This window comes from Drosophila obscura, unplaced genomic scaffold, assembly GCF_018151105.1.
Source record: "Drosophila obscura isolate BZ-5 IFL unplaced genomic scaffold, ASM1815110v1 contig_137, whole genome shotgun sequence".
Lineage (NCBI taxonomy): Eukaryota > Metazoa > Arthropoda > Insecta > Diptera > Drosophilidae > Drosophila > Drosophila obscura.
The window spans coordinates 1436873-1508961 of record NW_024542721.1 but is presented as its reverse complement, the minus strand read 5'-3'; the positions used below and the strand labels follow the sequence as shown (position 1 = coordinate 1508961).

Here is a 72089-nt window from a genome sequence, read left to right as displayed (position 1 = left end):
AAAACGGAATATTAGCTGGGCAGTAAACAGCTTCAAATCCTACAAATCGCCTGGCCCGGACCAAGTCATTCCGGCTCAGTTGCAAAAAGCCGGGGATATGGCCATCAACTGGCTGCAAAGTATCTTCAGGAAGATACTGACAGTGGGAAAAATCCCCCGAGCTTGGTTAAAGGCTAAAATAGTCTTTATCCCCAAAGCAGGGAAACCCTCACACACAACCCCAAAAGACTTCAGACCAATAAGTCTATCGTCCTTTCTTCTCAAAACCTTTGAGAGACTAGTAGGGCTGCAGCTGAGGACAACTATAAATCCTCAGTGGCTGTCAGGCGCTCAACATGCCTACCGAAAAGGAAAATCCACGGAAACGGCACTCCATGAAGTAATCTCGGCGGTAGAGAAATCTCTACAAGTCAACGAATACTCCTTAATCGCTTTCCTAGACATTGAGGGAGCTTTTAACAACGTCATACCGGGAGCCATCACAGAGGCCCTGACTGACCTGGGAGTGGATCGTCACTTGATGATGCTCATAGATCAATTGCTCACATGCAGGACAGTGACATCATCAATGGGATCGTCCACTCAGTCTAGGTATGTCAACAGAGGCACCCCGCAAGGTGGTGTCCTGTCTCCCCTTCTATGGAACATAGCAGTCAATAAGATACTGTGTGACCTGGAAGGGGGGGGCTGCAAGGTGGTAGCATACGCGGACGACGTTGCCATTATTTTCTCGGGAAAATTCCCTCAAACACTCTGCGATCTAATGACCGCAAAGCTCGCGCGACTCTCAGAATGGACAGAGTCGCGTGGACTGGGAATCAATCCCTCTAAAACGGAACTTGTATTGTTTACAACCAAATACAAAATCCCGTCCCTCAACCCCCCAATACTAAACGGATGTAGGCTCTCATTCAGCGACAGTGCCAGTTACTTAGGGTTGGTAATTGACAAAAAACTTAGCTGGAACCTGAGCATCAAAGACAGAGTGAAGAAGGCTACGATAGCACTCTACACTTGCAAGAAAGCCATTGGGCTAAGATGGGGCATGAACCCAAGAATAGTCCAATGGATTTACCTGGCAATAGTCAGACCAATACTACTCTACGGAGTCGCAGTGTGGTGGCCAGCCCTATCGAAGGGGACCATCACTAAACAACTGGGCAAGGTGCAGCGCACTGCAGCCCTATGCATCAGTGGAGCTCTCAGCACAACACCAACGGATGCGCTAAATGCTATCCTATGCTTGCAGAGCCTTGACCTTGCAGGTAAGGAGCAGGCAGAAATGGCAGCAATCCGTCTTAGAGACTCTGACCAATGGGTGTCACATCACACCGGTCATGCGTCCATCCTAAATGGAAACAAAATCGTCCCCACAAAAACGGACTACTGCGTTCCGAGGGAGTATACAGATACCCCCTTCGAGACAATCATCCCTCACAGAAACATCTGGCTTGAGGGACCACCTGGTCCAAAGGGAGCCATTCGAATCTTTACTGATGGCTCAAAGCTGGACAACAAGGTCGGAGGAGGAATCTACTCCGAACAGCTGAACATAAGACAATCCTTCAGGCTCCCGGATCACTGCAGTGTCTTCCAAGCAGAAGTCATAGCGATCAAGGAGGCTTTGAGCTGTCTTCAGGAAATAGCCCCTGTGGCAACTCATATAAATATCTATAGTGATAGCCAAGCTGCGATCAAATCGCTGAATGCGATAACATCAAGCTCGGCCACCGTGGCAAACTGTCGCAAATCTCTTCATGAGATGGCTTATCAGTTCGTCATCAGCCTAATATGGGTCCCGGGTCATCAGGACATTGAAGGCAACTGCATAGCGGACGAGCTGGCCAGAGCTGGCACAACAATCCCCCTTCTCCATGATAAGGAGGATATTCGTATGCCAATGGCCACCTGCAAGCTCAAAATAAAAGAACACTTTAAGCGATTAATAAATGACAGATGGCAAACCGTGTCACTATGTCGCATAACTCGGCAAACATGGCCTAATATCAATAAGAAGCGCACCGATGAGCTTTGCAAACTCAGTAGGAGTAGGTGCAGCTCAGTCATACGCTCTCTCACGGGACACTGGCTAATAGGCACACATGCAAGCAGGCTGGGCGCCCCATATAACGACTTCTGTCGAAGCTGTAGAGATGAGGACGAGGAGGAGACTGTGGAACACCTGTTCTGCTCCTGTCCGGCTCTCAGTAGAAGGAGACTGCAATACTTGGGCGCTCCTTTTCTAACTGACATTTCGGACATGTCTACAATCAGTCCCAGACGGATCGCAGGCTTCATAAGGGCATCCGGATGGGATAATGGATAACATAGGGTCTCACGAGGGAGAAGGGAACGTAATATGCGGTATCACAACGGGCCGAAACCGGCCTAGGTGTGTCGGGTCTCTGACAATCCCGACAGCCGCTTCAACCTAACCTAACCTAATACCGTGTCGATGTCCTCTCCTCTCTTTATGCGAAGGTAGTTGACTGCGGCAAAGGCGTCTTCATTTGCGTCTACGAATGTATGCAAGTCGATCTAGTCTGCATTTGGCAGCAGGTATGAGTAGTAGCGAGGGAATTCCAGCTCTCCAGCTTGGAGAAGTACGCTTTTCCATTGTGTCCAAAAAATAAGGAGTGTATTTGGAATCTCCGCGTCCCATGTTATACCAGCTCGCCAGAGTTTTTGGAGTAGCATCTTCAGACCAATAGTGTAGCATGATAGCATGACCCAGTGGGTCGAATACGGACATCAATACTTGTAAGGCTTCCCGTTTTGTTGGAGCTGTTTCACCATTCAAAACGTCTCTTTTCAATCTTGCAAATCTAAAAATATACATAAAAACGTCTCTGGAGGGTTCCCAGTACATACCAAGCACCTTTTCAGGCCCCCCTAATTCTTTTGGGTGTTGGTTATCCAATTGTCGTTCTCCAAAGTATTGAAGTACAGGGGTCGAGTTTGAGCTCCAGATTCTTATGGTGAATCCTCCCTTGGCATGGATGTCTCGGATTGCGGATGCATTTGCAATTGCTTCATCGTCGTCTTCGTAGCTGTCAATGAGATCGTCTACGTAGTGCGCTTTTGTAATGAACTCGTATGCTGGTGGATTTAGATTTTTGAATTCCTGTGCGTTTTTGTCGCGGACATGGTGAGCAATGCAAGGGGCGCAGCTAATTCCAAATGTCATTGAGCGCATGACGAATATTTTTGGAGTCTGATTATCCTTGTGGAACCATAAAAATCGTTGCGCATGCATGTCGCTATCTTGAATGTTAATCTGATGAAACATTTCGGCAATGTCTGCACACACGGCTATTCTGCCGACTCAGAATGCCATTAGAACATCGGTTAATGGAATAAGATAGTCAGGTCCGTTTAAAATAAAATCATTAAGTGATTTTCCATGGCTCTTGGCTGCTGCATCCCAGACTAGCCTTATTTTACTTGGTTTATTCGGATTTAAAGCAATAGAGATCGGTAAATACCATACGCGATCCATCTGCTTAGCTGCGTCTTTGGGCTCAAGTTCAAAAGCGTACCCTTTTGATATCAGATTATCAATTTGGACCTGTATTTTTTCGAACAGGTCTGGGTCTTTTCTGATTTTAGCTCGTAGACATTCAAGGCGCTTCATAACGGCGGAGTAGCTTTCCGGCAGAATGGCTTCCTTATCTCCTAAAGCAGGCCGACTTGATAATGGCCGTTAACCTTTTTACAATTATCCTCGAGAATACGCATAGCCTTTTTGTCATCTTCAGAGTGGAGCTGCCGTGGTGTGCTTGGATCTACGTTAAAACTCTCCTTAACCGCTTTGTCGATTTCACTCCAATTAAAGCTACAATGATGCAAGGAAATATGTCTGTTTGTATTAATTGTTCCTTGGATGCTCCATCCTAGTGTACACTTCGATGCGATGGGTGCATTTCGTCGTCCTTCACGAATTTTACGGGGTACTGCCAAAGTCCAGTTATTGGCACCAATTAGCAGCATTGGTTGTGCGTTGGAGTACGATTTTATTGGCAATCCTTGGAGGTGGGAATATTCGTTGCACAGTTTGATGACATCGACGCTTTGTTTTGGTAGCGCGAGATTTTTGACTGAACGTACATTATTGAGCCATAGCATTTTGTGGCTTCCCGGTTCTGATACTTTAATATGAGCTCTAGCGGATGTATTCTCCATTCGAGTGGTTTCGCTGGTCCATTGCAGGCAAAGAGGATCGGGAGTCGAGGAAACCTGAAGAATTCCCATAATGCTGTCATCAATAAGTGTGACGGATGAGCCTTTGTCCAAAAAGGCGTAGGTGTCAAACTTAACTCCGTTTCCGTGTAGTGTGACGGGCAAAATTCGGAAGTATTGTTCTTCTATGCTGCTTTCCTTATGGTGGGCACTGACGCGTTCGGCCTTGGGTGCTTCTCTGTGAAGAAGTGGGTGATGCTTAGATTGGCAGTTATCGACGCCACAATCTCGTTTAGAGAAACATTTGCGGCGGTGGTTGATAATGTGCTGCCTCTCCTCGACGGTCAACATCTGAAATTTCTCGCACTGGGCGGCGTGGTGCTTGGCGGACTTGCACATTATACATATGAGAAACGAAGTAGCTTGTTGTTGCTGATCTTCTTCTGGCTGAGAGTTTTCGTTGTTGTCCAATCCATGGCGAACCTGTGCGTGAGTCTTGACGGTGCTGGCCCTTGAGCTTGGTACAGGTATAACAGTGGATGCTGCTTCGGCTAACTTGTATATCCAATCGCTGAATGATTTGATGACTGGGATGCCGTCACTGCGTGGGTGCATGGCCCAGCTTAATTTTTGTTGAGTGGGCAACTTATCGACGAGTTCGCGAAGCAGTAAGGGGTTGTCCAGGTGTGAGTTTAATTTGCAGGCCTCCATAGTTGCACACGCGTTGCGTACTGCCATTGCAAAATCTATAAGATATTCCAATTTGTCTTTGTGTACGTTGATTTTTCTAATTTTATCAATCAAACAGTCAAGGATTTGTTCCGGTCGCCCAAAGAAGGTTTTTAGGGTATCGATCACTTCTGGGACTAATGCTGGCAGCAGCAGCTTATCACGCACCAACTCTAAGCTTTGCCCTTAAAACACTTCTGGAGCCGAAGCATGTTTTCTGCATTTGAAAAGCCGGCCACTGCGCAGCTGTTCTCGTACATGCTGATGAAAATCGGCCAGTCCTCCGCATTGCCGTTAAAGTTGGGTAGATCTGGTGGTAGCACTTGTCTTGCGGCTAACTGGGAGGCACTTGGTCCAATTGGTGGGAATGAAATAGCCTGTGTTCCCTGCTCCTGTGCAAGCACCATGTACTTCTTCTCTATGTACCTTTTTTCAGCTTCGCGTGTCTCTTCCAGCATTGCCAACATCAAGGAATTCGAGCTAGTATGTGTGTGTGTTTGCTCAGTCAGCTTGTGCAGATTTATTTCTGGAGGTGGCTTTGATATATTGCAATTTACTTGGTCAACTTGCAAGGTGTTCCAGGGATTGATGTTTTCCGGAGCTTGGGGCCGTCTGCCACCTTTGCGGTTGAAGCTTAATCACTTGCTGGGGCCTTGCATGCTGGGCATGTCCATTCCAACTGCGCAATGGTGCTGTTCACACCAACACAGTCAAAGTGGTGCCAAATCTTGCATTTGTCGCATTGCACCCAGTTTTGGATGCCTTCTGAAATACGGTTCTTTCTGCAAACGCCACAGACCGTATCATCTCGTTCTATAGGCATGTTTATATACGCATATGTTATTGACTAGTGCACTTTAACTTGGATTTACTGTGTGTTCCCACGTTCCTTGTATTCGGCGCGATCTACTACAGCAAGGTTCTTACACATACAAGGCTTTTACACTTATGTGTGTGTATGTAGGCTATTGTGTATGCGAGCGTCTTGTGTATTTCGCAATTTGTTGAAATCCAAGCGTGGTTCACGATTATGTTTGTTGTTTGTGCGTAACTAAAAGTTTTTTAAAGAAATGTTGAGGCACTGGCGTTGAATATTTCGAAGCAATAAAGGGTAAACAAATTTCTATAGCATTCCAATTTATTATGTGAGTTTAATTAATAATAATAATAAGAGAGAGCTTTAAAAAACTTTATGTTCTTTCTTCGCTGGTTTATCCTCAATTGTCTCTGTTTTAGAGTTGCCGAATGGTGGTGCTTATGAATGGTAGCGTTGCCGTATGCGCCTACGTGGCTGTTATGGTTTAAATTTAAATTTCGTCGGCAACACCTACAATCCTCTAGTTATTAAATATTTCTTATATCCCCTTTTTTCCTTTAATTTTAATCATAGTTTATATTAGCAGATAGTTGCTGATCCTCTTTCAATTAATAAATAAAAAATGTATATGTGGTGGATATGGTAGGGGGAAATATAGTCCGAGCATAACGGTTCATGCAAGGAATGTTTTTGATCTACAAAGTGAAAGGAACAAAGGAATCAAGTTTCTAGTAGATCTTATAGGAATCCTAAAGAATATGTGGCTCAACAAGTCAGGGCTATTTACGTCACCCTTAAAATCACAACAAGCCTTTTTCTACGACTAACTAATTTTGAAAGGTTTATTAAAAGCAATCTACGAGGATAAGATGGCAGTCTCACACCTGCATAACAGTTAAGGCCACGCAGAGCAAAAATTAAAAAAAAAAAATGTTTAGAGTCCGAAAATGTTGTGGCATACGCACATGTCATCCTTCGTCATATAAAATTGTGCGTGAACCAAATAGCGCGTCCGTTTGGCATTTTGGCATTATTTTGACATCTTCCTTCAATATGTAACGAACCATAGCTCTAGCCATGGCTCGTCACAAACAGCGGAGTGTCAGCGCATCCACGCTGGTCGGAAACCATATTCAAACACAGAGCCAACAAACCATGGTTTAACCCAGGTATCCACAAATAACAATGTGTCAGCACCTCCGGACAATAAAATAGTCTTAAGCAACGCACGCAATTACTAAAATTAAGAACTCTCGATCAAAAACTCTACCCATTCTTGTCCACACACCAATTTAAAACAACCCACCTCTTGCATTATTTCGCAATCAGCGAAAATAGAACGAAATTCTCGGTCACCCACTTGGCGATATTTCACAACCACTCGGCCTCGAATCATCGACCTACCATTCAGCTACCTACTGTGATGCAGTCTCAGCAAAACACTTTCCTCAAACCCACTGACCCACTAACCAAGCACCAAGCTTCGACCCAATTACCACGCCCCACAATTATTGTCACCCAATAATCATAAGTTATCAATAATTAATTATTTCCGGGTCAAAGAAAGGTGCGATCGCCAGCTGCATAAAAGGGCCAAGATCGGCCAAAGAAACAGGCAGTCCATCAGCCCGAACCCAAGAGGCTGTACTAGGCAGTCCATCAGCCCGAACCCAAGAGACTGCACTAGACAGTCCATCAGCCCGCACACAAGACACTTCACTAGGCAGTCCCTCAGTCACAAACACAAGACACTGCACTAGGCAGTCACAAACTCAAGACACTACACTGAGCAGTCCACCAGCAGGTCTCGAATTGTACACAAGTAAAACGAATAAAACATTTAATAATAACCAAAACCAACAGAAATTATCGCGTCATAAATTCTCCCACTTTGCCTACTGCTCTTTCGGATATTTCAAGGCTTCCTGCGTTGGTAGCCTACACGTAGCCAAAGGAATCGCTACTTGCTTCTTCTCCGGTAGGTGAGGTAGTACCCTGCCTGGCTAGTTCGACGGCAGCATCATTTCCGTCGATATCCCTGTGTCCGGGGACCCAGTGAGGCCTCAACGGTAATGCCCAGCGCTCCTGACAGCGAGGGTGCGAGGGAAGATTAAGATTAATACTTATGTATGCACGTGCCGTCAAGTCATGGGAATATGCTGACGCTGCTATATATCGTTCGAGGCATTGCTTACCTGCCCTTAGAGTCCGATTTTTAGGGGGCTATGGTCACCTTCGGGTAGCTATAGTCCACTACTTCGTCCGACTTTTTCAGGAGCTCGAGAGACTCGTCATTGAGGACGAGGTTAATCTGGCGCCTCTGTCCAGTAACCTCATCCACCTTGGCCACCTTCCAATCGTCTGTAGGAAGGTGTGGGTTGCAGATCTGCAGAACCTTCAGGATCTTCTCTGGCTCTGCAGGGTTCACCGAGACCCAGGTTCTGGCCCTCGGTCTGCTGGGGATGTCTTCCCATTTGACGGCTTCCAATTTGGCCCCTGGATAGACCTCCTTGAGCGCCGCTACTGCCTTCATGCAGAGGGCCGCCGAGCGAGCATCTTGGCAGGCGATGGCTTTCACAGTGCCTTGATGCCACCCGGCGTTCTCACATTTAGGCGGTGGCCCGCCATTCTCCGCCAGCTCCTCCAGAAATCTGTCCTGGAGCTCTGCAGCGACCAGATGCCATTTGTCTGGAGTAATGTCCCTCCAGACAAATGGAGGGAAGCGAAGCCAAGGCGGATGATCCCGCTCAACAGCCTGGCCCCGCCCAGCAAGCCAAGCGTGCGAAAAACCATCCTGCGATCGTTTGCGGAGGTGGCGAGGGTTAAGACCCTAACTGGCGTCCTTGGCGCCCCTATCCAGGACGCCAGTTAGGGTCTTAACCCTCGCCACCTCCGCAAACGATCGCAGGATGGTTTTTCGCACGCTTGGCTTGCTGGGCGGGGCCAGGCTGTTGAGCGGGATCATCCGCCTTGGCTTCGCCCTTTCCAGCTTTGGCTGCCTGGAAATCCAAGATTATTGAGCCGGCCCAAAGCCTCTGCTCCTTCTCTGACGATCTGAATGCAGCGCGCCTCATGTCTTGGTAGGAACGCTTCTTACCTTGGTTGACGGGAGTTCCCCGGTCTCAAGGCGCTTTCCAGACACGATATCGCTGAGCTTGGCAGTCACCCGGTTTGCCCCCGTGCCTGCCTCCGTCTTCGAAGGGCTCGATTGATCGCCTTGATCGCAGCTGTTTCTGCTTGAAGACGGTGAACCGACTAAGTCTCTTCCCCGTCTTCTAAGGACCTGGTTTCTCAGGCGTTGATGTAGAGGAATTAGCTTGTCCCTCCGGGCATTGGAGTACCAAGCTCCTTTGCGGCTTGTCTTTGGCAATTTGTTTTTGATTTTGGCATGTTGTTCCCAAGAGTAGGCGGGAAGGGGATAGTCACCCGAGGCATAGCCCGCTTGCCCCGGGAAGCCTAAAGCCGACTGGAGGTCGGCAGGAAACCAGAGCTCGCATATACAGCACCGAGGTCCCCCTCGTCCACGCATCCCTGACATATCTTGTTTCACCGTGGATTGGGGTAATTTCACTACGAGAGTTGTTTTCTCTCAACCCGACTACAATTAGTCAGTATCCGTGGCAGAGACTTGACCATACCTGGACCTGTTACCAGCCGCCCCCACGAAGAGAGTATAGTCGCACTTCCACCGGTGTGTACAGTTACGTCGGGTAACGGGTCGCTCATGATCCCCCCGCATCCTGACCCGAAACGCCCCTACCCCTAGTCTGAGGGAACAGTTATGGCGAGACAGCCCTTCATCCGTTAGTCCCCCTGTATCACCCGAATGGCTGACGGCTAACAGAAGTAAAAAAAACCGAATTAAATAATAAAGAACGTTTTCAAAGCCAAGACCTGAAAAGCTCGTGTCAGCTCTTCAGTATTTCCGCCGACTCAGCCCTATCTTCACTTCGGTCAGAACAGCCAAACCCCCCACTTAAAGCGCTCAGCGAGTAGGCAAATTCCTTGTAGAAGAATCCTGGAATCACAGCACGATAACCGGAGCATAGCTGATTATTTCTGTTCTAATACATAAGTTCGTCATTATATGAAAGAATGAAACTCATTTTGATATCTCTAAAAATATAAATTCTATTAAAAACTTAATTCTAGAAAGAGTGGTGTACGCGCAAGAATCTAGAGAGTATTTTCGGAAAGTATTCTCCTGTGCGTTTTTAAACTGCTTCAGCCCGTAAAAATATCAAGCATTCCCTATCCGGAAATATTTCTTGTTTTATTCGCGAACTTTCGATATTAATGTTTAGGCCAACCAGATTTCAAGAACTAGATGTGCCGAGACGAAACTGATACAAACAAAAGCATATTCCAAATACTGCACAAAATCCGTGCACATACAGTTACCTCATAAGGGTTGAAAATATTAATTGCACTGCATGTTTTTGGGCTGAAGAGTAAAGAAATATCTGTAAACAGCAAAGAAAAGACATCTTTTGAATTGTTCAAATTTGAATTTATTTTGCTTTCATTACATTAAAATAACCGACAAATACCTAAAAATGAGGCACAAATGCCTCATATGAAGAAGGACGCATGTTACCGAACCGATCGCGAGCATGCTGGAAAGATAGATGTTAGATTAAAATTCTAAACTAAAAAAGCAAAACACAACTCAAAGAGCTGGACATGCAAAGATAGCTAAGAAATTGTACTAATTACGGGAAAGGTATGTTAGCATTAGTGATTTAAGAAGAGGATGGGAATATTATATGGTAGAGGGAATTGAAGTCTGAGCATAGGACACTAAATGGTTCGTGCAAGGAATAATTTGATCTACAACGCGAAAGGAACAAAGGAATAAAGTTTCTAGTAGATCTAATAGGAATCGTAAAGTTTATGCGGCTGAACAAGTCAGGGCTATTTACGCCACCCTTTATCAGGTTGTGCATAAAAATCACCCCAAGTATTTTTCAACGACTAGCTTAGGTTGGAAGATTTATTAAAAGCAATCTACGGGCGTAAAGATGGCAGTCTTACACCTGCATCCCAGTTAAGGCCGCGCAGAGCAAAGAGTAAAAAGTTTTTCTGGACTGATTCTATACGGTCTTGGTGTACTTTGTACTGGGGGCACCATACACAAGAGCCGTACTCTAAACGGCCGGACGAACAAGCGAGATATAGAGAGTCTTCGTTATATAGGGGTCGTCAAATTCCTTTGACCACCTCTTTATAAACACAAGCACGCCCATGGCTTTATTTACCATGGTAGAAATGTGTTCAGAAAACTTTAACTTTGGGTCTAGTTTAACACCAAGATCATCAACCAAGGTAATTCTTTCAAGAGAACCACTGCATAGGCTGTAAGGAGCCAAAAAGGGGCTGGAGCGATGAAATGTCATTATTTTGCATTTCGAGGCATTTAGGTGTAAAATATTTGCACAACACCATGACTGAAAGTTATTGAGATTGGATTGCAAGTGAGAGTGAAATGAAATGTCCTTATACTGGACGCAGAGTTTCACATCATCCACATACATGAGTACTCGAGAGTTTGTTAATACTGAAGGCAGGTCATTAATAAAGAGTATGAAAAGTAGGGGGCCTAGATGGCCGCCCTGTGGTACTCCAGGAGTAACCTTAACAGGTGAAGAGAAGGAGTTTTTGAAGAGGACTCTTTGAGACCTATAACGAAGGTAGCTATAAATCCATGTCAAAAGATTGGGCGGAGCACCTAAAATGTTAAGTTTTTGAGCTAGAAGGGAATGGTTTACAGAATCGAATGCTTTATTGAAATCAGTGTAAATAACATCCTTCTGCAAGTTACCTTGGCAGCCTTTAATGATAAAAGAGGTGAACTCTAATAAATTTGTGGTAAAGGATCGTCGCCTTATAAATCCGTGTTGAGCTGGAGATATAGGTGATTTGCAAAGATGTTGCAAGTGCAGAGTTTAAATTTTTCGACTTCGGACTTGTTCGGTATTTCTCCGAAGATCCTAGGAAACCGCCTAGCATGTCCTTAATTGGCACAAGGATTTTTAGTATAACGGCGGTCTGTTTTTTGCCTACCGGAGATACTCAATCATTACGACCGGCTGTAGCAGAGTAGCTGAGCAGAGTAGCTTTCATAATAATAGGTTAATTGGAAAAATTGGGCAAATAGATGGGCAATTACCTGATCATTGTTTACCGTCGAATTAAGAAATGAAAGCGAGGATGGGTGTGTGGACTTTCTACGCTTATTGTTTACGAAGCTGTAAAACTGTTTAGGGTCCTGTGAAAAGCGAATCCTGCATCGAGATAGGTAAATTTTATAGCGTTGAGCGTTAGGAACGGAGAAATTTGACCGAGATATTACAAAGCGAGAGAAAGAAGATGGAGAGCAAACTTCTTGAAATTGAACGATGGTACGTTGACTAACTCCAGGAAGGAATCCCTAAACATCCTTCTAGACACACATTTACCCGGGTGTACAACCATTGACTTATCCGACTACTGTAGGCTCGGTAACCTCGATGGCACACATCCTTTCAAAACGGAATATTAGCTGTGCAATACATAGCTTTGACCCGTACAAATCGCCAGGTCCCGATATGGTCATTCCGGCCTACAACTGAGGACAACTATTAATGCTCAGATGCTATCAGGCGCACAACATGCCTACCGGAAAGGAAATCCACGGAAACGGAACATTATGAAGTAATTTCTTCGGTAGAAAAATCTCTGCATCTAAAAAAATATTCCTTAATTGCTTTTCTCGATATCAAGGAAGCTTAAAACAATGTAGTACCGCGAGCTATTACACAAGCTCTGACCAACCTGGGGGTGGACGATCACTTGGTGATATTCATCGATCAATTGCTCATATGCAGGAAAGTGACGTCATCGATGGTATCGTCCACTCAGTCAAGGTATGTCAACAGAGGCACTCCGCAAGGAAGTCTTTCTTCTACTCCCCTTGCCAGATACTTAGGGTTGGCAATTGACAAGAAGCTGTGTTGGAACCTGAAAGACAGAGTGAAGAAGGCCACGATAGCACTCTACACTTGCAAAAAAGCCATTGGCTTGAAATGGGGCACGAACCCAAGCATAGTCCAATGGATATACCTAGCCATAGTTAGACCAAGACTACTCTACGGAGTCGCAGTGTGGTGGCCTGCACTATCAAAAAGGACAATCATCGAAAAACTGGAAAAGGTGCAGCGAACTGCCGCCCTATGAATCAGTGGATTTGTCCCCAACACCAAAAATTATGCGCTAAATGCTATATTATCCCTTCAGAGTCTTGACCTAACAGGTAAGGAGCAGGCAGAAATGGCAGCAATTTGTCTAAGAGACACGGATGGATGTCACAGCACACTGGTCACTCCTTTATCTTAAATGGATACAATATCGTCCCCACAAAGACGAGGGAGTACTCATTTGGAAATAATTATCCCTCACAGAGATAACTGGCTCGAGGGGCCACCTGGCCCAGACGGAGCCATACAAATCTTAACAGACGGCTTTAAGCTGGAAAATAAAGTTGGAGCAACTAAACTACTCCGAGCAACTAAACATAAGCATCAGACTTCCAGACCACTGCAGTGTCTTCCAGGCAGAAGTCACTGCAATCGAGGAAGCTCTGAACTGCATCCAAACAGTTACTGTCAGGGCAACTCATCTAAATATCTATAGTGACAGCCAAACTGCGATCAAATCACTTAATGCGATTACATCGAACTTGGCTTCCATAGCAAACTAACGCAAATCTCTACACAAGATGGCTCAGCAATTTTGTATAAGCCTGAAATGGGTCTCCAAGACAAGGAAGATATTTGTATTCCCAAGGCCACATGCATGCTTATTATAAAGGAGCACTTTAAGCGACTAACTGACAATATGTGGCAACAAGTACCACGATGTCGCATAATTCGCCAAACTTGGCCGACCATAAATAAGAAGCGCACCTCGGAGCTGTGTAAGCTCAGTAGAAAAAGGTGCAGTACCGTCATACGGTCCTTTACGGGACATTGGTTAATAGGCACTCACGAAAACAGGCTGGGTGCCCCTTATAATGATTTTTGCCGTAGCTATAGGGACGAGGAAGAGGAAGAAACGGTTGAACACCCGTTCTGCTCCTGCCCGGCTCTCAGTAGAAGAAGGCTACAACATTTGGGCTCGCGGTCGCGTTCAGATAGCCTACCCGTTCGATCCAATACAGTAGGCCCGATATCGACCAACACTTCGAATGTAGGATGGTAGGAGTCTTCAGGTATAGTGAGCGGAAGGGCTCGGGCTAGCAACGCTATGGTTGGATCAGAGACAAAGCACAGATCAAGCAATCGACCCATGGAATTTTTGACATGGTTGGCTTGAGACAGGTATAGGTCTAACCAGACGTAATGTCGTGACGTGGGCACAAGATTACACTAGTCAACACTACAACTACGCTGTGGCCCAAAATATAAATTCTTATAGATTTCGGGGTTTAAAAATTTTGATTTTTTTTTTTGGTGTAGTTTTTTTTAAAGAATTTTTTAAAATCTGGTATTTTTTTGTTGTTTTTTTTCAGAGGTAGTGCTCCTATTTTTGACATAACTTAAGTATCTTATATCTAGTTGCATAGAACTTTGCAGTTCTGAAAAGCTGACAAACGCAGCTATAAATCCGACCCAGACTTTTTGTATCTGCAGCTTAACGCCTGGAAGATATTAAGCTTTCAAATTCAAATTTCATCATTTTTTTTAGGTATTTTTTTTTCGAAATTTTGACTTTTAAAACTCAAGAAAAGTCGAAAAAAAATTATATCCTGTGACCTCTATTTTTTTGTGTATAGGTGCATTAATTAAGCGTCGTTTAAAGTATTGCTCATTAGAATCTATGAATAAACGGTCAACTTGCAGCCGTTTGACCAAAACAACTCAAAAATAATTTTACCTGAAATTAGTGCTTTTATTTTTCACATAACTTAAGTATCTTATATCTGGTATCATTGAACTTTGCAGTTCTGAAAAGCTAACAAATTCAACTATAAATCGTACCCAGACACTTTGTATCTGCAGGTTAACGCCTGGAAGATATTAAGCTTTCAAATTCAAATTTCATTATTTTTTAAGGTATTTTTGTTCGAAATTTTGATTTTAAAAACTCGGGAAAAGAAGTTATATGAAAAATAGAAGCACAACCTCTGAAAAAAAAAATTTTAAAAATACCAGATTTTAAAAATTCTTTAACAAAAATTACACCATTAAAAAAAAATAGTAAAGTACTAAAAAAATTTTTAAATCCCGAAATCTATCAGAAAAAGTAATTTTGGCTCACAGCCTAAATAAAAAGTACAATTTTATTTTTGATGCTGATCAAGAATATATATATACTTTATGGGGTCGGAAACGTTCCCTTCTCTGCGCTGCACACATCCACTTTTACCACAAATACAATATACCCATCAGAGAACTGCAAAAATCACATATTTCTTGATTTACTCATGAGCTAAAGTTTTTGCTCACATGCAATCGTTCAAAAATACTCAGCGTTGAATAAACTCAACTTGCGCTGTCAGACGCTTCGTTCGGATCACTTTCTTGCTTAGGGTGTTTCTTGGTGTACTCATATATAATCACTCAAAAATACTCAGTGTTGAATAAACTCAGCTTGTGCTGGCAATCGCCTCGTTCGCATCAATTCTTACTCACTCACACAAATCTTAGCTTCGTGTACAATACAATCATATCCAACATGTATGTGAAAAGGTTTACACGCATACATGCAAAGTCGACGCAGACGGATTTGGCCCGAAGAGCCGAGCGGTAAAAATTTCCAGCCGACAAGGTCTTCGGGCTCCTCTCGCAAAAAATTCCTTTGGAATGTCTTGTTTTCAGTTGGGAAACTCAGCTTATTCACACTCACACAAATCTCAGCTTCGTGTACAATACAATCATATCCAACATGTATGTGAAAAGGCTTACACGCATACATGCAAAATCGACGCAGACGGATTTGGCCCGAATAGCCGAGCGGTGAAAATTTCCAGCCGACAAGGTCTTCGGGCTCCTCTCGCAAAAAATTCCTTTGGAATGTCTCGTTTTCAGTTCGGTCGCTTAGTGAGATTTTTGAGACAATGGCAGACGAATCATTTGTTCTAGAGCAAGTTAAAAAAAATGCGTACACCTTGTCACTGCGACAAAAGGGAATAAGCGTAATCTGGAACATTTTGGCAGACATTATTAAAGAAGATGGAACTGTTTTGGATAAATATCTTTACTGTCGGTCGTGCAACAACCTTTTAAAGAAATCGGCGAAGAACTCTTCAAATTTAAGCCGACATAAATGTTGCATAGCCCTCAAGACGAAAAAAAGTGTTAAAATTATTACGGCAGAAGATAAGAAGGCCGCCATAGATGCCTGCGTAACTTGGGTTACTGAGGATTGCCAACCATTTTCAGCTATTAACGGAGCTGGATTTGCAAAGCTTGCTCAATTTTTTATAGAAATGGGAGCTAAATATGGAGACGCCGTTGACATGGAAAACCTTCTGCCTGATGCCACGACAATTTCAAGAGCAACACATAAAATTGCAGAGGAAAAGAAAAAACAAGTTAAAGAAGAAATTGCCGATATTGTGCATAGCGGTGGAGCTTCTGCTACAATTGATTTGTGGACAGATAATTATGTGCACAGAAACTTTTCGGGAATAACGCTGCACTTCCAAAAAGATTTGAAACTGTTTGACATCATTTTGGGAATGAAGTCTATGGATTTTCAGCGCTCAACTGGTGCTAACATTCAAAGCAAGTTGAACTCTTTGTTTTCTGAGTTTGGGATAACCAATATGGACAAAATAATGTTTGTAACAGACAGAGGCTCCAACGTTTTAAAAGCTTTGGAAAACAACATTCGTTTAAACTGCAGCTGCCATTTATTTGCGAATATACTGGAACATGCTTTTAAGGAATCGTCGGAGCTAACCGTACTTTCAGAGGCTTGCAAAAAAATTGTTAAGTATTTCAAAAAAGCCAACTTACAGCATCACTTGAAGACCTCGCTAAAAAATCAGTGCCCTACACGCTGGAACTCAAATTTCACTATGTTTAAGTCAATAGTAGACAATTGGTTTAACATTAATGAAATCCTTAAGGAGAAGCACGAGAGCCAAAGATTATTACTTATAGTTATTTCAACCCTTCAACAGCTAGTTAACCTTTGCAGTGATTTTGAAGTTATATTTAAGAAATTACAGCTTTGCAGTTCACCCTCTCTATGTTTCGTTGTACCATCTATTGAAAAAGTTAAGCTTATATGTACACCTAATCCAACAGATGTACCATCCATAGCGTCTTTAAGTGAAAAAATTTTGCATAATGTTGATGACACTTGGATTCCAAATTTAACGCTTTGGCATAAAACTGCTTTTTTTTATTTCCTCCTGCATTAAATATGCAAGCATCAGATAAGGAGGAAATTATTCAATTCTGTGTTTCCCAAATTGAGCGATCATTTATATCTCCACAGTCATCAACCTGGTCTATTCCAACTAGTCCATCTACCCAAAATTCTGATTCCATTCTCGAATTTTCTTTTCCTGAAAACAGCAATTCATTAGACACGATCATTGCGTTTTCTAATCAATCCAATAATCCAGACACTCAATTTTTTTTTCCCTTATTTGCTACAAAAATCATTACTGACAACATTGAAAACACCTGCCGATGAAATAGAAAAATATTGTAAAGAAAATGTGGAAATACCCGATGAATTTGATGTTTTAAAATGGTGAAAAATTAATGAACAAGTATATCCAAATCTCTCAAAATTGGCCCTTAAGGTTCATTCAATCCCAGCAACCGTCTTGGCCCAAAATCCATAGATAGCCTTATATTCCTGTACTCTTACTATAAAAATTTTAAACTTTAACTGCTTAAATCAAAAGATAATTATAAAAAATTGTTCCTTATTTTACTTCTAAGAAAATATAAAAATAAATATTTCGTTACTCATTTCATTTGATTTATATTTTGCATTTCTTTTTCCACCACTGTCAGCAGCAATAGATTAGCAATAGATACATTATTTCGTCGTTTCACGCATACAAAAGCAATTAGACACATTGTACATGTATGTGTGCCGACCGTTCCTTCACTTGAATAAAATCATACGAGCTGAGTTTACTCATTTGCGTCATTGCTGAGCCGAAGTAACAGACACCCGAAACACCCGAAAAACGAACGAGCATGAATAAACTCAGCCAGAATAAAAGAAGGCAAAGCTTGAGTGATTTAAAGTCATCTGGAAATATGTGCGCATGCAAGTGTGTATCCGTCAACGCCGAGTCAGTTTAATCGGGTGATTTTTTTGTGTAAACTTATTTGCAATCACCCAATGCCGTTCTCTGATACCCATTAACTCTTCGAGTACGGGTATAAAAAGAGGTCGAGCTTGATTCTATAACTATATGCCCTAAGTGAGCTTTAAAACTTTTAAAATTATGTCTATAAACAAAACAGTATATATCCTGTTTTTTTGTCCTTTTTAAAATATTTTCATTCTTTTTTTTCCGCTTTTTTTAGTTTGTCAAGTTTTTGTGAAAAATAGCTGGCATCACTGCTGACTGAAAATATTTAGTCTTTGTTTAGAGTTAATTGGAATGACGTGAACAGAATCGATTCGGAGCAAAAATAACTTTTTACAAAGCTTTAATAGGCTCGTTGTGTACGATGATGCCTATTTTTTGCCTGTGCCGTGCTTTGGTATCATTATAAATATCGATTTTTTTTGTGTCCATTTTTTAAGGATTGAAAAACAAGCAAATATAACGCAAATAAAATATTTTGCACTCTGCAAATACATTCTTCTTGAGGGGAGTCCCACGCCATATTTTGATCTAATGGGCATAACTGCATAGATCACACTTAAACTTAGGAGAGCTTCTCACAGCGGGTGCTTTTTGCTTGTTCGTTATACTTTTTTGAATTTGTATACCTGGTACCAAGTACATACATATGTCTCCAGATTTAAATCAGATCGGATCATTATTATAGCCAGAATGAAGATATTCATTTTCATTTTCGATATTGTAGATGTAGATAAAAGATGAAGGAAAAAAATTCCAGATTTATTAGAATTTTAAAATATTTTAGCTCTCAAATTTATATAATAACTGTGTACGGGTATAAAAGCAGATTCGCGTCCACAGAAGCGACTCTCAAGTTCCTTCATGTTTCATTTAGAATAAATAAAAAAATTTAAGGAAATGAAGTTGTATGTAATATGTTTAATGGATATATGCATTTGTGGATGGTGAAAGAGCTGGGAAATTTTTGGAACTGCAAAACCTTACGGACCATTCGAGAAATGGTCTGATGGTGGCTGGAATCAAACATAACATATTCAGGGGTGCCACAGAAATCACTTCCGTTGGAAAATCCCCTCAATTCCAATCCGCGGTGCCACATCGATTTTTCAGTGGAATTAAAATCGCTTACATTTTATCCAGCGATTAGATTAAATACACCCATAAAATACACCTAAAACGATTCGAATCTGACTTTCCCATAAAGGTTGTCAATTGGTGATCAATAATAATTTAACATTATACATGTTAAGTTAAAAAGGTGGCCACATAGGGCAATTCGGACTTTCGAAGTTAATACAGTTATGCCACATTTTTTAAGCTGAATTCGGAGCAAGATATTTAATATTAATTACTTGAAAGCATTCTGTTGTTCTTTAATTAAAATTACAAAAATAGCTCATAGCAGTAAAACTTCCTGCTGGAGTTGCCGAGTACATTGTTTTGCTTGATTCGCACGATATGGGATGTTTTGAACTGTGAAATATCTTTTTCTGTGGCACCCCTGATTATTCATATATCTCCGCCTAGTCGAATTCATACATTTTTAATTTACTAATTCATTTGTAACAACATTATTACTTGTGCAAAAAATATGCTCCTCTTGACGGACAGCCAATACAATTACATAAATAAATTCAAATAAAATAACCAACATTTTCCACACAATTTTTTTTTAATACATATTTGCTCGTCGTCTGACTTCTCATGTATGTGTGGTGGTGTCAGTTTGTATCGGAGTTTCACATCTGTTAGAAACTCTCATCGTTCCCCCGGGTTGTTTTTATACTCGTTTTCTGATGTTTCAAATTGGCACTAGTTTTTGACGCTATTTTAACTAGCGTCATAATATTTTTCGATATTCACGTGTGTCGTTTTAAAACGCCGTACGGTATATCTAATAGTTTGGCGCTCTTTTTTTGATACCTTTACAAGCAAAAATTGTGAAATATCTTGAAAAAAATGTTAAAAAATAAAACTTTAAAAACGTCCAAATTGTTTGTTGTTAAACGAGGTATACAAAAAATTAAAATGTAAGAACCTGTTTTTACAAAGTTTGTTTTTAGATGGAAGACAGGAAGAAGTACATTTTGATAAAATTACCTCACGAATTCAGAAGCTGTGTTATAATTTAAATATGGATTTTGTTGACCCTGTAAGTTGAATTAAAGTTATTGTTCTTTTTGTATTTAAGCGTTGACATTTATACTCGTAGTTTGCGATTTTGAAATATATTTGAACATATGTGTGCATAGTTTTTGATCATTATATATGAAATTACAGTGAATCATTAAAGTATTCGTTCCAATCCACTCAGTAATAACAACATTCTTGATACTTATTGAATTTGCATTTTTCGCTTCCATTAGAATGCATAGACAGAATTCTTGATACTTATTGAATTTGAATTTTTTGCTTCCATTAGAATGTATTCCGCTACGTGAAAAAAAAAACGATCGGGAAGCGTTTAAATTAAACTATAAAATTACTGATTTGGCAACAGTGGCATCAATAGCCTTTTAATTAGTTCGTTTCAGTGGCGTAGCTACGTACGTGCAAGACGGTGCGGCGCACCGAGGCCCTTGAGCTTATGGGGCCGCCAAGCTCATGAGCTCAGACTCTGAACAAAAAAATCTCTCACTCCTCACTTCTGTTTGAAATGCAAGCATGAATTCGACTTGTATAATTCGGCGTCGTTTAAAGTATTCTTCAAAAAATTCTATGGAGAAACGGCTGGAATAACGTTCCAAACGGTAAAATATGATTTTCGGAGGGTTTGTCAACCAATTTCAGATGAGCCTTTTCTTCATTAATTAATTAACTTGTAAACAAACAAACAAGAATTTAAAAAAACGAGAAGGAACGTGTAAGTTGCTTCTTTGGACGCGACTTTACTTTTATACCAGTATTCAGTCGGTATATAAATTTGTGAGCTTTTGATTTATGTAGAATTTAAAAAAATGTACGTCTTACATTGTTTTGCTACATCTGTCTACATCTACATTTAATATGTTTATTATACAGCTAATATATTTATTCTACATCTGAAATGTAGAATATACATCTACAATGTAGATTCTACATCTTCTCCGTGAAAGGGCGCGAATTATCAGTTCCAATAGGATGGGTTTCAGCAATATGATGGGCTTCTGCTTTCAATAATAAAGATGACTGCTCGTGCAGAGAATTACTGAAGTTTTTATTTCATCTTTTCCCTACTTAAAGGGCTGAAAGCTTAGTATATAATGTACATAAAGTGTACATAATGTTTTGACACCGGAGACTGCTGGCTCAGCTCCTCGCCGCACAGTGGCTCGTTTTCTCAAAACACGTTGCAAAATTAATAACCTTTGAACCCGGCTAGGTATAATCTAATTAAAATATTTTTTTAAAAGAAATATTAAAGTAGGCGTGTCACTGGAAGGGGCGTCCTTAACGGTCAAACTCGAAATTTCGTTTTTTTACCCTAAAAACCAACATTAAAAAATAGAAATAAAATTGAACAACATGCAAAATATATTTTTGTAAAAAAAATCTTAGTTTTTAATAAATTTATACTAGTAAAAGTAAAATAATTTTTTTTTGTAAATATTTATTTTGCACTTTCTGAGCTGATAGCACGAAAAGTTAAGGTCCAAAAAACGTCAAGTAAAAATATTTAACAATCAATTTTTTTAGGTTTTTGAATCATGAAATAGAAATGTAATCGAAGCGTTTTTCGAAACTGCGAAAGAAAAGCTTTCCCAGCAAATGGCTAACACCTATAGTTCATAAGAAAAGCGACAAAAAGAAGATTTGTTCAACATGCTGTTAGCTTCCCGGATGATAGCCGTTCCGGACTTAAAATTAGTGTATTCCTCTGAAATGGTTGCCCCATTTGAAAATAGGGAAAATTGCTTCGTTAAATATGAAAATATTTAACTAACTGCATAATATGCAGTGCATATGAATATATGTACATATTTAGCAAGGGGGCGTGGCTTGGCTAGTCTAAAATTTACGCATTTATACCATATGAATGTGTCAGCATTCTCCGGTTATCGCAAATAGTTACGATTTGACAGTCAAATCGAAAAAAAAACATACTCCGGTTTTCGTAAATCGCAAGATTTTTACGATTTGAAACCGGTTGCTAGTGAGCTCACGAAACGAATCGCACATAGCACTTAAATAAAAACTTGCAGGAGCTGGAAAAAAATATAAAAAAACCCGCTGATGTTTTAAGTTATTATTTATATAATTAAAAATTCATTTTCGTATATCCTAATTTAATTAATAAATTTATTTCTAAAGGCCCCCAATTTAACATCACCAAAAAAATTCTAAGCAGTAACAAACTGCGAATTCCCATTTGACCGGTGAACTATCGATATCAATATTGGCAAGGGGAAAATTCTGTTCTTAATAGCCTTTTTACACTGGGCGCGTCTGCTATCGATATCGGAATAGACGCAATGAAGCTGAAAATGCGTTTACATTAGCAGACGTGCGTCTTGAATTTTGATTTGGGTGCTTGATGACAAGGAAAGAACATGACATTTACGCTGTGGCCCAAAATGACTTTCTTATAGACTTATGGGTTTACAAATTTTAAAAGAATATGGTTTTTTTTTGGTAATGTGTTTTTTCAGAGGTAATGCTTATATTTTTCAGATAACTTAAGTATCTTCTATCTGGTTGCATAGTAATTTGAGGTTCTGAAAAGCTGACAAATGCAGCTATAAATCCGACCCAGACACTTTTTAGCTGCAGCTTAACGCCTTGAAGATATTAAGCTTTCAAATTCAAATTTCATCATATTTTTTGGGGTATTTTTTTCCAAATTTTGTCAGCTTTTTAGAACTGCAAAGTTCTATGCAACCAGATATAAGATACTTAAGTTATGTGAAAAATAGAATCACTACCTCTGAAAAAAACATGAAAAAATACCAATTCTGAAAAATTCTAACAAAGAAACTAAACCATAAAAAAAGCAAATTTCTACAAACATTTTTAAATCCCGAACTCTATCAGAAAAAGTCATTTTGGTCCTCAGCGGAAAGAAAAAGTTCAATTTTGTCGAGTAGTGTTATCATTGTTAAACATGAATTGGTTAGCCCGATATATTGGCAATATATTGCCAAAAAATGGGAATAAACGAGCGTACGACTTTGACAAAATATGACCTAAAATTGCGTTACTAAAACAAGAAGTGGTTTTCAAGGTTGGGGTAAAAAATTGCAAAGCTATGCGAATTGGGTAGGACTATCTGCATAAAACTTATTTGTGCATGTATGAAATATGTAGTATTGTTTTGCAATGTTATTTAATGGAAAAACCTTTGCTGTTTTTTTTTTTTTTTGCTATAAGTCCGTGGAGGACTTACCAAACAACAAATACCAAATTCCGCAATAAAAGCTTAAAAACATACTGTTAACCGAGATTGGACAATATGTTAGAAAGACTTTGAGGTGAAACTTTTATCAAGAATCATATTTTTTCTGGAAGATAATAGTAAAATAAAACATGTTTTTTTTTTATTTTTTATATATTAAGTTACTTTCAACCGTGTTGATTAGTTGAAAGATTTATTTGGCCTCCCCGTCTGACACGGGTTAACGCCACCTCCTACATACAAGCTTTGTTTTGTAACAGATTTGATTACTACTACTAACAGCTGTTAACATGAAAACGGAAATTGTTGTTGTCCAGACCAATTTTGTCAGACCCAATTTTGAGGTTGGGTTACAAAAATTATTTATAAATTAGACACAAGATCCTGGTAATGTCCTGTCCAGATTTCCTTAAGGAACCAAACTGACATTTTCTGATGGATCCAAATTGTTTATTGTTATTGTTGAGCTACTGAGCTTTTGTTGCGTTGTTTTGCGAGGTATAAGAATGACGATGATTGTTCAGTTACTGGACTTCATTTTATAAAGATATGTTTTGTATCGAAAAATAGTGAAAGGTGTGGATTTGCTAGCGAGAGTTTATGATGGGTCGATTGAAGACGCGGGGCCGGTTCAAGACTGTTGAAAGCAGAGCTCGAAAAAGATGCTCAACCAATTTTTTTTATGCTGTCTGCTCGCGGAAAAGACAGAAAAATGAAACAGACGTGCTCTTTTTCTGAACAGAACACATATTTTTTTTGCTCTCGTGTTTTCGGTCTCGTGCTGAGCGGCGAACGAAGCATAAGTGTTTTCCTACGAAAACAGTCTGAGCGAGAGACCTTCGTTCGGCGCTCAACAACTGAGCATCAGTCACTGAGCAAATCGAGCCAGCTGCATGCACGAAGTGTCTTTTTGTTGTAGTTGCGTTAGGTATTTTTTGTTGCTACTATATATTCCCTCGCAGGCAAAGCGTGGAAGAGGAAGGGATAACGAAGAACGAGAATGTAAATACGAAATCATAGGCAAATTTATAAACTTAAAAGATTTAATATCCATACTTCCACATATTCTTCATAACAAAACAAAAAATTAAAGCTGCATATGTACATATTTCAAATATTTCTTGTTCGCTTAAATTAAGAATTAAGCTTAACAACTAATATTGAATTGATATTTTCGGGAGTTAAAGAGGTGCGCTTCTCATTTAAAATAAAATTAAGGGCTGAGAACGACCTTTCTACCGACACCTGAGTTGCCGGTGTGGCTAAAACCACCTGTGCCAGCTCACTTATTTGTGGCGACTTAAACTTTTTGTCGTGATAAAATTGTTTGATATCACTTTTTAGTGGTAAACGGCCAAACACAACATTGAAATTTTCGATTTCCATGTAAATTTTAGACAATTTGTCCGGTACTTCTTCTCCTTTGACTTGAGGCACTGGTTGCATATCATCTAAATATGATGATAGAAGTGACCGTTCCTCGGAAGCATCGATACTGCTTGTTGCGGAAGAAACATCATTTGTTGACACGGGCTCTGACGTAACACTTGACTTAATAAAAATATAAATAAAAACGTTATTATGAATACATTATTAACACTTAGTGCATTAATTAGTATTAAACAAAGACGATTTTATTAGTTAAAAACAAATAACTACACACATATCTATCTAGAAGACGAGACCTCTACGTTCTTACCACATTTATAGTATCTTACTTGATTCAAATTGAAAATACGTAACGCAAGTTTTTTTAAATTTTGTTTTGCTATCATTTTTTGTTGGTCGGATAAAATCAAATTAATTCGAGGGTCCATGTATATAGCTGATAACAAGGCTTCGTTTTGAAGCAACTTACTCTCCCGAATTTCGAATTGTGCAAATAATTTTTTTGTGATGTAGTTTTGGCTTTTTTCACATTTAAGCTTAAGCTCCATCCACAATATAAACGAGAAGGAACGTGCGAGTCGCTTTTGGGGACGCGACTCTACTTATACCCGTACTCAGTCAATATAATATACATTTTTGAGCATATGATTTTTTAGAATTTTAGAATTAAAAAAAAAATTTTACATATTACATTTTTTTGCTACATCTGTACATTATACATGTACCATTTAGATTCTACATCTCCTCCGCTAGGGGTTGCTCGCGCACTGAACGCGGCAGAGTGTGCGAGCGAGAAAGAGAATCAGTAACGTGTTTCATTCAGGGGGAGACGGGTGAAGCAACTGAAAATGAATTTCTTCATTCTGGCTATAATTATGATCGGATCTGGTTCAAATTCGGCAATCAGGTATATACGGTCATTCTCTACGATACTGCGTTTTTAGTTTGATCTTTGAAAATGTGCCTGCCACAGATTTTTGTTCTTTGTGGTGGCGGAAGGGGGCGGGGCGAAATTTTGAAATACACTTGTAGCAGTGTGATATCACATGAGTCTGGAAATCTCTAGCTCTTATAGTCTCTGAGATCTAGGCGCTCATCAAGACGGTCAGACGGACAGACGGACGGACGGACAGACGGACGGACGGACGGACAGACGGACATGGCTATATCGACTCGGCTATTGATGCTGATCAAGAATATATATACTTTATGGGGTCGGAAACGTTTCCTTCTCTACGTTGCACACATCCACTTTTACCACAAATCTAATATACCCCTTAACTCTTTTTTGATTACGGGTATAAAAAATCGCTGTAAGCAAGTTGCTCCTGTTGCAGTGTTAGAGTTGCTTTATATGTGTCTTTAAATGCTTCAATATAAAGCTCTACCCAGTCAATGTCAAGATCGACAGTAGTTTGCGTAGAAACAAACTCCCTTAGCTCGAATAGTTTTTCTAACATTAAGTATGTTGAGTTCCATCTTGTGGTGACATCAAGAGTTGGAATGTGCCTCTGGTTCTCCATCAAGGTACGTCTACATAAGTCAAATTTATTGTCATATATGTATGTATGATAACACAAAAACCCACAATACCTATATTTTCCGGTCCGCAAAACATTGCACATTTGACGGCAAGTAGAAATTTTTTGGCTGATCTCGCTTTGTTTATTTACGTCGTACACGCACAATTGTAGTGTATGCGCTGCGCATCTCACAAGTTGCACGTTTGGGAATGCCATGTAATCCAGCAATTCCATAAAATCTTCGTCCTTGTCATCATCGGTTATACTTTTCTCTGTGGCATCATCATTTATCAGTTCTATGGCCTTAACCATTTATTGGCTTTTATGCTTATTTTAATGAATAAACCCTTACCTAAAAATCTGATCAAGTTCAACACCATACTCCTGAACAATCTCCACAATTTTATTTTTTAAATAAAGTCCAGTATGTGACACGAGCAACTGGATCATCCCAAGCGTTTTCACGACGATCTCCGTTTTTGACAGTGTGGATTGAAACATCTGTAAATTTATACCCAGGATGGATTTTTCCATCCTGGTTGCCACATCTATTTTAAGTGATACGAGCTTCCGTTTACAAGAAGCCTTTATATCTTCTCTTATAGATATCTCCCTCATTCACACATGATCCATTATATTTCTTGATGTTATTGTAGGCATTTTCAGTGCATTATATATATCTTCTCTTATAGATATCTCCCTCATTCACACATGATCCATTATATTTCTTGATGTTATTGTAGGCATTTTCAGTGCATTATATATGGGGCTTAAAATTTCACGACACCCTTCGCTGTCTAAAAGTAAAAATGGCCTGCCATCAGAGGTAACAATTTTTACCAGCGATTCAATTATACCCGCTTCACTTGCCTCGTAGGCTATTTTCTTTTTTCCTTTTTGTTGCTCAGCGGTGTTTGAGATATCTTCATTGTACGAGTCGAATGTTTCTTTATGTTTGGTGTTAAAATGTCGCCGCAAATTTGTAACATGGTTGCCAGATAATTTTGCACCACACACGTTGCACAACGATTTATTGTCAGTTTTATCAAATTTAAAAAAAAGTGCACTTTATTATTTCCCTGACGGCTCATCGTAATTGATCCACACGCTTCAACGAAAACAAACAAATGAGGCACGCGCGCAGAACACACACACACACATACGTTCGCAAAAGACACTTTCGGCTCAACGAAGTGTCTCAAGTGAACGAATGCATAAGGAGAGCGACAAGACACTCTCGTTGGTTGAGCAAAGAGCGAAGAGCGAAAAAACGAAGCGGAAGGGTCTTTTCGATTCCTTTTTTAAGCGTGTCCGTTAACAACCGGTTTTTTCATGACTGCTTGCAAAAAGGGACCACCTCTTGCGCTTTCAGCCGATATATTTATGCTATGAGCGTATGGAACTTTTGGCAGGCAGTGACCAGACAGGAAAACGTTTAATAACGGTGGTGATTGATATTGAAGTGTCTTCTGCTTTCTCTGACGAGCCTCTCCCACAGCGGCTGACGAACGCCGAGAAAGAGCAAAGCATCAGCAAGAGCATAAGCACAAGCAAACAAAACGTTATAAAGAGAGACATTACATTAAGAGATGTTACATATGATCAACTACTCTTTGTGCTGCCATGGGCTGGCGCTTAGCCGAACAGTTATTTTATGCTTTATTATGAATTCACTTTATAATTTTAAGTTAATTTTGCAATACGCTTACCACCCCAATAATAAAAAACTCTTATATTGTATATCCTTCCAATGATAATTTCTTTTAAAATGGTATATTCGATAATAATGAGTGGATATACTTATATAAAAATACATAATATATTTAATACATGACTTAACATTCGAATAATTGTCATTAGGGTATTCAGCGTGCGACGTATTCAACAACTGTAAACAAATTCGTTTCTCAACTCATAAAAAGGTTTTCGTCTCGAAAATCGTTCGCTTCGCACAAGTACGCATTTGTGCGAGCGAGATGGTGCGAATTTCGTCGCTTGCCGAAAAATTGGCTTTCATATGGCAATTGAAATGTATGAGCGTTACGCATCTTATTCTTATATTGTCTTTGGTTAAGGGGTACTAGATGGAGTGAAAAGTAACCTCCTTGGGAATGAAACAAATTTAATTAAAATTTTTCTTTTTATTTTATTCTATGTAGTCCCCTCTTAGGACGATACATTTATTCCCGCGATTTTCCAATTTTGTTATCCCGTCCGAAAAATAATTTTCCGAAAGGTCTTCAAAATACCCCTCGGTGTCGTTGATTTCCTCGTGTGAGCTGAATTTTTTATTAATGAGCCATATTTTGAGGATAGAGAGAAGATAATAATCCGATGAAGCAAAATCAGGCGAATAAAGTGTCTGGACGTTGATAGGCAATGACTGCACCATCAAGTGGCCCATGCGACACCATTCGACGCATTACGCGCGCCGCGTGTTACCGAACCGATCGCGAGCATGCAGGAAAGATAGATGTTAGACTAAAATTCTAAACTAAACGAGAAGGAACGTGTGAGTCGCTTCTGGGGACACGGCTCTATTTATACCCGTACTCAGTCAGTATATACATTTTTGAGCTTATAATTTTTTAGAATTTTAGTATTAAAAAAAATTTTACATCTTTTTGCGACACATGTTATCTACATCTACATATACTATGTATATTCTACATCTAACATGTAGATTATCCATGTACCATTTAGATTCTACATCTCCTCCGCTAGGGGTTGCTCGCGCACTGAACGCGGCAGAGTGTGCGAGCGAGAAAGAGAATGATTAGTGTTGGCTGGGGAGGCGGGGAAAGCAACTGAAAAAGAATTTCTTCATTCTGGCTATAATTATGATCCGATCTGATTCAGATTCGGCAATCTGGTAGATATGGGCATTCTCTACGATACTGCGTTTTTAGCGTATCTCTAAAATTGTGCCTGCCACAGATTTTCGTCCTTTCTGGGGGCGGAAGGGGGCGGGGCGAAATTTTGAAATACACTTGTAGCAGTGTGATATCACAAGTCTGGAAACCAAATATGGTTTCGCTAGCTCTTATAGTCTCTGAGATCCAGGCGCTCATCAAGACGGACGGACGGACAGACGGACGGACAGACGGACATGGCTATATAGACTCGGCTATTGATGCTGATCAAGAATATATATACTTTATGGGGTCGGAAACGTTTCCTTCTCTGCGTTGCACACATTCACTTTTACCACAAATATAATATATCCCTTAACTCTTTTTTGAGTACGGGTATAATTACTTAAACTAATTACTATCAATAGTTTAAAACCAAAAAACTGTTAGAAACACGCTGTTTTTATACCCGTACTCAAATCTGAATTAGATCGGATCATAATTATAGCCAGAATGAAGAAATTAATTTTCAGTTGCTTCCCCTGCCCACGACCATGCAACTCATTTTCCTTCTCGCTCGCACACTCTGCCGCGTTCAGTGCGTGAGCAACCCCTAGCCAAAGACAATATAAGTATAAGATGCGTAACGCCATACGAAATTTCTGCACACGAATTTTCGAGGCTGGCTCTAGAGCTGGCTCCAGGCTCTCTTGAAATTTTTTAGAGAGAGAGAGCGCTCTAGAGCCAGCCGCTCTCTTGTATGCATACAGCATACGAAGGCACACGAAGTTGGTTCTTTGCCGATGCGACAGCCGAGCCGAGTCGTCGCGACGACTTTTTTTTGCAGCGCTGTCGAAATATACCCTTCAATTTATAAGTGTAAGTTAATTTTTCAAGACGCTTACCACCCCAATACTAAAAAACTGTTATATTGTTTATGTATATCCCTCCAACGATAATTTATTTTAAGATGGTATATTCGATAATGATGATCGGATATACATATATAAAAATACATAATATATTTAATACATGAAATTCCATGAATCACATTGGAATAATTGCCATTAGGGTATTCAGGATGCGACGTATTCAACGCCGGTATATAATTTCGTTTCTCAACTCATAAAAAGGTTTCCGTCTCGAAAATCGTCCGCTTGGCACAAGTACGCACACATACGCACACATGGCAATTGAAATGTATGAGCCTTACGTATCTTATACTTATATTGTCTTTGCCCTAGCGGAGGAGATGTAGAATCTAAATAAATGGTAAAAGTATAATCTACATGTTAGATGTAGAATATACATAATATATGTAGATGTAGATAACAGATGTAGCAAAACAATGTAAAATGAAAATTTTTTTTTTGTAATTCTAAAATTCTAAAAATCATATGCTCAAAAATGTATATACTGACTGAGTACGGGTATAAGTAGAGTCGCGTCCCCAGAAGCGACTCGCACGTTACTTCTCGTTTATATATTATTTAAAATTGGGACAAAAAGTATATTAACATCCGAAGCAAAAACAAAAATCTCTACATTTAATGAGCCAAACCTTTCTTATATGGAAATTATAAATAAACAATCGGAAAGAGCTCTACTTTTGAGCTTAATTATATTAAAAATGAAAGAGAATATGTCAAAGGCCACTACCGAAGAGTTATAACCCGAGAAACCTGCCATTATAACTAGGCGGCATACAAAATAAATTCAGATTTGGCAATTACTGAAACATTTTCAACAGTGAAAATATATAAATAAAATAAATAAGAATAGTGTATAATGTGCAAGCTAATCAACCTGTTCATTTTTAGGTGTCCATTACACTTCAAGTAATTAACGGTTTGTACTGTGGTGTTACTACGCAAGAACTAGACAATTTGGCTGCCGAAATTTCAGCTGGCTTAACTTGCAATCATGCCGACTATGCCATTTTAGCTGCTCGGATTGCAGTTTCTAACCTACATAAGGAGACAAAAAAAGTTTTTTCTGGTATGTAAACAATTCAAAAACTATTCCTGACGAGTGTCGCGGCATTCGTGCTGCAACACTATCCAACACCTGGTACTCAGAGTATATATTTATACCCGTACTCGAACTGTTAAGGGGTATATTAGATTTGTGGTAAAAGAAGATGTGTGCAACACAGAAAAGGAAACGTTTCCGACGCCATAAAGTATATATATTCTTGATCAGCACCAATAGCCGAGTCGATATAGCCATGTCTGTCTGTCCGTCTTGATGAGCGCCTAGATCTCAGGGACTATAAAAGCTAGAGCAACCAAATTTTATTTCTAGACTCATTTGATATCACACTGCTACAAGTGTATTACAAAATTTTGCCCCGCCCCTACAAATGACGAAAATCTGTGTCAGCCACAATTTTGAAGACACCAGGAAACTAAACACATAGTATCGTAGATAATGGCCATATCTACCAGAATGCCGAATCTGAATCAGATCGGATCATTATTATAGCCAGAATAAAGAAATTAATTTTCAATGGCTTCCCCCACCTTCTTCAGCACTGCTGCCGCTACTTATTCTCTTTCTCGCTCGCCCACACTCTGCCCTGTGCAGTGCGCAACCTTTGCGGAGAAGATGTATAATCTACATTTTAGATGTGGAATCGACATTGTAATTGTAGATGTAGATAACAGATGTAGCAAAAAAATTTTACATAAATCATAAGCTCACAAATTTATATACGTCAACCGTCAACCGTCAACGACGTCAGACGTATTTTTGTATCGCTCCGCCGTGAAAATCAATTAATAGCGATTAATCGTAAATTAATTCGCGAAAAAGCGCTCGGGATAGTCATGGGTAGTAGTGATCGTGCTACCCATGAATACCATCCAATCGTGTAATAAAGATTAATAGAAAAGGACAAATCTCAACGTATAAGAGCACCAGCTCGGTAAAGAGCACAAGCACTGTAACCAAAGCCAAAATGAGCCAAGCCCGGCATCAGCAACAAGACGAGTGTCGGCTCTCGCAAGCAAAAAACAACGCTTACTTCTCTATACGCTCGACAAAGGCAACAGTACCAACAAAAACTGCGTCACTGCAAGTGAACGAGGAGAGAGCACGCTCTCTCTCTCTCCTGCATTGCAAAGTGGGTCATGGAGTGCTCAGTGCCCATCCCCCGACTCGTACTGCCTAACCAGCGATTTGCTAATATCGACAACAACTAGTACAATGCCCTCGCTCAAAACTGTGTCTTCGACCACAACAACGACAACAACCACAACAACAACCACTGCAATTGCTCAGCGCCCGATACTGTCGACCCACTGCGACAAGCCCCAACTCTCCCAACCAATAAGTTCAAAAAATGCTAACGGAGCGTTAATTCAGACTGGGCTCGATCGCTATGTGCAAATCAAAAGAAAATTGAGCCCACAAAATGTGAAGAACAACAATGCAGCTAAAATAACTAAAATAACCGAGAACACTGTGCCACATAAGGCACTAGCAAACAATAGATTTGCGATACTAAGTGTCCCAAATGAAGATGAGATCACCCAAACACCCAAGGCCAAAAAATTAAGACCGCCACCTATTTATGTTCGACAGGCAAATTGTGCTGAACTGGTCAAAAAATAACTGATACAATTGGCGCAAACACATTCTATGCCACGTCCATAAAAAGTCCATAAATGAAACTAAAATACAAGTCAATGACGAACAAAACTATCGATCAGTTGCGAAATACCTTGAAAATGAAAAAAATTAATTACCTACCAACTTAAAAGTAACAAAGGATTACAAGTGGTTATCACAGGAATCGAACCAACAGTCCCAATCAATGGGATAATAGATGCACTTAACGATAAGGGCTTCGAAGTCAAAATGGCTATGAACATAATAAATAGAAATAAAATTCCCCAACCAATGTTCAAAGTAGAACTGACACCTGAATGTATGCCTATAAGTAAAAATGAAGTTCACCCAATATACAAGCTTCAATATCTACTGCACCGTAGGATCACCGTTGAGGAACCACACAAACGAAATGGACCGGTCCAATTCACAAATTGCCAGGAATATGGACACACGAAAACCTATTGCACTCTACGGGCAGTCTGCGTTGCCTGTGGTGATGTTCATCTCACTGAGGCCTGCCCCGTAAATAAGGAGGACCCATCTGCCAAAAAATGAAGCAACTGTGGGGGAAACCATACGGCCACCTATAGAGGTTGTCCTGTCTATAAAAAATTGAAAAATAGCCTAAACCAACAAATAACTGCAGCTCGAAATCCTGTCGTCCGACAAAACTTACCATATATACCATCAAATACGACTCCAGGAGTTTCTTTTGCTCAGGCGTTTTTTACAACAACGGGTCGTACGCCTCAGTCCCTAAGCCGACACTTCAACCAACCACAGCTGGAATAATGCAGCATCAGGCATCAAATTAGATCCCAGAAATTTCTGCCCAACATACCCCTGCTAATCCATCCCAATTGCCTAGTGGAATTGAGTCAATGCTGGTAACTATAACAAACACAATGGTAGCAATACAACAAACGATGCAGGAGCTTATGCGTCACCAAAATCTCCTCCTGGAGCTCCTAATCAAACAGAAATCTGTTAAAATGGCCTGTCTAAATATATGTTTCTGGAATGCAAATCGCATTTCGCAGAAAAAATGCGAGATCTTTCAGTTCCTCGCTCAACAACGTTCGTTCTCTTTCGTAGTGACCAGACGTGTTTTTTTTTTGCGCTCCGCATTTTCCTTTTGTTTAACTTAAACAGCCGGTGTTTTTTATCTATAATTTAACTCTCTAACTATCTTACATTAAAGTCATTCTTTTACCGCGGGTGCATGCCTGATAATTGTGTTAAAACACAACTTATTTAATAAATTTTGTGCGTCGGTTAGTCGTGTGTTTGTGTTGTTGCTTTTCGTAAGTACGCCCTCTCATTACATTTAGCCGCTCTTTGTCGTAGTTATTGCCATCTATTACTCTCTCTATCACCTAACTCTCAATAACTGTTCTTTCGCTCTCGCTCTTGAAACTTTTTGTGCAGTAACGCTCTCACTTATAAGCTGTTGCTGCAACCACTTTCCTCTCTCATCGTTTACCGATTCCTATTTAAGCATTGCTCTAAGCATTTGCTCTGCACAGTGGTCTGATTGTTATTTGTTTTGAACTTTTTTTTACCAAAGTAAAAAAAAAAATAAAAGACATAAATATGGAATTTTCTGTCGTCTGTGCCAAAAAAACCTGCAAGAAGCAGATCACCCATGACCAGCCCAATATCCCCTGCTGGCTTTGCGAAAGCGTAGTGCACGCAAAATGTGTAGGGATCTCGGGCCGTGTAGGAGACGCCATTTCCCAAAACAAGGGCCTACATTATAGTTGTGAGGAATGCCGTGCTGTGGAAAACGACATGCGTTCGTTCATGAGGCAGACGCGGAGTGGCCTCAAAGAGCTGATCGTAGGCTTTAAACAGCAATATGATCGGCTCTTGGCCATGAACACTCAGTTCAGCAGTTTACAGCTGCTGGCTGAGTCTCCGAGGCGCAAGAAGTCTACTCCGCGGGACTTGCAAGTGCCGACTGCCTCATGTCCGCCGGCATCTGAAAAACTTACTCCGACCACTCCCTTAGTGCAGCAGTTGATTACGTTTCCTACTCCAAGGGCAACGATCGCTGCTGGTGATGCAGATTCGGGAGCCGAACGCGTCACTTCGGGGAGTATGCAGTTAGAAATGTCTGTAGAGTCCGTGTCCATCGAGTCCGCACCCAACCTTTTAACTCTCCCCTCAGTTTCGCACCCACAAGCTAATAGATGTCCAGGACCACCGGATACTGCCATCACAGGTACTAGGCCTGTGGTGCCAAAACCACTGGTAGGAGTCCCACCAAAGCGACAAGTTTTTGTCTCGCGGCTAGCCCCTGACCTCACATCCAATGTTGTGACCGCTTTTATACAAAGCAAAATAAAATCCGTCGGCTTAAAGGTGGAAAAATTTAACTTTTCTTAAGCCAGGGAGATATCTTCCTTCAAGATAAGCGTCTCCCCAACTCAATTTGAAACCATTTTTTCCGCCAAGTTTTGGCCAGAGCATTTGGTGGTTAAAGAGTTTAAGGCTAAGAAAAAGAATAGGCCCCCCATTACTCTTCCTAGCATTCAGACCAGTGGTCCATCTCCATCCTCATCTTCCACATCTACTTCCACCCATCCAAAAAACTAACTTCCTCTCTTGTAGTTACCTACCAGAATGCTAGAGGCTTGCGTAGTAAGCTCAGCACTCTTTTCCTTGAGAGTCTCGCATTCTCATCCCACGTTATTGTGTTCACCGAGACCTGGTTAAAGCCGGACATCCTTAGTTCCGAAGTTTTGGCAGGTCGGTACACAATTTTTAGAAATGACCGTTTGTCTCGACGTGGAGGTGGGGTCCTTATTGCAGTGGCCTCAAACTTCACGTCGGAACATTTCATGGTCCAGTTTCTTCCTCGCTATCAGAAAAAGACCATATGATAGTTCTTGGTGATTTCAATTTGCCAGGTACTGTTTGGTCTTCAGTAAACGAGTCTAATAACCTTGTGCCCATGTCACGACATGACTTTATCGACGGCTTGCTAGACCTATCCCTGTCTCAAGTCAACCATGTGAAAAATTCCTTGGGTCGATTGCTTGATCTGTGCTTTGTCTCGGATCCGACTATAGCGTTGTTAACCCGAGCCCTTCCGCTCAATATACCTGAAGACTCCTACCATCCTACATTCGAAGTGTCAGTCGATATTGGCCCTACTGTATTGGATCGAATGGGTAGGCTATCTGAACGTGTCCGCTGCTTATGTAAAGTCGAGTTTACGAAGCTTAATAACCTCATTAGTGATTTTGATTGGTCCGCTCTGTATTTGTGCACTGACGTTATGAAAGGCACAAACCTTTTTTACAATGTACTTGACACATTTTTTGATTCTTGTGTCCCACTTTCTTGTCCGGTTAGATCTGGAAAACCTCCTTGGTTTACCAAAGAGTTATCCAGTCTAAAAAATTTAAAATCAAGACTTTATAAAAAATTTCGAGAAGTTGGTTCTCCCTCTTCTCTTTCTCACTATGTAATAGCTCGGTCAAATTTCTCCGTTCTTAACGCTCAAGCTATAAAAACTACCTATCTCGATGCAGGATACGATTTTCACAAGACCCTAAACAATTTTACAGCTTCGTAAATAGTAAGCGTAGAACGTCCGCAGAACCATCCTCGTTATCTTTTCTCAATATTTCAGCAAACAATGATCAGGAAATTGCCGATCTTTTTGCCAAATTTTTCCAAACAACCTATTCTCATGAAAGCTACTCTGGTCAGACGTATCCATACAGTTTACCAAGGTCGAATGGCATCTTCAGCCCTTTGTTAAATGAAAGCTCACTGCTTCATGATCTTCGACTAGTTAAGCCGGTGTTTTCACCAGGTCCCGACGGAGTTCCCGGCTGTGTACTTAGGTACTGTGCCGACGCTCTGTGTGGACCCTTGCTTAAACTATTCACCCTATTCATTAACTCTTCATGCTTCCCCCCATCTGGAAGGAATCTTTTATTATTCCGTTCCATAAGAAAGGTAGCAAGTCTGATGCAAATAATTATAGAGGTATATCTAAGTTATCCGCTATTCCTAAAATGTTTGAAAAAATTTTAACTCGGCATTTGCAACATTTCTGCAAATCACTTATATCTCCATCTCAGCACGGATTTATAAGGCGACGATCAACAACCACAAATTTATTAGAGTTTACCTCTTTTATCATTAAAGGCTTTCAAGGTAACTTGCAGACGGATGTCATTTACACTGATTTTAGTAAAGCATTCGATTCTGTAAACCATTCCCTTTTAGCACAAAAACTTGACCTTTTAGGGTTTCCGCCTAATCTTTTGAGATGGATTTCTAGCTACCTTCGTTCTAGGTCTCAAAGAGTCCTCTTCAAAGACTCCTTCTCTTCACCTGTTAAGGTTACTTCTGGAGTACCACAGGGCAGCCATCTAGGCCCCCTGCTATTCACACTCTTTATTAATGATCTGCCTTCAGTATTAACAAACTCTCGAGTACTCATGTATGCGGATGATGTTAAACTTTGTGTCCAGTATAAGGACATTTCATTTCACTCTGGCTTGCAATCCGATCTCAATAACTTTCAATCATGGAGTTGTGCAAATATGTTACACCTAAATGCCTCGAAATGCAAAGTAATGACATTTCATCGCTCCAGCCCCCTTTTGGCTCCTTATAGCCTCTGCGGTGGTTCTCTTGAGAGAATTACGTTGGTTGATGATCTTGGTGTTAAATTAGACCCAAAGTTAAAGTTTTCTGAACACATTTCTACCATGGTAAATAAAGCCATGGGTGTGCTTGGGTTTATAAAGAGGTGTTCAAAAGAATTTGACGACCCCTATATAACGAAGACTTTCTACATCTCGCTTGTTCGTCCGATTTTAGAGTACGGCTCTTGTGTATGGTGCCCCCAGTACAAAGTACACCAGGACCGTATAGAATCAGTCCAGAAAAACTTTTTACTTTTTGCTCTGCGTGGCCTTAACTGGGATGCAGGTGTGAGACTGCCATCTTATCCTCGTAGATTGCTTTTAATAAACCTTCCAACCTTAGTTAGTCGTAGAAAAATGCTTGGTGTGATTTTTATGCACAACCTGATCAAGGGTGACGTAGATAGCCCTGTCTTGTTGAGCCGCATAAACTTTACGATTCCTATTAGATCTACTAGAAACTTCATTCCTTTTTTCCTTCCGCTTTGTAGATCGAATTATTCCTTGCACGAACCCTTTAGGGTACTTTGCTCGGACTTCAATTCCCTCTACCACATAATATCAACTACTAATTCCCTTCCTCTTCTTAAATCACTAATACTAACATACCTTTCCCGTAATTAGTTATATTTCTTAGCTATCTTTGCATGTTTAGCTCTTTGAGTTGTGTTTAGCTCTAATTTTCCTCGAATTTGAGTCTAACACCTATCTTTCCTGCATGCTCGCGATCGGTTCGGTAACACGCGTCGCGCGTCATGCGGCAGCGTCCCTCGGTCGGTTGGCCGGGAGGAGGGCTGCGTTTCTGCCTGGGTTCCGCGCGTAACAGGCTTCGGCTTGGTGTCGCATGGGCCACTTGATGGTGCAGTCATTGCATATCAACGTCCAGACAAGAGAACACGACATTGACGCCATGCTCATATCAGAGATTCACCTAACAAATAAAAACTATTTTCACCTCGATGGCTACAACTTCTATGCGACAAATCATCCCGATGGTTAGGCACATGGAGGTACAGCCGTTCTGATCAAGAATCGCATTAGGCACTATCCATTGCCTTCATTTGCTACACCTTATCTACTGGCAACAGCAATTCATATTGAAATTCAGAGCGGCTACCTAAACCTAGCCGCAGTATACTGCCCACCATGCTCCTGCATTTCCGAAACAGAATTTGTAACATTCTTCGACCTGCTAGGTGACCGATTTATAGCAGCTGGTGACTACAATGCCAAGCACACCCATTGGGATCTAGACTAACCAACCCGAAAGGAAGACAACTATATAACGTTGTAATAACACCACGAAACAAGCTAGACTTTGTCTCTACGGGCAAGCCCACATATTGGCCCACAGATCCAAACAAGCAACCCGACTTGATTGATTTTGCAGTTACACGAAGGGTGCTGCAAGCTCAGATTAATGTAGATCACTTAACAGATCTATCATCGGATCACTCGCCCATTCTACTTCACCGTTACGACCATCCACAGCTTTCGGAACGCCCACACTTTCTAGCAAACCAGATTGGCTCAAATACAGGAAGTACATAAGCTCTCATATTGATAGCTGCCCAAATATTAATTGTAAAGATGACATTGATAGGTCAGTCGAAGCATTAGTATCCTTAATGTCACTGGCGGCAAAACACTGAAAACCAATATTAGTATCTAATAAACTTTCCAACAGCAGTCGTATTTCTCGGCAAAATGAAGTGCAGCTACGCGATAAAAGAAGGCTTCGCCGAGAGTGGCAAGCACACAGATCACCTGTCTCGGATAAAAGAGCGGATAAAAATAGCCAGCCACCTACTACGCAGAGCCCTAGAAGATGGAAAAAACCGAGCTCAAATATCCTATATGGAGCAACTCTCCCCAACTAGCAAATGATTCCTACTGTGGAAAGCTAAATCAGGCGTATGCCCACCAATCGTCCATCTAGAAAACGTCTTCAAACCACACCCAGCAACAAATAGCTTTGTGCTCCCACCAACCCACAATCCCGAAGCTTCCCCGCCTATCATATTCCAATCAGGAGAAGTCACAAGGGTCATTAAAGACAAAATCTCAAAGGAAAAGAAAGAGCCGTGCCACGATTTCATCTCCCCTAAAATGATCATAGAATTGCCGAGCTGTGCAGTGTATTTCCTTACTGTGATATTCAACAGCATGATGAAATGGGGCTATTATCCTCAAGAATGGAGGAAATCAGTCATCACAATGATCCATAAAGCCGGAAACGACAAGTCCAAGCCATCATCATATAGACCTATCAGCCTACTGCCTTGCCTATCAAAAATATTTGAAAAGCTGCTCCTGAATCGTATCAAACAATGCCTACACATCAACGTGCCATCCCGACTCACCATTTTGGATTTCGCGAAAAACACGGAACCATTGAACAAGTAAACCGTATAACCTCTGAGATACGAAATGCATTTGAAAGACGGTAGTATTGCTCCGCTGTTTTTCTGGATGTCGCCCAGGCTTTCGACCGCGTTTGGTTAGATGGCTTAATCCACAAAATCAAAATATTACTTCCACAGAACAAATATTGGAGTCATACCTACAGCAAAAAAGTTTCGGAGTACGATGCAAAGATTTCCTCTCTGAACATCATCCAATTGAAGCTGGTGTACCACGAGGCAGCGTGCTTGGACCGACACTGTATATCATATTCACAGCAGATCTACCGACAAACAGCCTAACAACAACTTCGATATTTGCTGATGATACTGCCATATTAAGTCGCTCCAAGTGCCCAAGAACGGCCACGGAACACTTATCATATCATCTCGTGGTCTTAGAAAAATGGCTAGCAGACTAGCGCATACACGTAAATGAGCAAAAGTGCAAGCATGTCACCTTTACGTTAAACAGACAATCTTGCCCTCCATTATGTCTGAACAATATCAACATTCCACAAACCACCGAAGTAACATACCTTGGTGTTCATCTGATTAGAAGGCTTACTTGGCGTAAACACATCGAAGCGAAGAGAAATCTACTTAAATTTAAAGCAAGTAATCTACATTGGCTAATAAACACCCGTTCACCACTAAAACTGGAGTACAAAGTACTTTTGTACAATGCAGTTCTCAAAGCCATCTGGACATACGGCTCCGAGCTATGGGGAAATGCTTGCGTTAGTAATTTAGATAATCCAGAGAGCCGTCACTGGGGCACCATGGTACATACGGAATGAAAATGACCATAAAGACTTGAATGAAGGATCAGTTAAAGATTAAATTGCCAAAGTGAAAGCAAAGTACCAGGCCAAGCTTCAAGCCCATCCTAATAGACTTGCGCAGTCTTTAACTTGGCACACTAGCCATACATGACTCTGGCGAAGAGACCTCCCCACCCAACAATAATACTTAGCTAGGGACGTACCCTAAGTAATTAAGTGTAATTAATTAAATAAATAAGTCTCTAATAGGGAAGATTCAATAAATAAAATCCCGTAATAAAAATAAAAAAAATGATATACTGACTGAGTGTACGGGTATAAACGTAGAGTCGCGTCCACAGAAGCGACTCACACGTTCTTTCTCGTTTTGTTTGATTCCATGTAAAATAGCGTGGTACTTCGGAAAAGATTAATGTTCGTGCAAAGGAATTGAATGTATCTTCACGATTACACAATTCAAAAAATTCCGTAAGTGTAGTTGTTTGGCTATTAAGCGTTTTTAATAGCCGTTGAAACTTGTTTAATTGTTAAGAAAAGTCTAGCGTTTCAATGGGTAATGTACAATTTATTATATATTGGTAATGTAAGGTAGACGATAAAGTGACCGATATAATAAAGCGATGGATACGTTATGAAGATCAATACCAGACTGAGAAAGGGCAGGCGGGCCGAATTGCCCGTGCCCTAATGCAAGCGAGAGAGAGCAAATAAACGATAGAAGCTCGGGCTGCTGCTGAGCCGAGTACGAGCGATAGATAGAGAGAAAGAATGCGAGAGAGCAGCATAGATGATGAGAACGATGGCGAAAGAAACTTGGAAGCGAGATGCATATATAGACCACAATTCGTGTGTCACCAATTGACCGAATATATGCGTATGTATATATGCGACGACAGAAAAGATCGAGAGATTGCAAAGGCATGCAAGTGCTGGACCAGATCATGGCCTTTGCGAAGGCATGTAAGGGCAGACGGACCAAATTACCCGTGCCCTACGCGATGCTAAGAATAGAGATCGATAGAACGAAAGAGCGATATAGCGAGATAGTAAAGTAAAGGAGAAAGGCAAGAGACGAAGAGACGAAAGAACGGTTGCATAGGCGAATAGATTGAGTAATTATAAGCGGTTACAATGTTTATATGCAGTGGGCAATTCAAATAGCAAACAAAGGTGAAATTACGTTAGTTGCGCCACTGGCTATTATTTGAGGTATTTGTTGGGGATTTTCCGGCTGGGAAAGCAGACAGTAGTTTTAGGTGGATTCATGGCACGCTCTTCTACTGTATCGTTGTTGAAAAAAAACACGCTGTCCGTTTTCAAGAAGAATGGCTAAATGTATTACTGCTGGTTACTGTTTTGAGTTTGGAAACCAAAGATAACCATATACCTTAATTTGAGCTGATATACCGGCCAATTTGGTAGCGCAAAATTTCGTGGTTTTCATATAGTCGAGCAGCATTCACATCATTATGTTGTATTTGAAACACAGCCATATCGCTGACATTATTCACATACTTACAAATGTATTTGATTGATTTCACTGAACTGCTGCACTCAACATTATTGTGAGCATTGAATGTTTTGCTCAACAGAGGATAATATGGTAATACCCATCGATTTCTACGTTGTTGATTTTCCAGTCTTGAGTATTCTCGTCTTGGCGGGGATCATCTGGAGTGAAGCCGTTAGTTTCGCGATTAGTGGTAAGTGGTCAGAGCTTAGCTCGTGCTGCTCACGGACTGAGAGCAGGTTGCTTGGGATCAACTTGTAGACGAAAAAGTCCAGACATGAGGGCGTGGAACTGCTACTATTCGTTCAGGTGGTAGTGCGTTATTCCACTCTTTATGATGACGGCAGCTCCTCCTCTGACCCTTTTGCTCGGGTGATCCGCTCTGTATACATCGTAGCCATCCATCGTGTAATGCCTTCCCTCTATCAGCTGAGTCTCTGTGACTAGCATCACGTCGACATTGTGAGCACGCACTCCAGCTCGTCTGCAAAGGCTTCCACCCGGTCCGCTTCTGACCGATGCTGAATAATATCTCGAGTTTAGAACTAATCTTCGGCAGTGATAACTGCCTCTTCGCATACTTAGCAGGCATTAGCCAAACAAATAACTCAATTTATGAATATCTCAGGTTTAGAACTCATCTTCAACTATGAAAATTGTCTCTTCGTATTGTATTTGTGGTAAAAGTGGATGTGTGTAAAGCAGAGAAGGAAGCGTTCCCAACCCCATAAAGTATATATATTCTTGATCAGCATCAATAGCCGAGTCGATATAGCCATGTCCGTCTGTCCGTCTTGATGAGTTCCTATCTCAGAGACTTAAAGAGCTAGAGCAACCAAATTTTGTTTCCAGACTCATGTGATATCACACTGAGAATGACCATATCTATAAGAATGCCGTGTCTGATTTAAGCATAGTATCAAGCAGCGCGGAATTTAAAAATTCCTGTCAAACTCCATATAAAAAAAACTGGCAGGAATTTTTCGTTTACGTTTTCCTGGAGTGTGTATCCAGCAACACGAGCGGAATCCACAGATTTATATCGATAGTTGCCTATCGGGACCGTATGTGGACTGAGAAAACAGCTGACACCCAGCTCAAAAATATATGTTCAATAATTATTCCTGAAGTGAATGGTGCAAGAACTGTCTGCAAAACCAAATAGAGAGATGAAAATTATTCTATTTTGTTTTGCATTTATATATGCCGCCACCAACACAATCACTTCATCATCAGAGTGCATTTTTTTCCTTTTTTAATTTTAGCATAATTTTACAGCTGACCCTGTTTACAAAACACAGCTGATTCACTGACACTGTTTACAAAACACAGCTGATTCATCAACCCTGTTTTAGCTATGTTCCACACCCTCACGGAATAACTAGTAAATTCCTGGCAGGAATTTTCCGCGGTGCTGGAGACAGGCCTTAAGATTGGATAAATTTTATGCCAGAAAGAAGAAATTAATTTTCAGTTGCTTCCCCCACCTCCTCCAGCACGAGACCACGCTACTCATTCCCTTTCTCGCTAGCACACACTGCCCAGTGCAATACACGGAGAAGATTTAGAATCTACATTGTGTATGTATAATCTACATTTTAGATGTGGAATAAATCCCACTGAAATCGAACATACATCTACATTTATAGTATAGCTGCTTTATGAATTAACTGCCAAAATTTTGGGCTATAACCTTACAGTTATTTACTTAAATCTAAAAGAACATTTTAAGACCCTGAATCCTTTAAAATTGCAATAAATAAGTAAATATGTAATAAATATTATATTAACCTTAGAGCGCACATTTTGCTTTGAATCCTGTTCTGTTTATTAATTTCTTATTATTAACAATCTGTTGGAATACATTTTTCAGATGTCTTCGAGGATCTCTTCAAAAATGTCAATCACGAAACGAACACTTCTTCACCAATGGTATCAGAATTTCATTATAATGTTGTGAAAAACAATGCTGATCGCTTAAACTCTGCTATTATTTATGATCGTGATTTCGGTTATAACTATTTTGGATTTAAGACGCTCGAGCGTTCCTATTTACTTAAAATAAATGGGAAAATTGCAGAGCGTCCACAACACATGCTAATGCGCGTCGCTCTTGGTATTCATGGAGACGATATTGGTGCAGCTGTTGAAACTTACAACCTACTTTCAGAGCGATATTTTACGCATGCCTCGCCAACTCTTTTTGCTGCTGCTACAAATCGCCCTCAACTATCCTCATGTTTTCTTTTGACAATGAATTCGGATTCAATTGAAGGTATTTTTAAATCAGTTGAACAATGTGCAATGATTTCCAAATCAGCGGGTGGAATTGGACTTAATGTTCATTGTATTCGTGCCAAAGGCACTTCCATATGTGGAACGAACGGTACTTCAAATGGATTAGTTCCAATGCTAAGAGTATTTAATAATGTGGCACGATATGTTGATCAGGGAGGTGGAAAAAGACCTGGTGCCTTTGCTATTTATTTAGAGCCCTGGCATTCAGATGTTTTTGAATTTTTAGACCTCAAAAGAAACACTGGAAAAGAAGAAAACCGAGCACGGGATCTTTTTTATGCTTTATGGATTCCCGATCTTTTCATGAAACGGGTTGAAGCAAATGAAAACTGGTCGTTGATGTGTCCACATAAATGTCCTGGACTTCAAGATGTTTGGGGCGAAAAATTTGAGCAACTTTATGTCAAATATGAGCAAGAGGGACGTGCTAATCGAACAGTGAAAGCTCAGTCGTTATGGTTTGCCATTATAGAATCGCAAGTTGAAACTGGTAACCCATACATGCTTTTTAAGGATTCCTGTAATAGAAAGAGCAATCAACAAAATGTTGGCACTATTAAATGCAGTAATTTATGTACAGAAATTGTTGAGTACTCTGCACCTGATGAGATCGCTGTTTGCAATTTAGCTTCAATTGCACTTAACATGTTTGTAACACCAGAAAAAACATTTGATTTCAAAAAATTAAAAGATGTAACCAAAACTGTTGCTAAAAATCTTAATAAAATAATAGACATCAACTATTACCCCTTGCCAGAAGCTAAGAAATCCAATTTAAGGCATCGTCCAATTGGTATAGGTGTTCAAGGTTTCGCTGACGCTTTAATTCTAATGCGTTTTCCCTATGAAAGTGAAGAAGCTAGTCTTTTAAACCAACAAATATTTGAAACTATTTATTTTGGGGCTTTAGAAGCTAGTTGTGAACTTTCTCAAATATTTGGTCCGTACGAAACCTATAAAGGAAGTCCTGTAAGCAATGGCATTCTACAATATGATATGTGGGATAAAACTCCAACGAACTTATGGGATTGGCAAAACCTGAAAGAAGACATTAAAAAACACGGAATTAGGAATTCGTTGTTAGTAGCTCCTATGCCTACAGCATCTACTGCCCAAATTATGGGTAATAACGAATCATTCGAACCATATACAACTAATATATATACGAGACGAGTATTATCTGGTGAATTTCAAGTGGTCAATCATCATTTATTAAGGGATTTAACAGAGTTGGACTTATGGGATGATGATATGAAAAATAAAATAATTTCAAGTAGGGGCTCCATTCAAAATATTGAAACTATTCCCCAAAATGTTCGCGATCTTTATAAAACAGTGTGGGAAATTTCAGTTAAATCCACAATTAAGATGGCTGCTGATAGAGGTGCATTTATTGATCAAAGTCAGTCGTTTAATGTTCATGTGGCCGAGCCTAACTACGGAAAATTGACATCCATACATTTTTTCTCCTGGAAAGCTGGACTAAAAACCGGAATGTATTATTTACGCACAAAACCAGCTGCCAATGCAATACAATTTACAGTCGACAAAAAACAAAATGCATTACCGTTAAAAGGTAAAAATGGGTCTTATAACCGATTAACTTCGCTTGATGAAAATACCAATAACCCTCAGCATATTGAATCAGACCGAGAACGTAGAATGGCTGAAATGGTTTGTTCCCTCGAAAATAAGGATAATTGTTTATCGTGCGGATCTTAAATGCATGTAAATATATATAAGTAATAAAAAATAAGTAAATATTTAAAATATATCCCATTATATATCAACAAACAAAATTAAGTTATATATTCAGAAGCAAACAATCGTCAAAATAGACAAGTCAACCAGTACAGCATACTTCAAACCATGCCAACAGAGCAGTTTGAAATCGAACTAAATAATTAATTTACCTTATTTACCCTTGTACCAATATTAAATAAAAAATACAAAAAAAATACAGTAAAGAACAATGCTAATAATATTATTGAAAAGTATAAACTACTGTACAACCGATATGAGACGATTTTTTTTTAACTTTTATATGGAATTTGCTGGATTTTGCAGAGGAATAAGCCCAGATTTATTGGTTTAAATAAGATTGTTTTGCAGATTGGACAACTTGCTTTGATTAGGTTTGCCACTGCAAACTGTTTCTTCAATTTTTTTTAGCATGGGACCTGTTAGAACAATTTCAGGTTAGATTAGGATAGTAAGAATTGCCTGCTCTATCAAGGTTTGGATCACTCTGTGGTAGTTCTGCCATTGAAGTGTGTGTGGTTGTGTGGTTTTGAGAGATGGTGTCTTCCGTATACGCTTCTATGGCCAAATGGTAGACATAGATATTTGAAATGTCAATGGACTCTAGAGCCGCCTGGAGGGTGGTTATCAAAGATCTGGTGACTCCTAGACATGCTGCGCGTTGGGCTTCACAGAAATTGGGCGCGTTCACCAGGAAAACTTGATCAGCGCTCAGTGATGGATTTGAAAAGTTTGAATATTTCTTCGTAAAACCGAAGTATTAAGCAAAATTTATAATTTACTAGCTGTACCCGGCCACGTTTCACTGTGGCACATTGTGGTTGCATGGATGAGAAGTGAGTCGAATAATAGGTTAGGTTAGGTTAAGGCGGTAGTTTAGGAGAGGGTGAAAACCCCCCACCCCAACTCACTTGGTCCTGCTACTGGACCGTTGTGATGACGCATGGGTGTGTACAGTCTGGCAGCGTGTGCGCCGATCTGCCAGTGTCCCGTGATGGCTCTGATGACGGTAGAGCACTTTACTCTGCTGAGTTTGTAGAGCTCTTCCGAGCGTTTCTTCGATCGACTTGGCCAGATCGACCTGGAAGTTTTACAGGTGATGGTTTGCTGCCATCGTCTGTCGGCAATTAGCTCGAAGGCTTCGTGCGTTATTGAGCCAAGTGCTCTGAGAGCTGCTTGGCTGTCTGAGAAGACGCACACTGAGTGTCTGTCTAAAGAAAGTTTGGAGACGATAGAAATGGCCTCGTTTATTGCTTCAACCTCCGCTTGGAACACACTACAGTGATCCGGGAGTCTGAAACAATGACTAATGTTGAGCTCGTTACAGTAGACGCCACCACCCACACGGCCGTCTAACTTTGAGCCATCAGTGTATATGTGGATCGCATTTGTGGGTCCAGGTTCGCCCCTCTCCCAGTCCTCCCTTAGTGGGATTGATACCTGGAAGGGCGTCGAGAGGTGATCACTCGGTATACAGTAATCTGTTACCTCCGATAGTTGAGGGAGTCTCGTCAAGATTCCCGAGTGTCCAAACGTGGATGCTTTCCAGAGTTTGGATTCTCTCATTATGAGAGCGGAAAGAGTTGCCACCCATGAGTTCTACAGGGAGAAGGTACAACATGGTATCGAGGGCTTCGCTTGGGGTTGTGCGTAGTCCGCCCGCTATGCATAGCTCTGCCATGCGTTGGACACGGCTGAGTTTGCTGAGACAAGATTTCTTGTCCAGTGCTGGCCAGCATACAACCACTCCGTACATTAGGATTGGTCTTATTATGGCGGTATATAGCCACCGGACTATATTCGGTGTCACTCCCCATTTGAGTCCGATGGGTTTTCTGCAGGTATAGAGGGCCACAGTGGCCTTCTTTACCCTATCCTCTATGCTCAGTTTCCAATCGAGCTTCCTACCGAGGATCAGACCAAGATACTTGGCATTATTGCTAAAAACTAGCGCTTCTAGCAGAGAATGCCACCATGTGATATCCGCCCCCCTCTAGCTCCCGCGGCAGTTTATTTACTGCTAAAATTCATAGAAGGGGTCGAGAGGACTCCGCCCTGCGGCGTAGCTGGTGGAAGTTGACATCCCCAGTGAGGCCTCAGCGGTCCTGCATTGAAGCATCTGATCGATGAGACTCACCGTCCGGGAATCAATCCCCAGGTCCGACACTGCACACGTGATGGCGGTCGGGATGATGTTGTTAAAAGCGCCTTCTTTGTCAAGGAAGGCCACCAGTGTGTGTTTTCCTTACAGTTAAGGGACGTTTCAATGATCGATGTGATCGCATGTAGGGCCGTATCGGTGGATCTTCCTTTCCGATAGGCGTGCTGAGAATCAGAGATTAAATTGGGCGGAATACTCGCCCTGAGATGCAGCACTAAAAGGAACGGCTTTTCTTTAAAAGAAAGGACGAAAGACTTATTGGTCTGGGGGCAGTGTGCGAGGGTTTACCTACCTTGGGTATAAAAACGACTTTGGTCTGAACCCATGTGTCTGGGATTTGTCCGTGAGAGAAGACTCCCTCATAAAACTGTTTAAGCCAATTTATGGCCCTTTGTCCGGCGTGAATCAGTTGGGCTGTGTGATGCCATCTGTTCCCGCAGACTTGTATGGCTTCAAGCTTTTAATTGCCCAGGATATGTTCTCCTGACTTAGCAGGTTTAGAATGGATCTTGTGGCAACAGAAGGAGGTGCGCTGTAGTTTGGTCTGCTTACAACGCAGCCTGGGAAGTGTGTGTTTAGGAGAAGGTTAAGCGAATCATTGCTGGACGTCGTCCATGAATGATCGGCTTTCTTTAGGTAACCCAATCTTGGGGTCGACTTCGATAGTACTTTACTTTAGGGAGAATACGGCTCAAATGGTCTGAGTAACGAGTCCAGTTTGTCCGCCTGAGGTTCCGCAATTGGACTGGGCTCGGTATGGAGAATGAGAAAACAGTTTCCACGTACCTGTGGTCCAAGAAGGAGTGTTCTTCAAGGACCCTCTAGGATACTATGTTATTCTGTATCGTGTGAGAGGCAAGTTTGAGGTCCAGGACTTCTCGCGATTTTAAATAAGGTAAGATCGTTCCCCCGGTTTAATATGACCATCTGAGTGGTCAGTATATAGCAGAAAAGGGACTCACGCCGTTCATTGGTGTCAGTTCAGTGCTTCCCCACTGACTGTGGTGTGCGTTGGCGTCGCATTCCACAATTAGGCCGATGTCCTTGGCCTCGCAGTCTGCGATGAGAGCCCCTAGGGGCGCGTGTGGAGGAGGGTCAGGATGGTCGTGTATGTGGAGCACATCCTCAGTGAGCTCTCGAGGCTCACCGCTGTGTGGTTTTCGTGGCAGGGCAAGCCCTGACCCGAAACGGTCCTACCCCTAGTCCAAGGGTCCCGTTATGACTAGACGGCCCTTCATCTGTTTCACCCGAATGGCTGACGGCCATAAATTTGGACTTGGCCATACATGAGTACTCGAGATTATATTAATACTGAAGGCAGATCTTTAATGAAGAGTGTGAATAGTCGGGGGGCCTCTTTAGCTGCCCTGTGGTACTCCAGAAGTAACCTTAACAGGTGAAGAGAAGGTGTTTTTGAAGAGGACTCTTTGAGACCTAGAACGAAGGTAGCTAGAAATCCATCTCAAAAGATTAGACGGAAACCCTAAAAGGTCAAGTTTTTGTGCTAGAAGGGAATGGTTTACAGAATCGAATGCTTTACTGAAATCAGTGTAAATGGCATCCGTCTGCAAGCTACCTTGGAAGCCTTTAATGATAAAATAGGTAAACTCTAATAAATTTGTGGTTGTTGATCGTCGCCTTATAAATCCGTGCTGAGATGGAGATATAAGTGATTTGCAGAAATGTTGCAAATGCCGAGTTAAAATTTTTTCAAACATTTTAGGAATAGCGGATAACTTAGATATACCTCTATAATTATTTGCATCAGACTTGCTACCTTTCTTATGGAGCGGAATAATAAAAGATTCCTTCCAGATGGGGGGAAGCATGAAGAGTTAATGAATAGGGTGAATAGTTTAAGCAAGGGTCCACACAGAGCGTCGGCACAGTACCTAAGTACACAGCCGGGAACTCCGTCGGGACCTGGTGAAAACACCGGCTTAACTAGTCGAAGATCATGAAGCAGTGAGCTTTCATTTAACAAGGAGCTGAAAATGTCGTTCGACCTTGGTAAACTATATGGATACGGCTGACCATAGTAGCTTTCATGAGAATAGGTTGTTTGGAAAAATTTGGCAAAAAGATCGGCAATTGCCTGATCATTGTTTGCTGACATATTGAGAAATGATAGCGAGGATGGATGTGCGGACGTTCTACGCTTAATATTTACGAAGCTGTAAAAATGTTTAGGGTCCTGTGAAAATTGTATCCTGCATCGAGATAGGTAATTTTTATAGCATTGAGCGTAAAGAACGGAGAAAGTTGACCGAGCTATTACATACCGAAAGAAGATAAGATGGAGAACCAACTTCTTGAAATTAAAAAAAAAGTCTTGGTTTTAAGTTTTTAGACAGGATAACTCTTTGGTAAACCAAGGAGGCTTCCCAGATCTAACCGGACAAGCAATTGGGACACAAGAATGAAAAAGTATGTCAAGTACATTGTAAAAAATGTTTGTGCCTTTCATAACGTCAGTGCACAAGTACAGAGCGGACCAATCAAAATCCCTAAAGTTTAAATTGAAATCGCCAAGAACTATCATATGGCCTTTATCTGTTAGCGAGGAAGAAATAGTTTTTAAAGCGGACAGGTGATGCTCGTATATTAATATATCCGAGGAAGGTGGAATATACGAGCAAGTAATGCGAATGGAAAAGCCTGGGAGAATCAGTTTTACGCACAGGAATTCCAGGTCTTGTTGAACCTGGACCATGAAATGTTCCGACGTGAAATTTGAGTCCACTGCAATGAGGACCCCTCCTTCACGTCGAGACAAACGTTAATTTCTAAAGATTGTGTAGTGACCTGCCAAAACCTCGGAACTAAGGACGTCCGGCGTTAACCAGGTCTCGGTAAACACAATAAAATGGGACGAGAATGCGAGACTCTCAAGAAAAAGAGTGCTGAGCTTACTACGCAAGCCTCTAGCATTCTGGTAGGTAACTAAAAGAGAGGAAGTTAGTTTTTTGGATGGGTCGAAGTTGAGGTGGAAGATGAGGGTAAAGATGGAGCACTGGTCTGACTAACAGGAAGAGTAAAGGGGGGCCTATTATTTTTCTTAGCCTTAAACTCTTTAACCACCAAATGCTCCGGCAAAAACTTGGCGGAACAAATGGTTTCAAATTGAGTCGGGGAGACGCTAATCTCGACGGAAGCAAGATGATGAAGTGATTGTGTTGGTGGCGGCATATATTGTTGCAAAACAAAAAAGAATAATTTTCATCTCTCTTTTTGGTTTTGCGGACAGTTTTTGCCTTTATCTTGCACCATTCACTTCAGGAAGAATTGTAAAGTATATGTTCCTGAGCTGGGTATCAGCTGTTCTCTCAGTCCACACACGGTCCCGATAGGCAACTATCGATATAAATCTGTGGATTCCGCTCGTGTTGCTGGATACACACTCCAGGAATACGTAAAGGAAACATTCCTGTCACAGTTTGTTTTATATGGAGTTTGACAGGAATTTTTCGATTCCGCAGTGCTGGATACTATGCTTTAATTATACCCGTACTCAAAAAAGAGTTAAGGGGTATATTAGATTTGTGGTAAAAGTGGATGTGTGTAACGCAGAGAAGGAAACGTTTCCGACCCCATAAAGTATATATATTCTTGATCAGCATCAGTAGCCGAGTCGATAGAGCCATGTCTGTCTGTCCGTCTGTCTGTCTGTCTGTCTGTCTGTCTGTCTGTCCGTCTTGTTGAGCGCCTAGATCTCAGAGACTATAAGAGCTAGGGCAACCAAATTTGGTTTCCACACTCATGTGATATCACACTGCTACAAGTGTATTTCAAAATTTCGCCCCGCCCCCTTCCGCCCCCACAAAGGACGAAAATCTGTGGCAGGCACATTTTTAAAGATACGATAAAACTAAAAACGCAGTATCGTAGAGAATGCCCATATCTACCAGATTGCCGAATCTAAATCAGATCGGATCATAATTATAGCCAGAATGAAGAAATTAATATTCTGTTGGTTCCCTCTCCTTCTCCAGCGCTGCTGACGCTTCTGATTCTCTTTCTCGCTCGCACACTCTGCCGCGTTCTGTGCGCGAGCAACCCCTAGCGGAGGAGATGTAGAATCTTAATGGTACATGTACAATCTTCATGATAGATGTAAAAAATGTAAAATGTAAACATTTTTTTTTTTTAATTCTAAAATTCTAAAAAATCATATGCTCAAAAATGTATATACTGACTGAGTACGGGTATACGTAGAGTCGCGTCCCCAGAAGCTACTCGCACGTTCCTTCTCGTTTTATTTTTAATTTTAAAAATTCTTAAAACAAAAAAAATTAAAAATTGTTAGACCCCGAAATCTATCAGAAAATGTCATTTTGGGCTACAGCGGAAAGAAAAAGTTAAATTTTGTTGAGTTGTGTAACACTACCCCAAGGATCCAAACCACTTTTTCTGACAGATATGGGACTTTAAAATTTTTTAAAATTATCAAAAAACGATATACCCGACGACAAGAGGGTAGCGCGGCACTTGGCGATCGTTGGCTCATGCGCGCCAACACAAATAACCCACTAAAAGCAACGAAAACCAACGAACTCCAACGGTGACAAGCGAAAGCGAAAACAAAAATTCACTGCTGCAACTTTTTTCTTAAAACGCGTTGCAAAATTAATTACTTTTGAACCCGGCTAGGTATAAGCATGAAATTTAATACATATATTTTCAATACCTAAAATACATGTTTAAAAGAAAAATTAAACTAGGTGTGTCACTGGAAGGGGCGTAACTAACGGTCAAACTCGAAAATTGAGAGCCGTTCCGGATTTAAAATTAGTAAATGCGTCTGAAATGGTTAGCCCCATTTGAAGAAAGGGAAAATTGCTTCGTTAAATATGAAAATATTTAATTAAATGCATAAATGTATATAGCAAGGGGGTGTGGCTTGGCTAATCTAAAATTTACGCATTTATACCTTATGAATGTGTTTGTTAAGTTTTAGATAGTTCGAATTTGAAACAAAGAATATATTGAGCAACATGTCGGCAGCGTTCTCTAATGGCCTACGTAGGGCCGTTTTATTGGCATGGGTAAGAATGAAAAATAGCTAATATCTCCTAAAACGTGGAATTTTTTTTTTGCTTGCTAAATATCGACACTATTTTTTCATGGGTCCAATGCTCGGCCAAATTGACATTTTTTTTTAATATGCTGCAAAAAATTGTAAATTTAGAAAAATATTACGTTTAAAAAAAATCTAAAAATCTAGTAAAAGACAATCGAAACAAATATTTCTTTTTTTTTTAATCATATTTAAAATTTTTTCTTTAAATTAAGCAATTTGTGCCAATGCTTTGGTCCACGAGTGTTCAGCATTACCCTTGACAGAGAAGCATAGCTGAACGCCGCTATCGCGCTCATGTAGGCCAGGTGCTCTCGAAAGCAGAGCCGTGTGTCAATTATGACGCCCAGGTATATTACCGCTCTCTTGGACGTCACTGTGGTTACTGTGGTTGGAGCCTTACGGCTGGACACCAACAGTGCCTCGGTCTTGTGGCAGGTTGACTCCACCACCGTCAAATCTTTCGCAACCACAAATATGGCCACGTCGTCTGCGAAGCCCACCACGTGCAATCCGAGGGGGAGCCTGAGTCGCAGGATGCCGTTATACATCGCGTTCCAGAGTAGGGGGCCCAGCACTGAACCCTGCGGGCAACCTGACTCCAGATTCTCCATGTATTCCGTATTTCCACCCTCCGAAAGATTCATCGTCAGCTCCGTAAACAGCGCCGTTTTCATGCTGTCGGCGCAGAAGAATTCCATCTGGGCGCAGCTGGTGTTATGCTACCTCTCCGCTCTCCAATGTGGCAGATAATTGCCAAGTGGTCGCTCGCCGTGTAGGTGCTGCTGATACTCCAGCTCAACGAGTTGAAGAGGCAGCTGCTGACCAGGGTGAGATCCATTACCGACCGACTGACTGACTCCTGCTCTAGATAAGGTTTGCTTCACTCCCTGATTTAGGAGAGCGATCTCCAGGGGTGCGATGGCCCCCCCAGTAACGACCTGCTTGTTGAATTTGTCGCGACGTTTCCCCACTCTTCTGCCCATGCGTTGAAATCTCCTCCGATAGCCACTGGGTGTCGACGTCTGACATTAGCCGCTAGGTTGTCGAGGATACCTGCGAACTCGTTGAGTGATAGGCTTGGGGCGAGGTAGACGCTATAGGTCCACAATGTGAACTAATATAACTAAGTATATCAACCTCAGTTGAACTTCTGATATTCACCAATTATTAATTTTTTAACAGTAACTAACAAAATAAAATAAAAATACCTTATTATCAATATGAACTAGTTTCTAAGTTTCGCTAAGGACTGCGAGGTCTATTGCCATTTCCCGCACGGTTTGACTCAGCAGGTCTTGAGCCGCAGCGCAGTGGTTCAGATTAAGCTGTAATGGCTTCATCATTGGGTCGGCATGCTGGATCGACCTTTGGCTGCAGGATTTCTCGTGCTGCCAGCGGAGTGGTGCGTCGCCTTGCACTTGTTGGCGATGCAGATTAAGCAGCTTGGGTCGCTGTGGCAGTACTAGGTCGTTAATGGGGACCAGTGGGGATCTGGTAAGTGCGTTGCAAAAACAGCCTCCTCAGTCATGTTCTCGGTCGGTGTGTGTGGAAGTCATATTAATAAGGGTCGACACTCGGGTTCGTTATTCCTGGTCGCAGTGCGTAGTCACCATCGCGATCCTATGAAGCCAAGGCGCCATTTGAGGGTAAATCGCCGTACAGTGGAGCCTTAGACGCAAAGAGGTAGCAAAAGTGGAGTCAGGTCCATGCGATGGTTGACCCTGGGCCTTATGACACCAGGGTTCAGAGTCAGATCAGTACCAGTTGGGATATATATCAACAAATCATACGCATCCAACTAAATGGAACGACCAGCAAGCGTTACCCGAGGACTGCCATGGTTTCAACGAGACGAGGGCGGTGATAACATTAGCCTATGAGCAATTTCAGCAACGGTTCAGACTGCCTATTCAGGTCTTAGAATACCGACACCTTCAGTCCAGAATCCAATGCACGTAGGGGGGATTCCTGTGGGTCGTACATAACACTATACTGGTCTCGGTGTTACGGGTAGTACGGTAGGCACCGTACACCACTCCAATGCGCTCTTTTCCATCAGGGCCTGCCGCAAAATTGGGTCCACTATGATTGGCTTACTAGGTTCATCCAGCGACTGCCGGAAATTTCTTCCAGACATTTGTTGATTGGTGTTATACCGCCCCTTCTCGGTCACCAAGGCCTCATTTGTGGGTACGCCGGCGTACAGTGGAGCTATAGATAGCCGCAAAGAGGTGGTAAAAGTCAATGAATTTCTTGAACTGTGTGAAGTAGATTCTGTTTTTGGTATCTTTTACTAGGCCGTCAGCCATTCGGGTGATACAGGGGGACTAACAGATAAAGGGCCGTCTCGCCATAACTGGACCCTTGGACTAGGGGTAGGAGCGTTTCGGGTCAGGGCTTGCCCTGATCCGATGCGGCCTTGCTCCTGGTTTCCAGGATGCGGGGGGATCACGAGCGACCCGTCACCCGCCGTAACTGTACACACCAGTGGAAGTGCGACTATACTCTCCTCGTGAGGGCGGCTGGAAACAGGTCCTGCTATGGTCAAGTCTCTGTCACGGATGCTGGCTAATTGTAGTCGGGCGGAGAGAAGAAAACTCTCGTAGTGAAATTACCCCAATCCACGGTGAAACTGGATATGCTAATGGATGCGTGGCCGAGGGGGAGCTCGGTGTTGTATATGCAAAGTCTCGATACCTGCCGACCTCCAGTTTAAATTAGGCTTCCCGGGGCAAGCGGGCTATGCCTCGGGCGACTATCCCCTTCCCGCCTACTCGTGGGAACTATATGCCTAAACAAAATATCAAAACAACAAAGGAGCTCGGTACTCCTCCTAAAGTACCGGAGGGACAAGCCAATCCCTCTACATCAACGCCTGGGAAACCAGGTCTTAAGAAGACTGGAAGAAGACTCAGTCGGTCCGCCGTCTTCTAGCTTCCATCCTGTCAAACGAAGACTTTGACTTCAGGTCGTCGGTGAAGGGGAAGGAGCAGAGGCTTTGGGCCAGCTCAGTTATCCCGAATTTCCAGGCAGCCAAAGCTGGAAAGGGCGAAGCCAAGGCCCCGACCAAGCGGCAGCGCTCAGCGGAGGACCCCGCTATACAGCCAGGCCGAGCGCAGCAAGCCAAGCGGGCGAAAACCAACCCGGCGAACAGATCGTTCGTTGAGGTGGCGTTGGCAAGACCTTAATTGGCGTCCTGGACAGGGGCGCCAAGGACGGTAATGTCCCTCGGGACAAATGGCATATGGTCGATGCAGAGCTCCAGGTCAGATTTCTGGAGTAGCTCGCGTAGAATAGCGGGCCACCGCCTAAATGTGAGGACGATGTCGACGACAAAATGGTGGAGGTGAGTCTCAGGAATGTCCCTGACACTCCTGGAGATAAACCTCCATCATTGTAAGGCAGCATGCGCTGCTCTACTGCTCCACCTAGCCATGGGTGGAGCCGACTTAGTCCTCATTCAAGAGCCCTGGATCCTCGGAAACAGGGTCTCGGGTCTGAGGACTCAAGACTGTAAGCTATAAGTAGCTGATACCACAGGTAAAACCCGTACCTGCATTTTTGCAAAAAGAGAGTTACGCTTACTTTTGCTCCCAAATTTCAGCAACGAAGAATGAGAGAATCCAAACTCTGGAAAGCATCCACGTTTGGACACTCGGGAATCTTGACGAGACTCCCTCAACTATCGGAGGGAACAGATTACTGTATACCGAGTGATCACCTCTCGACGCCCTTCCACGCCCTTCCGACGCCACTCGGGAATCTTGACGAGACTCCCTCAACTATCGGAGGGAACAGATTACTGTATACCGAGTGATCACCTCTCGACGCCCTTCCAGATATCAATCCCACTAAGGGAGGACTGGGAGAGGGGCGAACCTGGACCCACAAATGCGATCCACATATACACTGATGGCTCAAAGTTAGACGGCCGTGTGGGTGGTGGCGTCTACTGTAACGAGCTCAACATTAGTCATTGTTTCAGACTCCCGGATCACTGTAGTGTGTTCCAAGCGAAAGTTTAAGCAATAAACAAGGCCATTTTTATCGTCTCCAAACTTTCTTTAGACAGACACTCAGTGTGCGTCTTCTCAGACAGCCTAGCAGCTCTCAGAGCACTTGGCTCAATAACGCACGAAGCCCTCGAGCTAATTGCCGACAGACGATGGCAGCAAACCATCACCTGTAAAACTTCCAGGTCAATCTGGCCAAGTCGATCGAAGAAACGCTCGGAAGTGCTCTACAAACTCAGCAGAGTAAAGTACTCTACCGTCATCAGAGCCACTTGGCAGTTGGGTCCGCAACCTTCCAAAAGGTATTTTTTGTTTTTATATTTTTAGGTTTGGTTAACGAATTTTAGCTCCAACGTTTCTCCATAGATTTTAGTGAGCAATACCTTAAACGACGCCTAATTAATGCACCTATACACACAGGTGTAGAGTCAAAATTTCGTAAAAAATACCGCAAAAAATTCATTATTTTTGCACCCAGACGGTAAGCTGAAATCACAAAGCGTTTAGGCTTAACCTCTAGCTGTTTTAATTATCTTTTCAAAATAGCAAAGTTCTTTATAACCAGACGAAAAATACTAGAGTTATGTCAAAAGAGGCGCTGCCTCTGGAAAAAGCTTAAAAACAAATATCAGACATACAAAATTTTCAAAAAAAATGTCCGCCATAGAACAGAAACCTTTTGATCTGATTTTGGATTAATCTTTTCCCTCGATGCTCAAGTAAATCACTGATCAGGGCTTTTCTCACGATAAATGTCGAAACAGGATGATGTATACCCAAATGAGGTGGAAAACGATATACCCGAGGACTAGAGGGTATCGCGCCACATGGCGATCGTTATTGGGTATTGGGGTACTTGGGGTTCGGTTTAATACTGAACTAGGACGTTGAAACCAAATGAGCAAAACACGATATACCCGACGACAAGAGGGTAGCGCGGCACTTGGCGATCGTTGGCTCATGCGCGCCAACACAAATAACCCACTAAAAACAACGAACTTCAACAGTGACAAGCGAAAGCAAAAACAAAAATTCACAAAATTAATAACTTTTGAACCCGGCTAGGTATAAGCCTGAAATTTAATACATATATTTTCATACCTAAAATAAATTTTTTAAAGAAAAATTAAAGTAGGCGTGTCACTAAAAGGGGCGTAACTAACGGTCAAACTCGAAAATTGAGAGCCGTTCCGGATTTAAAATTAGTAAATGCGTCTGAAATGGTTAGCCCCATTTGAAGAAAGGGAAAATTGCTTCGTTAAATATGAAAATATTTAATTAAATGCATAAATGTATATAGCAAGGGGGCGTGGCTTGGCTAATCTAAAATTTACGCATTTATACCTTATGAATGTGTTTGTTAAGTTTTAGATAGTTAGAATTTGAAACAAAGAATATATTGAGCAACATCTCGGCAGCGTTCTCTAATGGCCGACTACGTAGGGCCGTTTAATTGGCATGGGTTAGAATGAAAAATAGCTAATATCTCCTAAAACGTGGAATTTTTTTTTTTGCTTGATAAATATCGACACTATTTTTTTATGGGTCCAATGCTCGGCCAAATTGACCTTTTTTTTAATATGCTGCAAAAAATTGTAAATTTAGAAATATATTATGTTTAAAAAAAAAATCTAAAAATCTAATAAAAGACAATCGAAACAAATATTTCTTTTTTTAAAATCATATTTAAAATTTTTTCTTTAAATTAAGCATCACTGATCAGGGCTTTTCTCAGGATAATATTATCAGCTGCGCTACAGAATGTCGAAACAGGATGATGTATACCCAAATGAGGTCGAAAACGATATACCCTAGGACTAAAGGGTATCGCGCCACATGGCGATCGTTATTGGGTATTGGGGTACTTGGGGTACTTGGGGTTCGTTCGTTCGTTCTCTTTCGTAGTGACCATACGTGTTTTTTGTTTTGCGCTCCGCATTTTCCTTTTGTTTAACTTAAACAGCCGGTGTTTTTTATCTATAATTTAACTCTCTAACTAACTTACATTAAAATCATACTTTTACCGCGGGTGCATGCCTGATAGTTGTGTAAAAACACAACTTATTTTGTAACGAACCATGGCTCTAGCCATATCTCGTTACAAACAGTTCGGTAACAACAGTCAAACTGATATACGCAGAGACACCGAACCCTGGCTCTGGCCACGGGTGCGTCAGCACCCCGTAAAATAAAATAGTCTTAAGCAACGCACACAATTAATTAAGAACTCTCGATCAACAACTCTACACATTCTTATCCACACAACAATTTAAAACACCCCACCTCTTGGGACATTTCGCAATCGACGGCCTACATAAGAAATACCCATTCTGCATTATTTCGCAATCAGCGAAGATAGCACAAAATGCTCGGTCACTCACCTCCTGCCGATCTTTCGCAACCTTTCGGCCTCAGGTCATCAACTTACCACTCAACTTACGCGATGCAGAGTTAGCGAAAACTCATTTTTAAACCAAATACCCAATTCCCAACTGCACCTTCCGGGATGCAGCATCAGCAAAACCACCCCGACCTACTAGAAATTTTCAACGAAGCACTAAGCTTCGACCTAGTTACCACACCACACAATTATTGTCACCAATAATCATAAGTTAGCAATAAGCAATTATTTCCGGGTCTCAGGTGCGATCGCCAGCTGCATAAAAGGGCCAAGGTCGGCCGAAAGAGCAGTCCATCCGCCCGAATACAAGACACAGGCAGTCCATCAGCCCGAACACAAGACACTGCACTAGGCAGTCCCTCAGTCACACACCCAAGACACTGCACTACGCAGTCCCTCAGTCACACACCCAAGACACTACACTACGCAGTCCACCAGCGCACCATACAACTACAAGTCAGAGTAGCAACGTAAAAGAATAAAAGTGAATGAATAAATAGTGAATAAATAAAGAACAAACAAAGAAAAAAGCGTAGTGCACGCAAAATGTGTAGGGATCTCGGGCCGTGTAGGAGACGCCATTTCCCAAATCAACGGCCTACATTATAGTTGTGAGGAATGCCGTGCTGTGGAAAACGACATGCGTTCGTTCATGAGGCAGACGCGGAGTGGCTTTAAACAGCTGATCGTAGGCTTTAAACAGCAATATGATCGGCTCTTGGCCATGAACACTCAGTTAAGCAGTTTACAGCTGCTGGCTGAGTCTCCGAGGCGCAGGAAGTCTACTCCGCGGGACTTGCAAGTGCCGACTGCCTCATGTCCGCCGGCATCTGAAAAACTTACTCCGACCACTCCCTTAGTGCATCAGTTGATTACGTTTGCTACTCCAAGGGCAACGATCGCTGCTGGGGATGCAGATTCGGGAGCCGAATGCGTCACTTCGGAGAGTATGCAGTTAGAAATGTCTGTAGAGTCCGTGTCCATCGAGTCCGCACCCTTAACTATCCCCTCAGTTTCGCTCCCACCAGCTAATAGATGTCCAGGACCACCGGATACTGCCATCACAGGTAATAGACCTGTGGTGCCAAAAACATTGGTGGGAGTCCCACCAAATCGACACCACCACCAATCCCACCAAATTACAATCCAATGATGTAACCGCTTTTATACAAAGCAAAATAAAAGCCGTCGGCTTAAAGGTGGAAAAATTTAACTTTTCTTACACCAGGGAGATATCTTCCTTCAAGATAAGCGTCTCCCCAACTCAATTTAAAACCATTTGTTCCGTCAAGTTTTGGCCAGAGCATTTGGTGGTTAAAGAGTTTAAGGCTAAGAAAAAGAATAGGCCCCCCATTACTCTTCCTAGCATTCAGACCAGTGCTCCATCTCCATCCTCATCTTCCACATCTACTTCCACCCATCCAAAAAACTAACTTCCTCTCTTGTAGTTACCTACCAGAATGCTAGAGGCTTGCGTAGTAAGCTCAGCACTCTTTTCCTTGAGAGTCTCGCATTCTCATCCCACGTTATTGTGTTCACCGAGACCTGGTTAAAGCCGGACATCCTTAGTTCCGAAGTTTTGGCAGGTCGGTACACAATTTTTAGAAATGACCGTTTGTCTCGACGTGGAGGTGGGGTCCTTATTGCAGTGGCCTCAAACTTCACGTCGGAACATTTCATGGTCCAGGTTCAACAAGACCTGGAATACTGATTCTCCCAGGCTTTTCCATTTTCATTACTTGCTCGTATATTCCACCTGCCTCGGATATCTTAATATACGAGCATCACCTGACCGCTTTAAAAACTGTTTCTTCCTCGCTATCAGATAAAGACCATATGATAGTTCTTGGTGATTTTAATTTGCCAGGTGCTGTTTGGTCTTCGGTAAACGAGTCTAATAATCTTGTGCCCATGTCACGACATGACTTTATCGACGGCTTGCTAGACCTATCCCTGTCTCAAGTCAACCATGTGAAAAATTCCTTGGGTCGATTGCTTGATCTGTGCTTTGTCTCGGATCCGACCATAGCGTTGTTAACCCGAGCCCTTCCGCTCAGTATACCTGAAGACTCCTACCATCCTACATTCGAAGTGTCAGTCGATATTGGCCCTACTGTATTGGATCGAATGAGTAGGCTATCTGTTACGAAGCTTAATAACCTTATTAGGGATTTTGATTGGTCCGCTCTGTACTTGTGCACTGACGTTATGAAAGGCACACACATTTTTTACAATGTACTTGACACATTTTTTGATTCTTGTGTCCCACTTTCTTGTCCGGTTAGATCTGGAAAACCTCCTTGGTTTACCAAAGAGTTATCCAGTCTAAAAAATTTAAAATCAAGACTTTATAAAAAATTTCGAGAAGTTGGTTCTCCCTCTTCTCTTTCTCACTATGTAATAGCTCGGTCAAATTTCTCCGTTCTTAACGCTCAAGCTATAAAAACTACCTATCTCGATGCAGGATACGATTTTCACAATACCCTAAACAATTTTACAGCTTCGTAAATAGTAAGCGTAGAACGTCCGCAGAACCATCCTCGTTATCTTTTCTCAATATTTCAGCAAACAATGATCAGGCAATTGCCGATATTTTTGCCAAATTTTTCCAAACAACATATTCTCATGAAAGCTACTCTGGTCAGACGTATCCATACAGTTTACCAAGGTCGAATGGCATTTTCAGCCCTTTGTTAAATGAAAGCTCACTGCTTCATGATCTTCGACTAGTTAAGCCGGTGTTTTCACCAGGTCCCGACGGAGTTCCCGGCTGTGTACTTAGGTACTGTGCCGACGCTCTGTGTGGACCCTTGCTTAAACTATTCACCCTATCCATTAACTCTCCATGCTTCCCCCCCATCTGGAAGGAATCTTTTATTATTCCGCTCCATAAGAAAGGTAGCAAGTCTGATGCAAATAATTATAGAGGTATATCTAAGTTATCTGCTATTCCTAAAATGTTTGAAAAAATTTTAACTCCGCACTTGCAACATCTCTGCAAATCACTTATATCTCCGTCCCAGCACGGATTTATAAGGCGACGATCAACAACCATAAATTTATTAGAGTTTACCTTTTTTGTCATTAAAGGATTTCAAGGTAACTTGCAGACGGATGTCATTTACACTGATTTTAGTAAGGCATTCCCTTTTAGCACAAAAACTTGACCTTTTAGAGTTTCCGCCTAATCTTTTGAGATGGATTTCTAGCTACCTTCGTTCTAGGTCTCAATGGTTACTTCTGGAGTACCACAGGGCAGCCATCTAGGCCCCCTACTATTCACACTCTTTATTAATGATCTGCCTTCAGTATTAACAAACTCTCGAGTACTCATGTATGCGGATGATGTTAAACTTTGTGTCCAGTATAAGGACATTTCATTTCACTCTCGCTTGCAATCCGATCTCAATAACTTTCAATCATGGTGTTGTGCATATATGTTACACCTAAATGCCTCCAAATGCAAAGTAATGACATTTCATCGCTCCAGCCCCCTTTTGGCTCCTTATAGCCTCTACGGTGGTTCTCTTGAGAGAATTACCTTGGTTGATGATCTTGGTGTTAAATTAGACCATTTCTACCATAGTAAATAAGGCCATGGGTGTGCTTGGGTTTATAAAGAGGTGGTTAAAGGAATTTGACGACCCCTATATAACGAAGACTCATTACATCTCGCTTGTTCGTCCGATTTTAGAGTACGACTCTTGTGAATGGTGCCCCCAGTACAAAGTACACCAGGACCGTATAGAATCTGTCCAGAAAAACTTTTTATACCCGTACTCAAAAAAGAGTTGAGGGGTATATTAGATTTGTGGTAAAAGTGGATGTGTGTAACGCAGAGAAGGAAACGTTTCCGACCCCATAAAGTATATATATTAGTGATCAGCATCAATAGCCGAGTCGATATAGCCATGTCTGTCTGTCCGTCCGTCCGTCCGTCCGTCTTGTTGAGCGCCTGGATCTCAGAGACTATAAGAGTTAGGGTAACCAAATTTGGTTTCCATACTCATGTGATATCACACTGCTACAAGTGTATTTCAAAATTTCGCCCCGCCCCCTTCCGCCCCCAGAAAGGACGAAAATCTGTGGCAGGCACAATTTTAGAGATACGCTAAAAACGCAGTATCGTAGAGAATGCCCATATCTACCAGATTGCCGAATCTGAATCAGATCGGATCATAATTATAGCCAGAATGAAGAAATTCTTTTTCAGTTGCTTTCCCCGCCTCCCCAGCCAACACTAATCATTCTCTTTCTCGCTCGCACACTCTGCCGCGTTCAGTGCGCGAGCAACCCCTAGCGGAGGAGATGTAGAATCTAAATGGTACATGGATAATCTACATGTTAGATGTAGAATATACATAGTATATGTAGATGTAGATAACAGATGTAGCAAAAAAATTTAAAAAGTAAATTTTTTTTTTTTTCTAATTTCTAAAAAATTATAAGCTCAAAAATGTATATACTGACTGAGTACGGGTATAAATAGAGCCGTGTCCCCAGAAGCGACTCACACGTTCCTTCTCGTTACTTTTTGCTCTGCGTGGCCTTAACTGGGATGCAGGTGTGAGACTGCCATCTTATCCTCGTAGATTGCTTTTAATAAACCTTCCAACCTTAGTTAGTCGTAGAAAAATGCTTGGTGTGATTTTTATGAACAACCTGATCAAGGGTGACGTAGATAGCCCTGACTTGTTGAACCGCATAAACTTTACGATTCCTATTAGATCTACTAGAAACTTCATTCCTTTGTTCCTTCCGCTTTGTAGATCGAATTATTCCTTGCACGAACCATTTAGGGTCCTTTGCTCGGACTTCAATTCCCTCTACCACATAATATCAACTACTAACTCCTTTCCTTTTCTTAAATCACTAATACTAACATACCTTTCCCGTAATTAGTTATATTTCTTAGCTATCTTTGCATGTTTAGCTCTTTGAGTTGTGTTTAGCTCTAATTTTCCTCGAATTTTAGTCTAACACCTATCTTTCCTGCATGCTCGCGATCGGTTCGGTAACACGCGTCGCGCGTCATGCGGCAGCGCCCCCCCGGTCGGTTGGGCGGGAGGAGGGCTGCGTTTCTGCCTGGGTTCCGCGCGTAACAGGCTTCGGCTTGGTGTCGCATGGGCCACTTGATGGTGCAGTCATTGCATATCAACGTCCAGACAATCAATTTGTGCCAATGCTTTGGTCCACGAGTGTTCAGCATTACCTTTGACAGAGAAGCAGAGCTGAACGCCGCTATCGCGCTCATGTAGGCCAGGTGCTCTCGAAAGCAGAGCCGTGTGTCAATTATGACGCCCAGGTATATTACCGCTCTCTTGGACGTCACTGTGGTTACTGTGGTTGGAGCCTTACGGCTGGACACCAACAGTGCCTCGGTCTTGTGGCAGGTTGACTCCACCACCGTCAAATCTTTCGCAACCACAAATATGGCCACGTCGTCTGCGAAGCCCACCACGTGCAATCCGAGGGGGAGCCTGAGTCGCAAGATGCCGTTATACATCGCGTTCCAGAGTAGGGGGCCCAGCACTGAACCCTGCGGGCAACCTGACTCCAGATTCTCCATGTATTCCGTATTTCCACCCTCCGAAAGATTCATCGTCAGCACCGTAAACAGCGCCGTTTTCATGCTGTCGGCGCAGAAGAATTCCATCTGGGCGCAGCTGGTGTTATGCTACCTCTCCGCTCTCCAATGTGGCAGATAATTGCCAAGTGGTCGCTCGCCGTGTAGGTGCTGCTGATACTCCAGCTCAACGAGTTGAAGAGGCAGCTGCTGACCAGGGTGAGATCCATTACCGACCGACTGACTGACTCCTGCTCTAGATAAGGTTTGCTTCACTCCTTGATTTAGGAGAGCGATCTCCAGAGGTGCGATGGCCCCCCCCCAGTAACGACGCTTCCCCACTCTTCTGCCCATGCGTTGAAACCTCCTCCGATAGCCACTGGGTGTCGACGTCTGACATTAGCCGCTAGGTTGTCGAGGATACCTGCGAACACGTTGAGTGATAGGCTTGGGGCGAGGTAGACGCTATAGGTCCACAATGTGAACTAATATAACTAAGTATATCAACCTCAGTTGAACTATTTGATATTCACCAATTATTAATTTTTTAACAGTAACTAACAAAATAAAATAAAAATACCTTATTATCAATATGAACTAGTTTCTAAGTTTCGCTAAGGACTGCTAGGTCTATTGCCATTTCTCGCACGGTTTGACTCAGCACGTCTTGAGCCTCAGCGCAGTGGTTCAGATTAAGCTGTAATGGCTTCATCATTGGGTCGGCATGCTGGATCGACCTTTGGCTGCAGGACTTCTCGTGCTGCCAGCGGAGTGGTGCGTCGCCTTGCACTTGTTGGCGATGCAGATTAAGCAGCTTGGGTCGCTGTGGCAGTACTAGGTCGTTCATGGGGACCAGTGGGGATATGGTAAGTGCGTTGCACTTGCAAAAACAGCCTCCTCAGTCATGTTCTCGGTCGGTGTGTGTGGAAGTCATATTAATAAGGGTCGACACTCGGGTTCGTTATTCCTGGTCGCAGTGCGTAGTCACCATCGCGATCCTATGAAGCCAAGGCGCCATTTGTGGGTACATCGCCGTACAGTGGAGCCTTAGACGCAAAGAGGTAGCAAAAGTGGAGTCAGGTCCATGCGATGGTTGACCCTGGGCCTTATGACACCAGGGTTCAGAGTCAGATCAGTACCAGTTGGGATATATATCAACCAATTATACGCATCCAACTAAATGGAACGACCAGCAAGCGTTACCCGAGGACTGCCAAGGTTTCAACGAGACGAGGGCGGTGATAACATTAGCCTATGAGCAATTTCAGCAACGGTTCAGACTGCCTATTCAGGTCTTAGAATACCGACACCTTCAGTCCAGAATCCAATGCACGTAGGGGGGATTCCTGTGGGTCGTACATAACACTATACTGGTCTCGGTGTTACGGGTAGTACGGTAGGCACCGTACACCACTCCAATGCGCTCTTTTCCATCAGGGCCTGCCGCAATAATGGGTCCACTATGATTGGCTTACTAGGTTCATCCAGCGACTGCCGGAAATTTCTTCCAGACATTTGTTGATTGGAGTTATACCGCCCCTTCTCGGTCACCAAGGCCTCATTTTTGGGTACGCCGGCGTACAGTGGAGCTATAGATAGCCGCAAAGAGGTGGCAAAAGTCAATGAATTTCTGGAACTGTGTGAAGTAGATTCTGTTTTTGGTATCTTTTACTAGGCCGTCAGCCATTCGGGTGATACAGGGGGACTAACAGATAAAGGGCCGTCTCGCCATAACTGGACCCTTGGACTAGGGGTAGGAGCGTTTCGGGTCAGGGCTTGCCCTGATCCGATGCGGCCTTGCTCCTGGTTTCCAGGATGCGGGGGGATCACGAGCGACCCGTCACCCGCCGTAACTGTACACACCAGTGGAAGTGCGACTATACTCTCCTCGTGAGGGCGGCTGGAAACAGGTCCTGGTATGGTCAAGTCTCTGTCACGGATGCTGGCTAATTGTAGTCGGGCGGAGAGAAGAAAACTCTCGTAGTGAAATTACCCCAATCCACGGTGAAACAGGATATGCTAATGGATGCGTGGCCGCTGTTGTATATGCGAACTCTGGATACCTGCCGACCTCCAGTAAAAATTAGGCTTCCCGGGGCAAGCGGGCTATGCCTCGGGCGACTATCCACTTCCCGCCTACTCGTGGGACCAAATATGCCAAATTCTAAATATCTTAAAACAACCGCAAGAGAGCTCGGTACTCCTCCTAAAGTACCGGAGGGACAAGCCAATCCCTCTGCATCAATGTCTGGGAAACCAGGCTCTATCTTCTAGCTGTTTTAATTATCTTTTCAAAATAGCAAAGTTCTTTACAACCAGATGAAAAATACTAGTAATATGAAAAAAAGCGCCACCTCTGAAAAAAGCTTAAAAACATATACCAGACATAAAAAATTCTTCAAAAAAGTTCCGCAATAGAAAAGAAACCATAATTCTTTAAAATAATTTTAAAATCCAATATCTATCAGAAAAAGTTCCATTTTGTCGAAATGTATGAAATTTTGCTGACAGTTACGTTTTTCGTTATCTCAGGTAAGATACCTGTTCAGGTCAAATCTTTCCTTTATATTCTCACAAGTACAGGTACACACAAATTAGATCTTATCGCGTCTACCTAATCATATTTCCAAAAAACCAAAGTAGAAATACCTGGGATATGGGTTTTCATTCCTTAACCCATACAACAATGAGTAATTTTTAGTCTTTTCAGTCAATTCTAAGGATATCCAAACTTTTTTATTTGGTGTTATGTTGCTACAAGTTTTTAAACATAAGTGATCCATTTGGTTTGCTAATGCTTGCTAACATTTTTTAAAATAGTTTAAGTTTTATGGCAGTCTTCCTTTTTCATTCGAACCACATTCTTTTATGAAATTCCACACATGTTCTCATTCCAAGCACCTTGATAACGTTGTTCCATAGACTTTAATTGTTGATAAAATCTCTCTCTTTCAGCTCTTCAAGAATAGGCTTTTGATCTGATTTTGGATTCGTCTTGTCCCTCGATGCTCAAGTAAATCACTGATTAGGGCTTTTCTTACGATAATATTATCAGCTGCGGTACAAAATGTCGAAACAGGAAGATGTATACCCAAATGATGTCGAAAACGATATACCCGAGGACTATTGGGTATCGCGCCAGTTACATGCTACACTCTTCCCTAGATGTCCCCAGCCAATACCTTTTAAGCTAATGTCCAACGAGGACACTATAAGAAGACCCCACTGTAAAGTTGTTGGCTAGAGTTGCCTAAACAATAGTCATACATAAAGCCAAAACGGAGACACCGATGACATAAGAAGGAATGGAGGAAAAGAGAGAGAGAAGAAGAGAAAGGAAGAAGCCCAGGTGTTCAACTTCTGACATTCATTCGATTGTCGACAGCAGAACGAACCAGAGACTAATAAAAGAGTCTCCACAAAAGTCAATAAATTAAAATTAAAAAGAAAACCAATTTACAAATTGCTGCTGTTTCTTTGGGAAAACCATCCAATTACATAACTGGCGCAGCCGAAAAGGCTCGAATCTTGCTCCTAAATCGGTACCACATATATTCTAGAATTTAGATACATATATATGTACATATGTGAAACAAAGAACCAAAAGGAATCAAAAGTTGCGTAAGTGGAACAAAAGTATATAATTTTATGAGTGGATGTGAAATATGCCATAAATTAAACTAAAAACTAAAAGTTATAATAAGTAACTAAATTGAGAAGAATGCTTAGAAAATTGTGTGCCAGCTTATATGTGTGAGTATTTCCGTCTCTTTCGGTCTCACACGCTAACCATATTGCTGGTTCGAACAGTGCGGTATAGTCTCGAATTTGGGACTTCGTAGACTGCGTGTCGTCACTATCTGTCTCCCTCACACATGCACGCCTTACATATGAACGCCGTGAACTAGTTGACGTCACTTTTTGTCTCACTCACAAAGAAGGGAAAATGTTAAAATTAAAGAAGAAAGGAAAAGAAAAAAAGAAGAATTCAAAAGAAAAAGTACAATTGATTCGTTCAGTTCAGTGCGAACGGCGTATTAAGTACAAATTTCAACATAAATTTACACAAAATAAAACAATTTATAAAAAAAAACGTTATGGATATAGTACGAATGCATAAAAATATACACAAAAAAAAAAAAAAATGCTGTGAGTGTAGTCCAATCCAACATGTTCAGGGCGAACATTGGACTACGGCAACACTCTGGCGAGAACAACCGACGGCTCAGACAGACACACTGGACGCGAGCAAACAAGTTTGCTCGAACCGGTCACTGAGGTATGTCTGTCCAGACACAATAAAATCGGTTAATAACACTACTCGACAAAATCGAACTTTTTTTTCCTCAAGGATCCAAACCGACTTTTTCTGATAGATATGGGGATTTAAAATTTTTTAAAGAATTATGGTTTTTTTTCTATGCAGAACTTTTTTTTAAAGCTTTTTTTAGAGGTAGCGCTTGTTTTTTTCACATAGCAGGATATAATTTTGTTTCGACTTTTCCTGAGTTTTTAAAGTCAAAATGTCGTAAAAAATACCGCTCCAAAATCATCATTTTTGCATATCAATGCTTTATATTTCCCAGACGGTAAGCTGTAATCACAAAGTGTTTGGGCTTAACTTCTAGCTGTTTTAATTATCTTTTCAAAATAGCAAAGTTCTTTACAACCAGACGTAAGATACTAGAGCTATGTGAAAAAAACAAGCGCTACCTCTGAAAAAAGCTTTAAAAAAATACCAGTTTTCAAAAATTCTTCAAAAAAAAGTTCTGCCATAGAAAAAAAAAATATATCATCAAACCATTTCTAAGCCCCAAATCTTTAAGAAAAAAGTTCGTTTTGTTCCTTGAGGAAAAATCGTGTTGACTAGTGTTATTGACTTTGTAGCTGGCTTGAACATGTTTCCTTCCATTTTAAATGTGTGTGTGTGTGTGTTTCATCTCGCAGATTGTTGTCCCTGGGCCAACTCATCCACATACGCCAAAGGGAAGAGAACGGCTACCAGCAAAGGCTGGTTCTGGTTCAAGGGCAAGAGAGGACTAGGATCGGCAGCTCCGGAATGAATATGTAGGGCGGCTAAGCCGAGTCAGGGAGCATAAGCAGGCAGTATAAGCATAATAAAAAAAGTCTATAGTGCCTGATTCCGCCATCATGACCACTTGGCCCTGGTCACTCGCCCTTCTTGGAAATAGGCCCGAAAACCCATCCGTGGCTACACGAAGAAGCCCAAAGAATACCATCAATGCCTTGAATAAATTAAATTATCTGTTTGAATGTCAACATTTATGTACAAGCTTTTTTTATCTTACCATTAGTCCAATCCTATTTACTTATTCATTTATTTATTTCTATTATTTATTCCTATTTATTTATACATTTATTTATTTCTATTTGACTAATCGGAAGGGTGTCTCGTCGGGGGTCCCACATATCAGAATCCTGAAAAGAACAGTCCAAGTTTCTTTTCGTATATAGACGTTTATTCAATGTAAAATCACGTGCAAAGGAAGCCGGCCGTTTTTCCTTGGTTGTAAGAGCGAATTAATGTCAATGTGATAGTAAGCTGCCGGCGGCTGTCAGCAGCGAGAGCGAGAGCGTGGTGAGTATGAGCGCGCGAGAGCGCGTCACCGAAGAGGAGCCAAGTGGGCACCGTGACCCGGGAAGGTGGAGTAATGTGTGGTGGGTTCGGTTACACACCTTACACCGATCACCGCTTCGGCAATCCTGGTCGGAGTGTCGGTGAGCCAGGCAATTGGTGCAGTAGCTGAATTGGAGGACAGCTTCGAGCCTCCTTTCGGAATCGAGGCGGAGAAAGCGGCACTTCCGTAGAGGATGGATTTCGGAGCAGACTCGGCATTGGTAGGACTTAGTACCTCGGGAACGTCTGCTCTCCACGCTGCGGTCGAAACGGGTTCGAGAAGCCATGTCTGTATGTGGAAGGCTAGGGCTAAATGAAAAAATCGAAGAAGCATTAGAAGTCAGCTTGGAACGGATAACGGGCACATTTGGGACATTGAAAGCTATTCTGGAAATTTGACATGAAAAGGATGCAACTTGATGGCTCGCCGTATTAGAGACGGGACCAGTGAGCACCCCACCGAAAATGGTTTCTTGGCCGAGAAGAGAGCCACATATGTTGGACTGTAAGCCGCTTGACATCACCGATGGTAAGATATCGGCCCCAATCAGGACATCGATTGGTGAACTCTCGAAGAATGTAGGATCCGCCAATGGAAGACTCGGCAAGTCTTTCAATAAACTTGGCGAGATCGGATGCAACGGAAGATTCTTTGCCAATTCCGAGATAACATAGGCTGCGGCGTTTCATTGTAAGCCTCGTTGGGGAGCGAATGGAAACCTGACAGAGCTTATCGGACTGAGCGGATACTGTCTGATTGAGGCTGGAGATCTGTGTCTGAATACGTTGGAATGGCAATTGAATCGTGAGAAAAAGGCGTTCCGTAATGAACGTTGCCTCGGAGCCCGAGTCGATCAGAGCGCGGGCGCGGACATTTTTTCCAAGGTGGCAAATATTAATAATTGCCGTGCCTAGAAGGACAGAGCTTGTGCCGGAGGCGAAATACGTCTGAACGTTAGGATGAGGTTCGGAATAACTTGAATTTTCTGCGGAAGGTACTG

At 41.7% G+C, this 72089-nt stretch overlaps 2 protein-coding genes across 2 annotated transcripts; both read left to right on the top strand.

Annotated features, from left to right (window-relative positions):
* Positions 1 to 325: 325 nt before the first annotated feature.
* LOC121405039 lies at positions 326 to 2326 on the top strand (the record flags this gene model as incomplete). Its single annotated transcript, XM_041595583.1, has 1 exon — positions 326 to 2326. A coding segment is annotated over one exon (2001 nt), but the record flags the coding sequence as incomplete, so codon positions are not given.
* Positions 2327 to 19940: 17614 nt separating this feature from the next.
* On the top strand, positions 19941 to 46484 carry LOC111079652 (ribonucleoside-diphosphate reductase large subunit). Its single transcript, XM_022374908.2, has 4 exons — positions 19941 to 20064; positions 20117 to 20205; positions 31009 to 31186; positions 44044 to 46484. The coding sequence occupies exons 1-4, from the start codon at positions 20013 to 20015 to the stop codon at positions 46188 to 46190; spliced, it is 2466 nt and encodes an 821-aa protein (XP_022230600.1). The 5' UTR covers positions 19941 to 20012; the 3' UTR covers positions 46191 to 46484.
* Positions 46485 to 72089: the final 25605 nt, after the last annotated feature.

Excerpts from the sequence above, each read along its gene's own strand:
- LOC111079652 (XM_022374908.2), top strand. The coding sequence starts at position 20,013 with ATGTTAAAAAATAAAACTTTAAAAACGTCCAAATTGTTTGTTGTTAAA. Across the intron at positions 20,065-20,116 it reads ATTGTTTGTTGTTAAACGAG|ATGGAAGACAGGAAGAAGTA; the intron begins GTATACAAAAAA and ends GTTTGTTTTTAG. Across the intron at positions 20,206-31,008 it reads ATATGGATTTTGTTGACCCT|GTGTCCATTACACTTCAAGT; the intron begins GTAAGTTGAATT and ends GTTCATTTTTAG.